Source organism: Hemibagrus wyckioides, linkage group LG24 (genome assembly GCF_019097595.1).
Source record: "Hemibagrus wyckioides isolate EC202008001 linkage group LG24, SWU_Hwy_1.0, whole genome shotgun sequence".
In the NCBI taxonomy this organism is placed as follows: Eukaryota; Metazoa; Chordata; class Actinopteri; order Siluriformes; family Bagridae; genus Hemibagrus; species Hemibagrus wyckioides.
Genome location: NC_080733.1, coordinates 3,537,818 through 3,609,906, shown reverse-complemented (window position 1 = coordinate 3,609,906; position 72,089 = coordinate 3,537,818). Strand labels below are relative to the sequence as shown.

Genomic DNA, 72,089 nt, shown 5'->3' with positions numbered 1-72,089 from the left:
CTTAAGTGCTACTACATGTGAGAAAAGCTTCTTCTGGCTGAAATTGATAAAGAACCAATCTTAGAACAACAATGTCAGTGTGGGTTGAGTCACTCTGATGCCTGGCAGTTTCCAGCCTTCTAGAAGTCAGAGTTTGTGAATGTGCAAAAACACACAAAATCACAAAAACCTTTAGCTGTTATAAACGAACACTTATCTGTGCATATTAACATTTTTTATAGGATAAATGTTAAAGGTTTGTATTGAATTGCCTGTACTACAGTTTTATTAAAGCTGTGTGCATTAATATAATAAGTTCTGTACATTTTATGTTTGTGGTGATCTAAAAAGATACCTGTCCACATACAGTGCATAGACCTTTTTTGATAGCCCTGTAGAGCCTTTCTGAAAGCCCTGTGCAGGGAGCAAATGGAGAGGCTGTCTCATATTTAAGATATGTTGAGATCAGTATAAAAAGAAATGTTTTCAAAAGAACACTTTGAATATGAGCCTGATTTTTTTTTTTTTCTTTTTACTTTGGCCTTAATCATTCTAGATATTTGACTGAACAATGATGCACCACTGATAACTGGCATTAAAGCTTTCGATCCTTTGTATGAATAAATCTTCACCTTGTCTGAGTCCACTGAGTTATGAGTATAAACAGGTGCTCACAATGTTAATGGTGGAGATCAGAAACCCTCTGTTCCTTAGTTCTCTGGTCTCTGGTCTTCACTGAATCTGATATAAACTTCGGTCATATGTCTCTAAGGATGACGGAATCATATACTATAAAATCTGAAATCACAGAAGATGAAGATCACATAAAGGTGAGACCTCTTTTAAACAAAAACGTCTTCTCATCCTTCATTATGACTCTGGGACTCAGAAAACCCTGGATTGTCAAATTTGGAAAATCCTCCTTAGCTTTATCTTAATCTCAATGGATTTGAAACCAAGATTATCCAAAATTGACACTGTAATGATGACAAGCCCGTGTGTTTGTGTGTAGCTGTAGCTACTTGGAATATAATAATATTCCAGAGAAGTCCTAATCTTCAGCAAACCAGAGAAACATGAGACCCTGCATATGGTCACCCAAAATGATCAGGCTTCTGTCCAGTATTTAGGACAAGCTGTATCCAGAGATGGTGTAAAGACTGATCCAAAAGTCTAAGCACTAAAAACTTGGGTAAGACTCCAGCCTTCGTAACCCCTTAGGATTCACCACTGACTATTAGAGATTCATAAGGAACTATTCAAAATCTGTCCAGCTCCTTAAAGTATCCTTAAAGCTGGCTATCCAATAAAGGCTCAAAAGTTCAAACCAAGTAAAGGTAAATACCATAGGACCAGAATCTGGAATCTGTCTTGCAGGAGTGTTTTTCGTGCACTTCTACCAAATCAATGTTTATTCAATAGGCTTTTTACAATATTACTAGGCTTTCTGCCTCCAGATATAACACTACATGTGTGTGGAAAAAACAGTCCGCCTAACAAGGATGCTTTAATTGCTTTCTGAATGGAGTAAATGTCACACTGTGGTAACCTTTGATCATTTTTGGATATGTGCCATAGTGAAATGGACATAAATCTAATAGATTGGGTTTGTAAGTGGTATAAATATCAGCTGTCAAATTATCACTTACAAACTACAAGGATGCAGTGTTTAAATAATAATGGAGATATTATATATTTAGCCAGCTGAACAATTATTTCACCAATTGCAGGACCAAAAAGCAGTCAATCAAGTGAAGAGCAATTAAGGGATCATTTTTTACTTCAGGTGATGGGATGGAAATTGATGTGGATGATGCATATGATTCAAGTTATTACTCGTTTTTTTCCAGTTCACATAACAAAAAAATGTGAAATTTTCACCATGTGAGTATGTCAGAAAAAGCAGGAACATCTAGAAATGGGTTTTCCGTCTATAGAACCAGGTGCTTGGAGCACAAAAGATGTTCTTGAAATAACTGATCACGTTATCAAGTATGCCACGTCAATCCCAACAAAAGACAAAAAAGTGCTGTAACAAGCTGTCTCTACAGAACATTTTACGGTTCATTGTGTGCTTCCTGAGAAACTCCATAGTGATCTGGAACAAAAAGTCAGAACAAGCCCTTAGTGTTCTCTGACATCTTTTACTCTATGGATATGAACAGAAAAACTATTCAGATGGACTGAAATCAATTTCCCTGGCAGAAATTCCTGCGCATTCACCAGAGTACCTTGGAGAGTGTAATACCTTGGTGGTGTAATATCTATGCCGTAATGATTCATTCAACAGGCAGAGAAAGAGGTGCAGATTGTCTGTAACACTGTTCAGAATGAAGGATATTGTTGCAGATTTAATGAGGTGCACACTACACGATTTTAGCCTTTTAGCCCGATTTCCAAGTCGCCTACTAATTAAGCAAATAAAGAGGAATTACATTTATTATATTTATCTCCTCTCTTATCATCCATCTATTTGTGTAGGAGTGTGAGGGCAAAATATAAACACAGTAATAATGCACCTGGAAAATAAATGATTTGGAATTTATTTGGCACAGAAAATAAAATTTGTTTTAGTTTCTTTGAGCTATATGTTAGCAACATCTCTCAACTATTATTTCCTTCACATTTTCTCTTATTTCTTGTGTTTCCTTTTTCCTGTTTTCTTGTTTTTCTGTGTGTGTGTGTGTGTGTGTCTAGAAAGCCCTCAACAGCTGACAGCAGCCAAAATGGAACTTTTACAGCACTGGATCCTGCTACAATTATCTGGAGAAATGTAGCCATGGCATGTCCTGGGTCCAGAAGGTTACATATACAGAGTTTGTACAAGTGGCACGAGATCATAGGTGAGCTCCAGTGATTACTGACATCAACTAGATGCCTGCCTACTACTTGTAGCCATCAAAAAGTGCTTTCAGTAGCCGGTAGAAGCCTGACATTTTGTTTGTGGTCTATACTCACACTAGTGCAAGCTTGAGAACATCAGGAGAGTTTGTCAATCCTTAATATTCCCTACCCTCATTACATGCTGAGATTGAGAGGTATGTTTCATCTTGCTCTGTTTTCGTTCAGCTGAAACCCCTTATCAACTACCCGCAGGTACTCTGTGATGCCTCCCAGTTCCTGGACATCCCTGGCTTCAAATTGTGACGGATTTTTCAGATCCTGATGGAAATACCACAATCCTGGAAGTGATTGCTTCTAAAATATTTCTTCCTTTCTTTGTCAGATCCCAGTCTGACCACAGTTCCTGTAAGAAACCATCTGCATGAAGGCCCACATCCAGAACCCCATATTCAGGTATAAAAACTAAATCAGGACCTTGGCTTGTTTGCACAAAATCATTGCAGGATCTGGCTGGGCAACATGTTTCATCCTTGGGTTGAGTCCACCTAGAACACATTGTTATACACGTCTCAAAAAATCCTAAATTATTCTTTATTTCTTTATCTCTTCTATTCCCTGGAAATCTGCTAGGAGGTAATGAATGGTTAATACAGCAAGAAGACCTATGTCTATTTACCAAAAAGTTATTCTTAATGTTTTATTGAGCCTTTTAAAATGATAAACAACACTCTTGTTCTCTGAAGTTCCAGGACCATTGCAGGACATGTCCCTGGACAGTTCACCATTATATAGGTGATATAAACAAATGCGATCTGAACTGTAAATGGATTATGAGTGTGTTATTTGTTTTGGTGTTCTTTTGTGAAATCTTTTACCTTCATAATAGATGTGTGCATTGGGACCCCACAGAAAAAAACAAAAAAAGTCATGCAAGGTACGAGGTTAACACAGGTTACAGGTGGTGCACATTTCTGATTTGCAGTATCTATCTACAATACGCAGACATTATAGGCATAGAGTGGTAACAAAGATCAACTTCATAAACCTTACACAAACAGAGTTGCACTATTTTTATTTTTTTTTACTATTTATTATTTTGTTTCATTACAGGTTTGCTCCATTAGCCTGCCATAAACACTCTCTTACTGAACTCAACCCATATTTCTGCCGTATTTCTTTACAAATAATAGAGACAGATTTGTTTATTTAGCTGCTGCTTCATGCAGCACATAAAGGTCACACACTGTGCTCAGAGCTGCATGTCTCTGCTGGGGCCTTCAGAAATAATCATTTAACTGCAAAATATTCACTTGTACATTTATTGAGCATGTGTTTTATTGTTCTTAAATTATTATTCTCCATTATTAAACAAACATCTTCCTGGAAAATAGCTTGTCCAGTGAACCTTTATATGTTTCTGGAGTGTAACAAACCAGAAAGATAATGTAAATGTAATGAAAGTATTGTTAGGTGTCCACTGTAAATAACAGTTGCCTGGTTTGGGACATCATTGACTTGACATCATTGATGTAAAGGATAATTAGCTTATTTACAGAGTTGCATTATATTAAAAATAAAACCTTGCCCAAAACAATCACCTCACTTTGCTACCCCTCTTTTTTCTGTCATGATGAGCACTTCCGCGTTGGTATTCCAGATACCACTGACACTCACTCATTGCCAGATGGTTTGCCTTGTGCCCCGTGAGACATAACACCATTTCCTGCTCGAGTATTTTCCCAATTTTGACCTTCACCTGTTCCCTGATGTTTGACACTGCCTGTTGCCGTTTTCCTCTCTACTTGCCCTCTGCTACCGCTGTCTGCCACCCGGATTACCTGGGCTATGTTTTTGGTTTTGCCTCTTGGAGGCAACTCCCTTGGATTATTACCTCCCATTTTGTGGATTACTGTGTGTGAACTCTACTACTGTGACCTCCTGTTTGGTGGATTACTGTTTTGTGACCTCTGCTACCTTGCTACCTTATGGACTGTCTGAACTGTGCTCTGTACGTTGCTTAAGACTGCACGTTCCGCTCATTAAAAGCCTGGCGTCCTGCATTTGGGTTCCATTCTGTTGTCCATGTCATTACAGGGTATCTGGTTAAAGCCGAGGTGTTAAGACTTTTCTGCAGTGTGGATGTAGGTTTTATTCCAATCATGCAGGAGATACATCTGATTCCTCCTGTTTAATCAGTTGATCTTGGCTTTCAACAGACTCAAGTGTGACTTCTGCTTGGCTGGAATGAAAACCTGCAGGTTTCAAATAAGACTGGATACCCATAGATGAAGTGAAGGTATCATATATATATATGAGTGACGGGCCGTGCATGAACCTTCACTGGTGTCCTTTCTGAATTAATCCACCTCTATACCATCATTAAGACGCCACGGTAATAGATACTAATCAATCGTTAAATAGCAAAGTAAAAAAGAAATTAGTCTACAGTATTTCACACCTCACAAGGAACAGTCAATTTTATTATGGTTACTTTTCTCAAAAAAAACATTCTTGATGACATATGCAGCAAACTGCAATCTCCGGAGGACGCAGCATCCAAAATAAGACGCAGCGAATATAGAAACAATGTATATGTGCGGTTCGCTGCCTCTGACTACTCCAATTATCCAATCAAAGGACGGGAAATTGCTGACGTAATCGTATGCCTGCTAGATGGCCCCAGTGACGCCAACTCGAAATCTGATTGGTTAATGTAACAATTTCATTGCCACGTATTTTAAGCTACAGCCGCCTGCACTATTGATTCTGAAGGCCTTAAGGCAGATTTCTTTCACTCTGGCAACACATGATGTCATCCACTGTCTGAAATATGATTGGATAAATACTCTTATCATAAATATACACTACTGGAAGCAGCGCAACCAAGAGAAAAGCTATGAAATGTAGAGAATAGACTATTGGGAATAATTTAATATACATTCATGGAAAAATATATTAAATATATTAAAATGCAAGTCAGTGATATATATATATATATATAATTGTTATAAATTGTGAATAGAAGTGTCTTCTTGTTCCAGCAGCCCAGTGATTTTCACTGTTCTATTTTATATTGTAAGGGTAACATTTATCAGATGAAAGCAAACAAAGAAACATAAAAACACCTCCCGGCATAGTCCACGTCATGTCTGTTTTGAATGTGAATTGTAGATGCTCTATTCACTAAAGAAATATTTAGATTCATTTTTTGTCTCTGTGACCGTGAGTCACCAGATACCCATGAGCAAGACTGTCATAGAATCAGAATATAATCACCAGACACCACGGGGGCCAGATGTCTACTCATCATTGCAGCTGGTCTGCCAAAGTGGGCTAGTCTTCAGTGCTGATGAGAATACAGAACCGTACAGGCCAGTCTTGCAGGCTTATGGTCTAGTTTCGCTAATATGTCTGGTACATTCTGTCACTAAAAAATGTGGGAAGAACTGCCTATTTTGATAGCAAGACATAGTATGAATGACTGGCAGATCACATCTACCTGTGAAAGTAAGAGCAGTTTCTCTGGAGGTTATTAAGATAGCTCTGCTCACATCCAGTCAAGAAAAGTTTATTTATCGCTTGTACAGCTTGCCAGAACATATGAACACTGAAATACTTGTGGTGAGGGTGGAGAAAGCTGCTCATGTAACAGAACATAATACACACACAGGGAACGGAATAGACAAGTATGTACAGTAACAGTTCAATAACAAAGTGTACATGTTAATGTGGGAAGTGAAAAGTGTATCAGGTGACTTGTTGATCTTTGGGATATGTAGCAGTGGTAGCTCAGTGGTTAAAATGTTGGACTACTAATCACAAGTGTGTGTGATCTAATACTAATAAGCTGCCACTTTTGGACCATTGAGCAAGGTCCTTATTCCTAAACTGCCCAGTTTTATAAACATGAGATAAATTTTGGATAGGAGTCTGGAAGATGCTATAAATATCGAAATGTAAATATGACATATCTGCAGGATGTTTAAGAGCCTGATAGTCTGCAAGTAAATATTGCTCTTTAGTTGGCTTTTCCAAGACTACATGCTCTGAAAACATTCGCCAGATGACAATTCTGACAAGCTGTGTGCCGTGTGAGGTATGAGGTGATTGTGTGTGTTTTCCTTAGGGACTGTGACCAGTAGATGACCTGTATGGATGGACGTTTTCTGCTGTGAGTTCTACTGACTATTCACATGAGAGCTTTAAGGTTGTATGCTGAGCAATTGCTATACCTTTATGCTGCCCATGGTACAGTGGTAGAAGCCAGTGATGGTTTTGGGGTTCAATCCAAACATCCCCAGGAAGTAGAGGCTCTATCTGTCAGATCTCTCTCTGTGAGGGACCAGATGAGATCATTGGTGATGTGGAGCAGCTCTGATGTGTAGAGGATCATGGACACCACTCTGGGACGTCCTGTAGTCTGATTTTTTTTTGTCTTTTTTTCATTTTGCTGATCATTATCATGGCACCATTGTGACACATCTCTGATCTCCTCTCTGTAGGCTGTCTCATCTCCATTTGTAACGAGGCTCATAATGGGTGTGTCATCAGAAAACTTGAAAAGGATGCGGGAGCTGTGTTTGATAACTCAGTCATGTGTGAACAGGAAGTACATGAAGGGTGCTGAGTACACATTGCTGTAGGGCACCTGTGTTCAGAGTCAGTGTGAAGAAGATCATGTTCCTGATTTTTGTCATCATTTGTGGTCTGCCTGTCAGGAAGTCCATTAACAAGTTGCGCATGGTGGTGTTGAGACACAGATCTTTGAGATTTATGATGAGCTTGGAACGATGAGAAAGATGGTGTTAAATGGTGAGTTATGATCAATGAGTGTACTCTTTCTCTAGGTATGTGAGAGCAGTGTGCATTGTTAAAGCAATGGCTTTGTCTATAGAACTGTTGAACCAGTAAGCAAACTGGAGAGGGTCCTATTCAGGTAGGAGATCTTGGGTACAGGAAAAATGGTTTATTCTTGTAAATCTGCTGGAAGAGCTTACAGGCTTAGGGACAGATTAAAGTCTCTGCTAACTGGGTGGCATATTCTCTAAGGACACAGCAATGGATGGCATCAGGTCCTGTGGTACATTTTGTCCATAAGAATGTGGCAAAAACTGCCTACTTTGATAGAAACATGGAAGTTAAATAAAATGAATGACACATATCATAAAATCTAGCTGTGAAAGTAAGAGCAGTTTCTCTGGAGGTTATTGGGTGGTGAGTCAAGTCAAGAAAAGCTTATATATTATTTTTACAGAATGCCAAGACATATGAACATTGAAATGCTTTTAGTGAGGATAGAGTAAGCTGCTCATGTAACAGAATATAATACACACAGGGAAGCACATACAGTAACTGCCTTGAAAGCACTGGCCACGTCAGCCCCAGAGAGTCTTACATCTAGGTATTATTCACCTCAAAGAGACTATAGAATGTGTTGAGCTCATTTGCTAGTGAGGCAGGCATGCCTACATCACTGTTTTTCTCCTCTTTGTAGTCTGTTATTGAGTGCTGGCTGCCTCACAAACAATTGAGCATACGCTTGAGCGAGTATAGCAGCAATGGCTGATACTGAGGTAACTGATGCTAGAGTCCATCAGAGGTGCAACCAGCAGTGTTTAATCTTCAGGGTAACTTCCAAGGACCAGACTAGGTTTAATTCCCCAGGGCAATGTTTTAAAATAAATAAACATGGAAATATGTTTATATTAGATACGTGCCATGCGATAATGAAGGTACATTTATTTTGATGAGGTCCCTATGGCTTGTTGCAGATTCCATAACAGAACATGCTAATGATCTTCCCTTTTCAATTAAGATGCACACTTTTCTGAACTCAACTCCATGTTGTGTATCAGAACTAATTAAAAGTACAATATGAAAGTCTGGGAAAGACAATATCCTCCATGTGTGGCAACACCATGAAAAACATGAGTAGATAATTAGTATTTAATATAAAAATGACATGCTGATTCTTAGCTATATTTCTTGTCCAAAATTTGTAGCTAATATGAATATAGATTTCAGTGTCAGGATTTTGTCTTAGTGGTTAGCACTTTTGCCTCACAGTAAGAAGGTCCTGGGTTTGAATCCCGGGTTCGAACAGGCAGGGGCCTTTCTGTGTGGAGTTTGCATGTTCTCCCTGTGCCTGTGGGTTTACTCCGGGTACTCCGGTTTCCTCCCCCAGTCTAAAAACATGTACATTAGGTTGATTGGTAATTCTAAATTGCCCCTGTGTGTGGTTGTCTGTCTATATGTGGCCCTGAGATGGACTGGTGACCTGTCCAGGGTGTATCCCTGCCTTTCGCCCAGTGTGTGCTAGGATAGGCTCCAGCAGACCCCCGTGAAAAGGATTTAGGAATAAAGCAGGTATAGAAAATGGATGGATGGATTTTATCTGCAGCACAGTGTGCTATTATAAATAATTATTTTGAATTTTAACTCAAATTCTGGGGTAATTTTATTTATTTATTTATTTATTTATTTATTTATTTATTTATTTATTTATTTATTTATTCAAAATTTATTATTTCAGATTTCCAGATATAATGGGAATCAAAGAACCTCAAAGAAACTATTTGCTATTTAACTATTTAATGCTCCAAGTTTGCTTTTATGTCCAAACCAAACCAAGTTTTGTTTTTTCTGTTTTTTTAGATAGAAGCTTGTCTATTGTCATGCGTATGAACACTGTGTGCCGAAACTGAATGAAGCCGTTAGTGTCCATGTGTTGAAGGAAAGTGCTAACTACTCTGGGTGAAATTTGTTCCAGATTATAACCATTTCACTACTGCTCCATTTAATAAGCACTGTAAATTATTCAACATCTCATTTTGAAAATGCAGCCTGAAATTCTCACTCAGAAATTCATATTAACTACATTTGGGATTGCTGAAATGCACTTAAATTACTACATTTACAAACCTTAATTTCTCTATACATGAGGTCACAGGTGCCTGTGATTAGCTGGTGTTGATCTGATAGACAGGGAAGAGGAGGTTGCTATTCTTCATCATCCAAAGAGTCCACTCAATTAGGCTGAGAATTCAAACCTGATGAGAGAGTAAACATTTTACCAAACTAAATGAATGTTCCAGTGTTCACCTGCTCAGTAAAACTCACACATTATTCATTGCTTAACAAGAGGCAACCAGTGACATGTTTAACATGGAAAGAACCAAAAAATTCAAACATTAGCGACTTTAAACACAGCTAGTTCACAAGATCAGGAATTAGTGTACCATCCATCCATCCATCCATTTTCTATACCCAATTTATTCCTAATTAGGGTCACAGGGATCTGCTGGAGCCTATCCCAGCACACATTGGGAGAAAGGCAGGGGTACACCCTGGACAGGTCACCAGTCCATCACAGGGCCACATATAGACAGACAACCACACACACTCACACTCTCTCCTTTGGGCAATTTAGAATTACCAATCAACCTAATGTACATGTTTTTGGACTATGGGAGGAAACCGGAGTACCCGGAGTAAACCCACGCAGGAGAACATGCAAACTCCACACAGAAAGGCCCCTTCCTGTTCGAACCCAGGACCTTCTTGGAACAAGAACAAGGATATTTTTCTAAATAAACAACAAAGTTCTAATTTAAGTGTTTAGTGGAGAAGGTTTTTAGTCTCTGTTTAAAGTGTCAGCTGTTCACACAGCAAAGGGAAGTTTGTCTCACAACCTGATTGCCAGGACAGAGAAAAGTCTTGATCTATGTCTTCCTTGTACTTTAATGACCATTGTCCAATCAAGCAAGAGGTGCAAAGTGAAGTATGAAAAATGCTTTAACCATTTATACCAGTACACTGAGACATTTTCAATCAGTATAAACAAATGAATGATTTTCTGGCTGTGAGTCTGATATAAAATGAGTCAGGACTCTGCTGGCTTTCATTGTGAGACGTGTGTTTTTCCTCTGTTGGATAACCTTACACAGAATTTTAGTGGCAGAAGATAACACATTCAAATTTTAGATGATTTTGAACAAGCACTTGGGGTGTCTCAGAGAACAGAAATGGGTTTGATATCAACATTTACTTTGAAGCTAGAAACATTCGTGTGGTAAAAATAACTGTTTCTGTATTTTTTAAACTCTCTATGAATATATTGCCCCCAGTAGGCTAGGCAAAAACAGAACTACGTATTGTATTGTTGAGTGTGACATGACACAGAAATTAAATGCTGAACATCAACACAACAAAACAGGCGCAAATTCCATTTTTTTGTTCTCTTATGAAAAGAGTTAATGTAGGTGTTCACTGCTCTGTTTTTGGCTTTGTAGGAAGGCATCAGTGTTTTATATCTGACTCTGGGGAGCTACTGGAGTGTAGCAATGGAGCGATGTAGGAGAACTTGGTGTGTTTGAGAAGGTTGAAAACATTCCTGTAGCTACATTAGTTACAGAAGTTGGATGATGCACAGGGGAAGACCTGTGAGGAGTAAGTAGTCCACTCCTGAAATTACAAGGGAGTGACCATACACCTGTATAGCTTCCTAATGTTGTAGAGAAGAAACACACTGTATGAAGTGTGTAAGGGTAGTTGGACAAGCCCAAGGTTGAGTGGATTGAGAGATAATTTGATCTAAGAGTTGTCAAGCAAGATTAGAAGATTTTGACATGTGGATGCATCTGAAGGGATTTACACCATCTCAGTTTCATTTCAACTGATGGGCTGCCATATATGACAAGATGTCTGTAAGACATGCTGAGGTTTTTGCACAAACCTCGAAATAAGAGGATGAGTTGAGTATCATCAGCATAGCAGTAGCATAAAAACCCATTGGAGGATATGACCTCAGTGAGAGAGCAGGTATAGAGGGAGAATAGAAGTGGACCCAACATTAAGCCTTGCGGGACACCAGTGAAGTTTGTATGGAGGCAGGTGTAGATCCTGACCATGTCACCTGATATGACTGTCCCTTCGGGTAAGACGCAAACCATTGCACTTCATTTTGAATGTACAGTATGTGGGATGACAGCCAGTGTACATTAGGGTGACATCAAGTCCTGAGATAATAAAACATCTTAATGTGTAACAGATAAGCACAGGAACTACATGAGCTAGTTCTAAGGTACAGAGACCAGGCTTTGACTGAGGACATCACTCACTATGAGATGAAGGACAAATTCGCAGAAGTCTGTTAGAAACCTTTCATTGTTGCCTCTGCCACTAAGCTTTCAGGTTGTCTGCGTTTGTCCCATCCAATGTTTCAGGTTGTCCTTGGAGCTATCTGTGTGATATATCAGGAACAAGTTTGTAGAATTTACATGAAATTATTATTATAACCAGTCGATGAACTCTAGCTTTTGGAATTGACTCAAGAATCAAGGTTAATACAATCATATATTGTATTGAAGTAGATTTTTTTTTTTTTTTGCAATATATTATTTTCTGTTTTTTATACAGAGAAATTAATTCTAAGAATTTATATTCAAGAACTCAAGGTCCAGGAACTCAAGGTTTCTATCTATCTCCAATTTTTGCCATTGGTCAATCCATGTTTCCAGCTGTGCATTTGTCCAAGATTCTCATTAGCATGATATTTCAAGGACAAGTGTTTTGTAGGATTTAGATGAAATTATCATTGTAAATGGGAGATGAACTGATTAGATTTTGGAAGTGATCCAAATTGGGTCAAGAGAGGAAGAAGAACGGATCTGCTCATGAGCCAAACATCATCGCTTAAGGTCATTGAACTTGGGCTTGCATGGCTGCTCCTGGAACAGACTCACTAATCCTTACTGATGATGGAGCTTATGATGGAGGCAGCAGAATGAATTGAGAAGTTTACAGAAACATTCTGTCCGACAATTCATAGAGAAATTCATCCAAGTTCATTGGGAGGAACCATCCAAGTAGCAAGACAACGACTCAAAACACACTGCCAACACAACAAAGGACTTCAATCTCTGGCTTACTCAATCAGCAGACCTTAACACAATTGAGTATCATTTCACCCCCTGAAGAGCAGACTGAAGTGATAAAAAAAGCATACAAACATTTAAAAGAAGCAATGCAATAAGTCCGGAAAAGCATTATAAAAGAAGACAGCAATAAAAAGCTTGATGCAATTATTGCAAGAAAGGGATATGCAACCAAATATTAAGTGTTATTTTCTTTCATTTATCTGTTCCAATATTTTTGTTTATGTATAACTCACCTTTTTTTTTACCATATCTAGGTGTAAATATCAGAAACTGAAAGCTGAATTTCTTATTTATTGTCTTATTTACATCTTTCAATTTAATAGCCCAAATATTTTCAGTTATACAATAATTTATGTATTGACATTCTCTTTCTAGCTTCTCCCTGACTCATTTTTTTACACAATTTTATTTCTGCTCTTATTGCCATATATAAATATCCAGGTTCATTAGTCTAAAAATGAAGGTTCGGTGCCACCAAAACTGCATGTGTTTTATGAAAACAGTCTGTCTGGCTAGATACATATGTACATGTATGTACTGTATATATGTCTATCTATCTATCTATCTATCTATCTATCTATCTATCTATCTATCTATCTATCTATCTATCTATCTATCTATCTATCTATCTATCTATCTATCTATCTGTCTGTCTGTCTGTCTATTGATAATCATAAGCTGCTTAAAAATAGCTTTATGATTTTAAAAAATGCAACTAAATGAAACCAAATGATGATAATTTCATAGCTACAATATGTAATATATTCTATATAATATTGTTTGGGTAGACAGTTAAAAGATTTGACTTCCTATTTGACGAGTCAAAGACAAGTACTTAAGTACTTATCCCTTCTACTGGAGAACCACTTTAATCGAACAGATTCAGCTGATATGAGCTGAGAATTTTAACCAGGCTAGGATAGAAATAAAATGTGCAGGATACATGGCATTTTTAACTTCAAAACAAAGCAAAAAAAAACTGTGAGTTCCAGCTGAGGAGCAACAAGTCCCACGAGAACGACGGCAAAATGATTAATAAAGCTATTAACCAATTAATGAATGTCAGGATGAAGCTGATTGCATACACCTAGGAAAGGGAATCTTCTAGCAGGGTATAATTACATTTTTTCCCCTAGTGACTGAGTTAGAAACCCTTTAGAGCCTTCTTAATTGGAGTTAAGAAACCAGTATTGGAGACCAACAGTGCCATCATCTGTAAAGTATGTGACAGTGAAGAGGCAACTATGATTCAGGACATCAACAGTAAAAAAAAAAAAAAAAACACAAAAACAAGGAGAAAAACTACACAATCTGAACGTGTGTATTGATTTATTGCGCAAATAAACAAAAACTTTATTTTGAAGTTTATTTTTTAACTAAAATTACCAAGTATATAATTATTAAGACAGTTAGGTTTCTGAGCTACTGTGATTCATCCTCACACTCAGACCAGGATGCATCATTTCCCATAGGACCACTGCCCCTTTTAAGTGGTTAATGCTCTAGGTTGTTGAGTGGAAGGTCAGGGTTCAAGCCCAAGTACTGCCAAGCAGCCACTGTTGGGCAGTTGAACATGACCCTTAACCATCTCTGCTCCAGGTGTGCTGTATCATATCAGCCCCTGCCCCTGCACTCTGACTCCTACTTTCTCCACTGCAAAGAAAAGAATTCCACTGTGCTCTAATGGATGTTTGTAATAAAACTTCTTCTTCTTCGTCTTGTAGCCCAAAGAAAAAATGTTAACACAGAACTTATATACACAAAAATGTATATAATGAAAAACAGAAAAATGTATATAATTAATATTAATGTACTGTCACAAGCTGTATACATCAATCAGGCATAACATTATGAGCAGTGAGAGGTGAAGTGAATGACACTGATGATCTCCTCATCATGGCACCTGTTAGTGGGTGGGATATATTAGGCAGCAAGTGAACATTTTGTCCTCAAAGTTGATGTTAGAAGCAGGAAAAATGGACAAGCGTAAGGATTTGAGCGAGTTTGATGAAGGACCAAATTGTGATGGCTAGACCACTGGATCAGAGCATCTCCAAAACTGCAGCTCTTGTGGGGTGTTCCCGGTCTGCAGTGGTCAGTATCTATCAAAAGTGGTCCAAGGAAGGAACAGTGGCTGGCCCGTGTGATCCGGTCCTGACGAGCTACTGTTGTTCAAATTGCTGAAGAAGTTAATGCTGGTTCTGATAGAAAGGGGTCAGAATACACAGTGCAGTGCAGTTTGTTGTGTATGGGGCTGCATAGCTGCAGTCAGGGTGACCATGCTGACCCCTGTGCACCACCCAAAAACACCAACAATGGCCATGTGAGCATCAGAACTGGACCATGGAGCAATGGAAGAAGTTGGCTTGGTCTGAGGAATCACGTTTTCTTTTACATCATGTGGATGGCCGGGTGCATGTGTGTCATGTGTGTCACTTACCTGGGGAACACATGGCACCAGGATGCATTATGGGTAGAAGTCATAGACAGAGGCAGTGTCATGCTTTGGGCAATGTTCTGCTGGGAAACCTTGGTTCCTGCCATCCACCTACCTAAGCATTGTTCTGCATCAACGCTTACTTAGTCTTGAATCCTAATGCTGCTATTTGAATAGAACATAACGTGTAATATTTTGAACATAATAATCACTTCAATGTGCGCTTAACAACATTTCAGAAATGTCCATGCAATAAGCCTAATTTATCATTTTCTAGGCAGTAGTTTAGTTTCTAGGCAAGAGCTTTCTAACCACATGTTAGTTCAAACCAAAGGCTTTATTTTTCTTTACACTGTAGACGCTCATTCATCTGCACTGTTCTGAACAGTTATATAGAGAAAATTCCACAACCCAGAAGGAAATGCAATCTCACCGGTGGAAAAAAAGAAGTGAAATACAATACACACACATTATTGCTTTTCATTACAGACACAGGACCACGCTGAAAAGAATAACCTTCACTGCACTGCTGTGGTATTTGATCTCTCTTTCTCTTTAAGGAAAAACTATCAGCGGGAAATTGCTATATGAGGATTAAATGCTGTATGTTTGTCAGAAGTGAATGTTATCCATTTTTAAAAGCAGTGCAAACTCACTGCGTTGCATAAGACGGATCGGTGAAATAAGTGAAATACAGCATGGATTTATATTAGTGGCAAACAGAAAGGTTTACACTCTAAAGGCAAAACTTTCCCTGCATTGTCTTACATCTCTTCAGTCAAAAACTAAAAATGTCAGCAGGGCATGGCTTGGTTATGAATTAAACTCTGGCTGCATGCCAGTAGTGAATGTAATTACCCGTTGCATTGCAATTCACTTTCATTAGTGCCACTCTGAAACGCAATCACCTTTCCCTCACAGCCCGTAGGCACACTTCAGGACGTGGTCATAATGAGAGAAGGACCTGAAAGCGTCATTTTCCAGAAGAGGTTGCCATCCATATAAAGGAACTTCCTTTATTGCTTGTTATTGGGTTCTTCATTCCTAATTCACTGCTGTTTCATCCTTTAATCATGTTTTTCAGTGTACTCGTAAAGCATGATAAGGTTCCTCGTGGTCCAAATCAGCACTCACCTTCGCGGCTCAGGTTTGATTCCCTGGCAGAGAAGCAACTCAGCAACTGAGGGGTTAACTTTCAGTACCGGTCCCAAGCCTGGATAAAATGAGAGGGTTTCTTCAGGAAGGGCATCTGATCTAAATCCTATGTGGATCTGGTAGGATGATCTGCTGAGGCGACCCAGAACAAGGAGCAGCTGAAGGACAACAGTAACTTGCAAAGCAAAAGTTAACTGGAACTGCTTTACTGTACTGTGTAATCATTCTTAGCATCCTAAACAGAGATACAAACAGCAGGTGAAGTACAGTATTCAGGGTTTTCTTTTTTTCCAGAATATGTGTGTGGCATTGGGGGGAAAAAATGTTGTGTGTGCATGAGGTTTTTACTTTAATGTTGAGATCAGAAAAAGCCTCACAGAAGCTCGTGGGAGGGAAACTCCAACTACGACTCAAAAACTACTTGAAACAAAAATCAAAATGTAAAAGATATTCTTTTTCTGCCTTTTTATTGGAAAAAACAAGTTAACAGTGGTGTGTATTTGTGCTTTGTGGTATATATGCACCTTTGGCTTTATTAGGAACACAGGTGAACCTGCTCATTTGTGCAGTTTTTCAATCAGCCATTCACGTGGCGGTGCAGCACAGTGCATATAATCATGCAGATGCAGGTCAAGAGCTTCAGTTACTGTTCATGTTAAATATCAGAATGGGGGAAAAAGTCTGATCTTTAGTAGACGTTAACAGCGCTATTTCAGAAACTGCTGATTTTCTTGGATTTTCACACTCAAGAGTCTAAACAAGAAAGGATCACATCAGGTTCCACTTCTGTCAATCACGAACATAAATCTGAGGCTTTCATGAGTCCAGACTCCTAGAGACCAGAAAAAAACTCCAGGTGATGTTTTTTCTCCTAATCTGTAATCTCCACCAGGTTTCAGTTAATGTTGTGCCCATGATTGCCTCAGATTCCTGTTCTTGGCTGACAGGAGTAGAAACCAATGTGGTGTTTTGCAGTTGTAACTCATTCTCCTCAGGGCCATCAACCATCCCACAGTTTAAGTCACAGAGATCAGACATGTTCCCCATTCTGATGTTTGATGTGAACAGTAACTGAAGCTCCGAGGTGAATGTGTATGATTTTACATTTTGAGCTGATTGGATGATTGGATAGCTGCATAAGTGACAGGTGTAAATGTGTTTCTATTAAAGTGGACATTACATGAGGTCACACAACAAACATCATGAGCGTTATATGAATGGAATAGCTTTTAACTCGACTTATTGAGCTTCAAAATATAGGCATATTTCTACACTAAAAAGAAATATGCTTTCATTTGTTGAGTCATTTCATAGCTCATGTAGAGCTCTCTCTCTCTCTCTCTTTCATATCTCTGAAGAATTATTGATGACACCATTCAGGCAAAGGAAAGACAGCTCCAGAGAAAGTAAACATATTGTGCTTTACCTCCATCATTATGAGATTTTACTTTTTTGCATAATGGACAAGTTTTTATTTGTTCTCTAATTTGGTGGATATCTAGCAGATGAGAGTGACTGAGGTGTTTGTGTATTAACCCAGTTGGAAGGTTTGTGTACAGAACTCAGTGTTTGTGTTAAACTCGTGCAGTTAATCACCCGGTGAATCTGCTCATCCTCAGTATGCAACATTTCTTTGTGCTTTGTGTTTAACTCAGTGTTTGACATGCAAGAGAACAAAACCTGAACGGAAAATCCCATGTAATAAAAACAATACACATCAGATATGACCACTGTGACCTTTTGTTCTCTACACTCCAGCATACAGCATAGCATTTAGCTCATTTAGGTGGTGTATGAGCCTCGAAGATACATGAAGCCATCTCTGAGCCGCTGTGCAGAGACTACACAGACCTTGCTCTGAGAGATTACACACACGCAAATCAAAGGGTTTGTGTCTCTTTCTGGGAATATTGTGCACAAATGTTTCAGCAGTCACAAATTTTTGGCCGTTTCATACAACACGCTACTGTATTATATACAGGTGTGTTCAAATAAATAGCAGTATGTGAATAAAAGTGCAAATATTAATAGGCAAATATTACATTAATATGTAATAGGTTTCATGTCCATATTTCATATGCAGTGAAAATACACTATACCGCCAAAGGTTTTGGGACACTCCTCCAAATCATTGAATTCAGGTGTTGTTTTTCAGGGTTTGGGCTCGGCCCCTTAGTTCCAGTGAAAGGAACTCTTAATGCTTCCGTATACCAAGATATTTTGGACAATTTCATGCTCCCAACTTTGTGGGAACAGTTTGGGGATGACCCCTTCCTGTTCCAACATGACTGCACACCAGTGACCAAAGCAAGATCCATAAAGACATGGATGAGTGAGTTTGGTGTGGAGGAACTTGACTGGCCTGCACAGAGTCCTGACCTCAACCCCATAGAACACCTTTGGGATGAATTAGAGCGGAGACTGTGAGCCAGACCAAAACTGGTACGTCTGCCTTTATATGCACATGAATGTAATATGGAGTTGTCCCGCCCTTTACAGCTTCATCGACTCTTCTGGAAAGGCTTGCCAAAAGGATTAGGAGTGTTTATGGGAATTTTTGACCATTCCTCTAGAAGCACATTTGCATTTGTCAGGCACTGATGTTGGACGATAAGGTCTGGCTCACAGTCTCCACTCTAATTCATCCCAAAAGTGTTCTATGGGGTTGAGGTCAGGACTCAAGTTCCTCCACACCAAACTCACTCATCCATGTCTTTATGGACCTTGCTTTGTGCACTAGTGTAGTCATGTTGGAACAGGAAGGGGTCATCCCCAAACTGTTCCCACAAAGCTGGGAGCATGAAATTGTCCAAAATGTCTTGGTATGAAGCTGAAGCATTAAGAGTTCACTTTAAATTACTTTAATATTTAGTTGCATAACCATTGTTTTGCATCTGTGTTGCATCAAGTCAACTAACTTCTGGCACTTACAAGTAGGTATTTCAGCCCAGGATGAACAAACTACATTCCACAGTTCCTGTGATTTTTTAAATTTTGCTTCAGAAACATTTTTAATGTCACCCCACAGGTTTTCAATGGTGTTAAGGTCAGGGGATTGAGCTGGCCACTCCATTACCTCAGTCCTTTATGTCTGAAACCAGGAAGTCGCTTGCTGTGTTTGGGGTCGTTATCTTGCTGAAACCCATTTCAGGGACATTTCCTCTTCGGCACAGGGCAACAAAATCTCTTTCTGATGTATTCAAACTGATCCATGATCCATCCTCACACTATGATTTTTGTGCCAGCATACTTCATAATGTGTTCATAGTGCACTGTGGCTTGAATTCAGTACCTGAAGAAACCCTGTCGATGATCACTAGACCCTGAAAAGAACAATTTCTCCTCTCATCAGACCACAGAATGTTACACCATTTCTCTTTGAGCCAGTTGATGTGTTCCTTGGCAAATGTTAACCGATTTTTTCAACAATGGTGCTTTACAGGGGCTTCTTGCTGATAGCTGAGCTTCAATCAAACATCTTCTTACAGTAGCTGTACTTACAGGCAATTTCAGATCATCTCTGATCCATGGAGGTGATGACTGGCCGAATCTTTGCCATTTGGACTATCATTTGATCTGTTTTAACAGCAGTTGCTTATTTGCTTCCAAAGGTTTTGGGTTTTTGTTGCCATTTTAAAGCATTTGAGATCATTTTAGCTGAGCATCCCATAAGCTGCTGCAATTCTTTATACATCTCCAATCAACTTTTTAATCAAATTACGTTGTTTCTCAGAATGATGCTTGGTACAGCCTATTTTACTGAGCGATTCTGAAGGCCATGTATTTTATAACACTGTGTGAAACCTTGCATCCCTTCTTCTATAATAAAGGATAATTAATGACTATTTTAACACAACTGTAGTTTGTCAGAATATCATTGTTATTTCCACTTTTAGATGCAGCCATAAATTAATGTCAAATTAGTCTGTATGTTTTACAAGGTAAAAAAAGACATTATAAGCCATGTTACTAGCAATAACTTGCCACACCCCTGATGAGAGACGAATGAAGAAATTAATATTATGTTTTATTACATGTCTTTATTGTCCAAAGTACCATAAAATGATAACTGTACAACTCAGCACACTTAAGCAGAACCAGGGCACTAAATATCCAAATCAGGTTGCTGGCTGAAAACACAGAAAATGTACATATTTACATATAAAAGGCTTATTCAATGCGTGACAACACTACACATGAAAAACAGGTTCATGTACAGAAGCAGCAAAAAAAAAAAAAAAGAGAGATAATGCTAGAAATAAAAAGCGATGATTCTAGTCGCTGGTATGCATCAGAAAGAGCAGAAGGGATGAGACTGCACTGCAGAGCGTGAGCATGCTCATCAAGGCACTCTGTAATGTACTATATACATAGTTGATCCGTCTTAAGTGAGAGAGACGCTCACTTTCAGGCTTTTCACAGTAATTATGAACCTTTTTACATGCCCACTGAAAAAGCCCAAGCATGATGACAATTACACTGTAATTACAATGAGTCAGATAAAAAAAAAACACTTTAAAAGAAAAAAGGTTCCATAGTAGCGAAGTACCCATTTAGTTCAAGCTAATTAAAGAATAATAGAGTTTTGATGGGAGGGAGGAAGGACAAAAAAAAAAAAAAAAACGACAGACAGGGATCCGAAAACGTTCGACGGAACGTTTAACACAGGAAGACAAGATCCTTGTTATGGGAGACCGGGACATTACTCATACAGACTTACAGCACCATTCAGCGTTTGCCTCTTCCCAGCGACAAACACTAAAAACAAGAGTCATCCCGTGTGTCATCCCAATGAGAATTCCATAATAATAATAATAATAATAATAATAATAATAATAATAATACACAGACTGTGCAAGAGCTCTATCTGGTGATCAGTTTTTTGGGTAAATCAGATCAAGTGGATGGAAATTATTTTAAAAAACAAAAACAAAAAAAATAGAAAACATGGATGGAAATGGACAACACAATGTTGTAATTCCTACAGTATACTGTTCTTTGGTGTAATGTGACCAAGTATAGAATTTTATGCCAATAATAATAATAATAATAATAATAATAATAATAATAATAATAATAATAATAATAATAATAATAATTCCTGACAGGCACCAAATTCAGCCGTGTGAAGCTAAAAGGCTACAAAATCTTTACTCAATTATCCTTTTTGTAATACATTAAGGTAAGTGTAAACATGATCGTTATATAGGCTAGTGGTATGTGGTACACAGCAGCGCTCCACACAGCCACACACATTCACTTACAGATGTCCCTCACCCCCCAGTGATCTGCCGCACTCCCGGTATGAAAAATATGCAAGCGCTTGGACAGCAACTGAGTAAAATCCTCCTGCTCTGATTATGGATATATAGTTCGTATAAAAATAGTTCTTTTACAAATTGCAGATGTGCTATTTTCCATAAGGTTCATTATACTCTGTTAATACATCTAATGCTGACGGGGCCAGTTCACACCACAGAGGATGATGGGAGTGTTTTGGTGCATTTTATATATATATATTTTTTTTTTTTTTTCCTTGTATGGGAAGCAGCTGTAGGTAAAAACCAATGAATTACTCGCATACAAAGCCTGGGTCTGACACTGCGTCCTCCCTGCTGACCCCTCAACGTAAAGGCATGATCATTCAGTGACCGTCCACTCACCTCCACTATCTCAGAGGAAGTGTAGCGCCACTCTGAGTGGAGAACGTTTAAGATCGGGTTTAAAAGATAAAAGCACTTAATAGAGCATGGAGCATGGTTCCTGGTTTTCATCCAGCCGCCTGCGTGAACAGGGCCTCGTGAACTACCATCATCTCAAACTGGATCTGCCAAAACGTTAAGATCATACCAATAGGTTTATTTCTCCTTTTAAATATTTAAATAGTTATAAAACCTTTTTTTTTTCCTTTTTTTGTTGTTTTAAACAGACTGTACACATGGTACCAGTACATATAAAATTACAAGAGATGTTACATTAGAAAGGATACCTTCCTTGAGATATGTCATATCAAAAATATGCAGCTTTAGTAAACATATTTCTTAGCAAGTCGTATTTTTTTTCTAGCCAAACTTTACACTGCTACATTACATTTCAAATACACCAAAATGGTGAGAGTGTGCCGCCTTGTCCGAAAGTCCGAAGGCTGCATACCACGGTGACCAGTAGTACAGGGCACCTGTGGGAAACCAGAGAAGGCTCTAATGCAGAGGTAGAAGCCTTTGAGTCAATAGCATACATCCCACAGTGCTTCCACTCTCCCCTACTCTTTCTGTTTCACTTATCCCTCAACCCTCATCCCTCTCCCACCCCCCACACATACTCGGTACCATCTATCAGCACCTACTCTTAGCTCCTTTCCCTTACTGGCTGCTAAGTAGCTCCACCTAAACGGCTATGCCATCTCTCCGTGCCTCCTTTTCCTCCTCCCTGATCTTCAGTCGATCTTCTCCACTTTGCCGATGATCTTCTCCTCGAAGATGGGCAGAATAGCGTCGTCCTCGCGTATCTCCTCAAACACCACACCGCAGTCAAACTCATCGCTGACTTTCTTGAAATAATATCTGTGAAAAGATGTAAACAGGAGTACATTAATCTGGACTGAGCACCTTTATACTTAGGTTAGCACAATAGACCCTGTTTGTGTGTAGTCTAATTAATTCCACCATCACAATATTTCCTTCATGTTTTAAGCAGCACTCTTTGGCCACAGGTTAGTAAACACCTTTTACCATCATCCTCATATGTGCTTCTTGAACACACCAGATTTATTTCCCCTTTTATAATAACCTTATACACACGCTGACAGTAGTTTCCCCATTAAAATTTGCTTCATTAGTTCATTAATCTCTGTTTTTTAAAAGCCTAAAATCTTGGATGTAACTCTACCTATAACTCCCTTTCTTGGTAAGCAGCTCCTTGAACTGTCCCAGCGTGACGATCCTTCCTTTGACCGAGGTCCTGTAGGGGATTGGCTCGCCACAGAAGTAATACGCCACTGTAATGTTCTCACACTGCTGCTTTTTCATGCCTTTGTGTCTGTAGAACAAAGGGGAAAAAATCAGGAGTGAGTTAAAACAGACTGATTAAAGCATTTAAAAGATCATAAAAGGATGGTATCCACATAGCAGAGCTTTTTGAGGGGGAAAAACAACCATCCAAAAGATCTGCAGCAGTCAGACTCTGATGTCAACATGGTGTCAATGCATTCACATTCAGTGTGATCTCAATCCCAAGTCAGACATCCCTAAAAATAAATAAATACATACTAACTTGATAAAAATAAATAAATAAATAATTACGTAACTAAGCATGACAGAGTGTCGCTTTTGATATTTCCAGCGACAGGTTAGAACACACTACTAAGACTACAGTGGCTACATGCTAACTATACCAAACACAGCTAGAAAACTACATGAGAAGGGAAAGGGTGGGGTCATGAACTTGGACACGCTGGAATGTGTTAATAAGACATATGCAGCTCAGGCATGGAAGACAGTCAATATGCTGGCAGCAGTGGATGCAGGATGATGTACAATCTCACAGAGTCAATGACAGGAGTGATAATGCACTAAGAAGGGCATGATGGGAAACTGGGCCAGAGGGACATACTGGGCCTCGGAGAGCTCCGTGTCGGACACTGCGGGCACCACGTTGAGTGTGGGAAATACAGCGGGCCGGACCACAGTGCGTCCCCTCTGGATCACCTCCATCACATACCTGAGAAACAACTCCTCCATTAGACACACCACCCACATTCAGCCTTGTCTACATGCATGCAGGGACGCGAGGGAATAAGAAAAGGAGACCTAGCCAGTGTGCACAAAGCACTCATGATCCAGAGACATATGAAACTTCTCTTTACTCAAAATAAATTCACAAAATAAAAAGTTTGCAGGCCTGTTGAACAACATACGATTCTATACCCTGAGGAAGAAAAAGAAAAACAACGAATTTGCTTGAAAGGGAAAGTCTGACAGCTTTGAAGAGAATCTAGCTCACCTCTGCTTGGTCTGCAGGGTTCCAGACTTTTTCTTTTCCTCCTCAAGTCGTCTGCGGGCTTCTTCCAGCTGTGTAAGGGGGTTGGGTGCCGGGTTCGGAGGCATGGTGGGATCCTGGATGAAGGGGTGTGAGGGCAGCACATTGTTGCGTAGCTGTGCGCTCACCCACGGGTGCACAGCCCCCGGCCTCTCTACCGAGCTCGGCCTGCCCGACTCGTGACCCTGCGCCTTCTTAGAGCCCGAGAGGCTCCTAAAGAACAGATCAGAGAATCAGAAAAGCTTCTTAATACCAGAAAGCTTTGAAGGTACTCTTTGAAGGTAGCTTTACTGTATCTGCTTCGAGTTTCTATTCTCGTTTTTTTCCAGCTCACATCACCCATTATTGAAGCAAACCAAGTTTTCACATCTATGATCAAGGTTTACTGAGACGTTGTATGCAGGTCTTGTCTTGGATAAGTTACACGTGTAAATCAGGTGTTACTTAAAAAAAAAAAAAACCCTTGTGAGACCCCACCTTAATCTTTGGTTTTACTATAGAAAAGCATGTCCCCTACAAGCTGTAATGATTACAAAGTACAAACCATCAAAATCACTCCTTATTCTCTACTGATGCCAAACACTTTCAAATACTGAACACCTCCAGAATATGCCATGCATTTCAGGACTAGGCAGCCTTAACCACAAATAGCCATAGCGGCTGCAGTTTCCAAATAAGCAGGAGCACCTCCAGTTCTACATGTAGAATAAATCACTGCTTAATTAGCTTCAGGAAAAAGATAAAAATCTTCAAACACACTGGACCATTGTTATTAATGGTCACTGTACTTACTGCGTAAGAATATAAATACTGTTTAAGTCTCATATTATGAAACCCAAAAAGTATGTAAAAACTGACCTACAATCCTTAGCTTAGCCCTAGCATCGTGTAAACCAGCATGACCTACTCACCCATAGGGGCTCTTCTTGTAGCGCCCTGCTTCCTTCTCTCCCTCCATCATCCACTGCAGGATCTTCTGGTTTCTGTCCAGCTCCTCAGGAGCTGTTTCTCTCGTCTCAAAGTTCCGCATGTCCTCACCTTTCTTGTACGGCCGCTTTGACAGCGTGGCACCTTTACTGCTAAAATAAAGATAACCATATAGTTTAGTTTCTACCATGCTAACAATTTCACCATGTATTAGTCTTGTATCAGCTCTTCTATAAAAGGGAGAGGGAGCTTACCTATATCCAGCGGGTTCCATAGCGCTGGTGCCATCTGAGTAATTCCTGGTCTTGGACCCATAATGGTGCTGCTCCATGTTCCACGGCCTCATGCCTTCTCCCTCAGCATGGTGTGTGTGATGTGTGTGTTTGTGGTGGTAAATATGTCCAGGCTCACCCTTGGGTCCCAGCCTTGCTTGGTGTTTTCCTTGGCCACTGGGCTGCGAGGAAATATGCCCAGGCATCTTGGTCGCAGGAAGGCCGTCTGGTGACCGAGATTTGGGTGACTGGCAGCCGGGTGTCTTCATGACACGCTGTACATGCTCATCTAGGATGCTCTCAGGATTCTCCTCATGCGCATCACGCAGCCCCAACCCGCTGTATGCCGTGTCCGAGTAGCGTGCCGTGTAGTGCTGCACATGCACAGCAGGGGGCAGCCTGTGGCTAACCAGAGATGGCGCTGTGGACACATCTGCATCATCTCCTTCTTCCTCCTGCAGGGACAAGGAAGAGACTTTGCTGATGACTTCCAGGTTCATTTTAAAGAAACTCATTAAAGATCGTCATTGATCCTGACATTCAGAGGTAAATGACACCCTGAATGGTCCATAATTATACTGAACCCAACATAACCTCGAAAACAAAATCTAGTAATTCTCATATCATAAGGGCCAACTCGGCCTTATTTTTAATGCATTCCCATCTCTGATCTGCTGAACACAGCCCCTGAGTAAGACCTCATACAGGGTTACGAGAGAGGATATTCATAGCAGTTTGATTTTAATCACATGAATGACTGGTCAGAATGCAAAGCGCAATGCAGAAACCAATAAGTTAGTCATTTAGAAGCACCTAAAGAAACCAAACACAGAATTTTACAGTTAAATTCTGTGCAACGTTTTAATAATGGCTGAAAACACAGATAAACCAAATACACTTGTTGCATTCCCCTGTTGGGAAAAAACCTTGAAATGAGCTCGAGACCCTTCTTTCTTCAAAGTGCAGAACAGTGCTAATCTCAGAGGAAGGTGGCGAGTGGTAAGAATATCAATTAAAAGACAATGAGATTCCTACTTCAAGCTCTTAATAACTGAGAGTTACTGGTCCGTGACAGCCGTGTATCTTACGGGCGGCCAACCTACGCAAATTATCTGTCTTGAGACTTAACACTTGGCTTTGTGTGGGGGGAAAAGATGCCGATTTGTGCAGAGCGTTGGATTTTTTCACGCCACAGCTCACTTCAAACAAAGTCATTACTCAGAGCCAGACTAGCAAACACCTCAGTCAGCACAGGTGTTTCACCTGACACGGAAGACAAAGAGACAACAGAAATGAATAGGAATGTCTGATAAGCCTACGCATGATGCATCCCTGCTGCATGCCAAGTTCCTTGAGTATAGTTTTCAGACAAAGAAAATGGATTTACACATCAAATATTAGGCTCACAGGAGGAAAATTGAGATCCCCCCACCCCCATTTTGCAAGCAGACTTACCAGTCGCACCCTCTTGAGGCGCTCTTCAAGTTTCTCCTCGGCCTCGCGCTCCCTCAGGACTGCCTCCAGCCGGCTAATCAGCTCTGCTGCAAACTTTTCTGGCTCCACGTGGATATCCTTTGGCATCCGGTTTGTGCGCTGCAAAGAAACATGATCAGAGATGAAATTCAGTGTACTAAAAATGCACTTATATTAAAGGAATGTTTCAAAAAGGAAAAAGAACCCACTGCTAGCAGAAAGAGAGATGAACAGAAAAAAAATGATCAGAGAGAAAAACTGCAGATACATGCAAAAAATTGCATGTTAATACAGAGCGACATGGGGAAGTTGCAGGAAATTACAATGCCATACACTGACAATTCTCAATGACCTACACTACATAGCTAAAGGTTTGTTGACACCTAACCATCACACTCAACTGTCCTTATTGAACATCCCATTCCAGATTTATTATCTTTCCTGTTATAATAATCTCCGCTCTTCTCTTCTGTGAAGGTTTTCCACTAGATGTTGGAGCATGTCTGTGGGGATTAGTGATCATTCGGCTACAAGAGCGTTAGTGAGATCAGACACTGATGTTGTAAGAGTGAGGGGGTCTGGGGTTCAGTCTGTGTTCCAGTTCATCCCAAAGGTGTTCAGTGGGGTTGAGTCAGAGTCAGGGATCAGTGCAGGACACTAGTTCTTCCACTCAAACCTTAACACACCATGTCTTTATGGAGCTCTGTGCTTTGTGTACAGGGGCATTGTCATGCTGGAACAGGGTTCGAGTCTCTTAGTTCCAGTGAAATGCTCTAGAACAGGGTTGTCAAAATCTTATCTGCAAAGGCCTGGTGTGAGTGCAGGTTTTCATTCCAAACAAGCAGGAGCCACACCTGATTCCACCTGCTGATTTTGGCTTTCGGTAGACTCGGGCGTGGCTTCTGCTCAGATGGAATGAAAACCTGCAACCACACCGGCCCTTTGCAGATAAGATCAGACACCCCGGCTCCAAAATATACTGTGTGCTTTGTGTCAAGGGTTTGGAGAAGTGAGTGTCTGATGGTCAGCTGACCATACAGTGTGTATGCACGGGCATAATTTCATGTGTGGAAATTAAAAACAGTAAAATGAGCACAATTAATGCAGCTAAATACTGCTCAACCATAATTTCCTGACCTTGATTAAGAATCTCATAGTGACATTAAAATAATACACACCTCTTACTGCACCATGGGCTTAAGAGGGGGAAAAGCAGGTGAGCGGGAAGGAATAAAATTCACTGGTCTCTCCATGCCATACTCATTGGCCCATCACTATCTACACTCCGCACACAAGCCTTGAGATGCCTATCCTTTCCATTTAACACGGGAGTTACCGCAAACAGTCTTGGAAAAACTAAATCAAGTGTGTGTGTTCCAAGAACCAGATAAATCAGTTTGGAATGATCACAATTACTAAATCTGGAATACGTCATCACTAATCTATTGAACATCCTACAAAGAAAGAGTCATTTATCTGTTACGTAGGTGCCTGATTCATGTTATGTCACTTCACATGTGGTGCTGAAGAGAAAAACACTTCATCCAGATGATCACACTAGTTTTAGTTGAAATGTCTCTTGATAAGAGTGATATATGAAGAAAGAGAGAGGTTTAACACAGCACCAGATTCTTTTCGCATGAAGCAGCCTGATTTCTTTCTGCAGAAATCTACACACCACCAGACCAGAAAGTCTATTAATCCATACTAGAAGGAGGAAGACTCAAGAAGTTGCTGGCCAGCATCCAACAATCCCTTACAGGAGCCTTAAAATTTTGATTAGAGGGTCAAATTTGATTTGGACTCTCCATTTTAGCTCTCTTTGTTCCAAGGCTTGACTCACTTTAGATGCGTCAGTCTTGTTCCCGGCCCATATGGCTACATGCCCAGTGAAGCAGCAGTATCTGTCAAGCCTTGACAAGATGTTGTGGCTACTGACTGAGCTTCACTGCTGCAGACCACCCTTCAAGAATAAAAGATTGCACCTTTTTTTTATATCTCTTTCTTCTTTTAGACAAAGCATGCTAAATCTGCTAAAGAACAGAAATTGAGCACTTCAATGAAACGAGCGACAGACATTATGAAACTCTTAATGCCTCGACACAAACCATTCAAGTACTGCAAATAATATCTTGAAAAAGAAAATTAAACATTTAATGTTAAAACTGCAATCGGGGCACGGTTTTCAAAACAAGGTAAGATACATAGCAGCGTACATGCTAAACTATTTAATGTAAACACCTTTGACAAGGGGCATTTACTACTACTGCAAAGTCCATGAGCTGCTTGAGTCAAAGCTCAAAATAAAAAGCATGTTATCGAATAATAATTGCAGACCCACAAGCTACAACTCTTAACCACTAATGTGTCAATCAGGAGGTGCCAAGAAAACACTTTTACCTCACCAAACTCAAGGATGAAGAAATTGCCACAATTTGCTGCAATCCCTACAACACTTACAAACTCAAGTTTCCATCAGTTCTTCATAACCTCAACGAGACAGACATCAACGTTAACACTGCAACGGATTTCCTGCTTACACAATATCACTTTTTGACTATACAGTACACAGTACAAGAAGGGAAATGACTTATAATCACACTCTCTGGTGTCACCCACTGCATGGTTCATTAGGGATCATTTATATTTCGAATTTATGCCTTAAATTTATGTATTTCTCTAAAGCTGCTTTGTGACAATATCCACTGTAAGTGCCGTACAAATAAAATTTAATGGAAATCATTTTTCTTAGCCTCCCCACAAGGCAACTGAAAGCTCTGGTGTGCTGCCCAGTCAGTTTTGTTTACTCAAACTGACAATGGTATCTCACCTGCTATGTCAAATAGCTAGTTAAGCCCATTAATACAGACTCAATGTGTCAACCTCTTCCACCAGCGTTTCTAATGCAAACGTATCCTGTTCAGACACGGGCCAAAGTTTGAGCTTCTCTCTTCACAAACATTATTCGAGTCTAGCAGCTTTATTTTATTAGCATCCCTCTGTATCAGGCGGATTTTGGCCCAGCATGTCAATTCCGTAACTTAACTTATTAAAGGTCTGGATAAGTAACTCAACCTGAGTGAATGTTAATGCTTAACCATGAAGGAAATGTCATTGCCACATTTGACTAGCATCATGGACACGGGGGTCACTGACTTTTTTTTTTTTTTTTTTTAATCCCACCCAAGCCCACTCCCACAGATGTTTTGACCAGTCCTGGATAAAAATGTAAGATGGTGTCAATTTTGTTGCAGTTATTCTGGGAATGTGTGGTTTGCTTAAGAAAAGCACTACCTACAGCAACCAAAACAAAAACATAAAAACAAATGTTTTGATTTAGAGTACGAGCATTTACTCCCGTAAGCTTCAACCTAACAGGACAACATGCGGCACTGGAGCTAATTTTTTTTCCCCCCGAATGCATTCCTACAACATATTTATACAATTGGTTAAAACTTGAGATGTACTGCAAACGTCCTCTTGTTCTTTATAAGGTGGGTGAAAGCTCCTGACAGGAGGAAACGGAGGGGTAGCTCCATCTCAGAGGCTCCAATTAGGGTGCAGTCAGTGCAGTGGGGAAGCCCAGCCTTCAGAGCCCACACTTCATGGGCAAGCACAGCTGAAAGTATGCTTCAGACAGCACTCGCATACACACATTCTCATTCTCTCTCCCTCTCACTCCCTCTCCCATCAGCTATTCACTAGCACATGATCAAAGCCCCCCTAGACACCGTTGTGCATCTTAAGAATGCACATTCATTTCAGGGAAGGCAGGGAGAAACAGAAAAGAGAATGTCAGGAAAAAGAAGGGGGGGAAAAAAATACCACAGATGATAGACAGAAAGGCAATAAAAAAAAAAGAAAGGAAAGAGGTGTTTGCGCATGGGAGAGACAGGGAGGGAGAAGAGAAAAAGGTAAAATGGCTGCAATGTGTGGAGAGTCAACAAGGTCTTGTTTAAAGGGTACTTACAGGAATATGAGGTAGTGGCACTCGCCCATTAGCTTTGGCACTTTCGTGCATCTCACGTCGAGACTGCTTACGGTATCTATAGGGAGGGACTCCATCTCTAATGGGAGACAAATATGGGGTATTGAATTAATATATAAAATATTCATAAGCAACATAGCACTACCTTGATATAGAAATACAATAGATTTAATATAGAATACTTCACCATATCAGCAATTGGTACCTCATAAATAAATAAATAAACATCATATGAAGCAACTTAAAAAAGTACACGTCCATCAAGCTTCAAATACAAAATGTGAAAGCAAAGCAAGTCTTACAAACATTTTATACATATCATACTTGGAACAAATTCAAATTCAGCAGGCGTGCACAAAGCAGAGTCTGAGAATGATTCCTTCCCCCTGTTGTGTTGCAGACGGCGAGCGCACGCCTGTCTGAATCGTGAAAGCGGCAGCCTGCCATTCCTGGAGCTGAGTGGATGTGGGACGCACTGTGCCATGGCCCTGGGGAGGCTTTTATCCCCCTGGGTACACCGTGTCCCGCTGAGCCGCCACACCTCTACAGCCTCTAATCTAAGCCACTTCAGAAACACGTTTCTTCCCTGCTTCACTGCCTTTCATGTTTCTTTTAACATGGCTCCCCGGTGCTATCTCTGAACTTATCACATTCCCCGTGTCTATCCATTTCTCTGGCTGCGTTTCCATGTCCTCGTTCACCTCCCTAAATGGAAACATACTTCCTGCCTAGTGGAAGAAATCAGGAGTGCTAAATGATAGCATATGTTTTGCAATGAGGGCCAATGAATACGAGAGAGAGAACAGTGGGCTACAGAAAACTAGCTGATTGCTTATAGGTTCAAAGAGTGTTTTTTTTTCTTTTTTTTAAGTTATAGCACACCGACGGACTGAATATATTCAACACGCAGGATTTTTTTTCTTCATCAAATTCACTGTCATGCTCCTGCCTCTGAGGCAAATATAATGTGTGTGTGAGAGATCAGGATGACTGTGTAAAAAAAAAAAAAAAAAAAAAGTAAAATCTCTCTTTTCTCTTTAAAGAACAATATTCTGTGCACAAATCTCCATACAATGCAAAATCGGATAGACCCTTTAAGTTCAGGAAAGATAATTTAATGAAAGAAAAGAAAAAGTCAAATTATAGCCTACAGGAGCCCAGTTGCAGCACAACTGCAAAGCTCTGTAATTAGCATAAGGAATGACATTTCGAGGCTTTTGCTAGGGTGGGTAATGAGCAGATGGGGGCCACCTCAGAGGAAGTCTGGTTGATTCCTAGTCCCACAGAAGTGGCAGAGATGTTGCTCTGAGATCGACCGCAGCTTCAAACACCCCAAATAGGAAATTCGCAGTAGTGATGGAGGGGTATTACGATTCTTGTGATACCACTCTGAAACTCAGACGCGCTGACTAAGTGCAATTCGGAGATAACAGCAACGGGCAACACCTACACTCATGAACGGTAAGGATGACACGGTGTGTGTGTGTGTGTGTGTGTGTGTGTGTGTGTACTTACACGCTGCTGTCTGTTAGGGAGAGGGTGTCTGCGTCACTGGACATGCTCTGCTGCTCGCTGTCATTGGCACTGGTGGCGGGTGCCAGCGCGTAGCCGGTGTTGACGTAGTAAGGGTTGAAGGGCTCCTTCCATGACCCATGTCTGCAAGATGAAACAAACAAGAGATTCATTTTTGGAAAAGAGTACAGCTTTATGGTCATGCACACAAAGCAAAGTAGAATATAAAGGTGGAATATATTCAGCTTGAATATTTATGATTAATTCCTCACTTCTGGGAGAAGATTCTTCTACTTCATTCATTCAACCAACAAAAAAAACTGCCTTCAGAGGGAAAGGAATTCAGTAAAATTCTATAAAAAACAATAATACTAGAGGGCGAGAGCATCAACCAGGATGTCTACATCATCAACAAACCTAGTGCTTCCTGTTAGTAATTTGTAAACCTAAAATACCCTAAGAATATACTTCAAACAGGAAGGAAGTTACTGAAGACAAACTGTTTCAGACGTTTGTCCTTGTTATGACCGTGACCCTGTTTGGATCAAATCCAAAAGCTAATCAGTTCAGTGGTACAGTGACAACAGCAGCTACAATCATGATGCCCTATAAAGCCTACAAAAACATTCAACCACTACATTTACTAGGATATTTAGTTCCTTATTCCATCCCAGGGAGTTTTTCCTTGCCACTGTCGCCACAGGTTTGCTCATTAGGGATAAAATAGTTTAATTATTAAATTTAATGATTTACTCTTATTTCTAGTTATTTAGTTATTTTATTTTTATTTATTTTTCCCCTCCTCTTTCTGTTTTTCTTCTTTTGTAAAGCTGCTTTGAGACAATGTTCATTGTAAAAGGCGCTATACAAAATAAATTGAATTGTATTGAATTGAAAAAAAAAATGGATGGATGCAAGGATAACCTAAAACGCACAACAGTTCATTCAAGTCCACGTTATTTGCTGAAACAATTAATGCAATCTTTAATACAGATTAACCAGGGCTTAAAAGACACAGAACAAGCAGCAACAAAAACCTATTGATCTTCCGTTGTATGGTATCTATTACAGCTAATCCTTAAACTAGTTAACTATACAGGAAAAACTAGCAACAATGGATAAAAAAAAAAAAGCTCTGTTAAAACTGCAGGTTTCTGTGATATAAAAATGAAAGCCAGATAAACTGTCAGAACTTTTTCCAGCCTCATTATGGAAACACATAGTAAAAAGCAATATTAGAGCAAATCGGCCAAATTAAAAAAAAAAACTTACAAACATGGACACTGTTTAATAATTGGAGATATAAGATAAAGTTCAAAAGTAATTATACATCAATTATACATCAGACAGACATCGACAGTATATATCGATAATTTATATATATTAGACGTTTTACATTAATCGTACACGCAACAGGAAGACGGTAAGATGCTATACAACACAATCATCACTCACAAAATCCCCTTCTTATAGAATCCAAACGATTTTTAACTTTTGGGCAGTTTACTGTAGTTCACTACATACAAATGCAAACAAAAATCAACAAGATTTCTGCCTACAGGGTCTGAGCACCTTGAGAGATCTTGAGGAAATCAGAAGGTGAACGATCTCGTTAGAAGGTTCAGTTCTCGTTTGTTCCTGTATGTAACAATCACACAAGCGATCGAAGTGGGGGCACAAATATATTTACCTTTCACCAACACATACATGAGCACACACGCCAGCTGTTACTCTCTATCTCCATACGTCCACATCTGGAGGGTTAAAAGTGAGATCCACTAGATGGCACAACGGAGCCAAAACATATCTTTGTCTGTTTTCAAAGTCGAAATAGAAACATTTGTCGCTTTATTGCGAGGCGACGTTACACAAACTGACGAGCTCCGTTTCTCTTTAAACCTTTCTGCTGTCTGCGTGACTGCTGTCATGATCCGCAGCTCAAATCAAAAATCTAGAAAATACAAAAGCCTGGTCATCAGAACAAGGCTTTCTGTAGGTTTTTTAAGATTCTACCTGTAACAAGAACAATCATAGGTGTTAGCACACGTGTGATCCGAGACATCAGGTTAGTTTATTTATTCAGTTGGAGACACGGTGTGACGTTGCGCTATACTGCCTCCTCTGTTCATGTTGGTATTGCAGCATGTGGACATATGGCATTCATTTCTGAGGACATGCATACGAGGTGGCTCAGACCAGCACAGGACAGGTACGGCGGCCATCTTGCTCATGCGTATGTGCAGTGAACAGTAAGTATAGATCAGATTTAGACGTCGGTCCTGAGCAGTATAGCCAGGTCAGCTTCAGCTTTCACTCGGCATGCTGCAAACAATTATACGATGCTTATCGTATAAAATCAGTGTATCTAAATATACTATTCCTGGCTTTGAATTTCCTATATTTCAAACTCCTTATATTTAACCTTGTTTAGTAATTTTCTTCTATAATGCCTAATATTCTGGTACTAATTGACTTACTGGGGTTTTCTTTACACAGAATAGTCTGATATTAAATAAAGTACTGATGAGTATGGCCAAAGTGTAAAGAGTTACTGACACTAGAGCTTACTGCTGTGTCACAAATACACTGATGTCTGCACTTGGTAAATAAACGTTTATCCTGTGCCATATTCACAACACTCACTGTTATCTCCTAGTTATGTGAATTAAGCATGTGTGTGTATAATATTTAATAACAGGTCACATTTATTCATCCAAGCCCTTAATTTCACATTTTAAAATCTTGTCTGTAAAGACAATATAATCAGGCCAGCATGCTAACACACACAAACAGGAATTTCTTTGATCGTGTAGAGCACCAGGAAGTCTTAACTTTATTTGCCAATGCATTAACCACATCAGACAGCAGTGTTTCGACTGTGGTTTAGCTAGAAGTGAGATTTCCGTGTTGGAGGGAGCGTTTTGAATCTCCTGACTTTGTAAGGACTAATAACCACTGTGACGAGCAGATCGATATCTCAACACTCAAACACAAGCCCTTCAGCACAAGGTTAAGTGATTTTTATTTTCCACTGTGCACACTGCTCTGTAATAAAGCAGGAGCCTATGCTTACATTTATCAAACAACTTTAGTGCGTGTATATTATATATTTATATATACACATATATATATATACACATATACACACGTGTGATTATATATATATATAAATATACACACACACACAGCTGTGCTTGAGGCTTATTTTCTACATGTGACCTGTTCAGGATGGATCCCTTTTTATGTACATGAACACACTATATATTTGTTTAAGCAAATCGAACAAACCAACATAAGAGCTCTTACCTGAACGTTTTTAAACCCTGATTCGTTCAATTCTGACCTCTTCAATTCAACATAAACATCAATATCCACTGGCTGTCTGACTAACAGAAATGATTACATGCTGAATATGTCCTGCTTTCCGTGTCTGCAATGAAGAATCGTTATCAAGGTTTAGAACTGCAAAGTTTTAGAACTGAAGCTGACTCTTAAGGACATCGACTTTCATCACCTTGTCTGAGAAGAGAAAGAAGAATGGCAACTAACGAGATTTTTTTAAAGACACTTATACACATTAAGAAAACTTAATGTAACCATCGGTTAAAAAAAATTAACTGATTCAAATAGCAAGCCTTCTGTCCAATTCTACATAATGCTGACTGCTAATACACGCTACTGACACTGGAGACTGATTTAAAATAAAACAAATTGGTCAAAGGCCAGATCTCAACCCCGCTGAAAGAGAGCTGAGCATAAACAAATGCCCTCAAACACCAACGAGTGGGTCACAATATCTCCAAAACGATATGACGAACAGAAACTCCTACAGAAAACATGGATTCTTGTTGCTAAAGGTGGTTTCTAGATGCTACAGAGTTATAGGGTGTACTTATTTTTTCCACCTTGTATCTGAGTGTTGGTTTACGTGGTTAAAATGACAACAAAGTGAAATGCATCATGGTTTTATTGTTAACTGGGATGATTGATGAAAGCATAGACAATGACAACCCTGCTATAAACACACAATCAGGCAGGCTGGAGCCAGGGGTGTGACCTGGGCAGAGTGATCAGAATCTGTTATCTTTGTTCTTTTAATAGGGTTATAATCATTTTTAGATGTCGCCCTCTTTACAACACAACTGCAGCAGTTACCGAATGCGGCTTAGTGTGACTCGGATTATAAAGTTATTCTTGTAAATAATTAACTAATGGACTGATATCAACATTACCGTAATGTCTGCTATAATTTCTGTGATGGTTAATGAAGCGTCTTCTCATGTGAACCGCTGTGGAATGGCCCGTAGTTGTTCGGCCCGCTGTATTTCATTGATCTAGGATATAAAACCTTGTCTTCATTCCAGCACGGTACAAGGGGAATTGCCGCATGGCGTGTGAACCGTAGACATTATATTGAAGGAATTTGTTATGAGCCTAGGACTTGTGAGAGGGAGCGATGAGGAGGGGAGCTGGAGCCGAGTTTACTGCAGCCTCCAGTGATTATTCCCAGCTCTCAGCCTCATCCTCAGCCTTCTAATGATTTGAGCAGCAGGCATGTCAATATTCACAGAGCCTGTGGAGAGATGCTCCCCTGCCTTCAGCAACATCAAGCTGCTTGCCACTCTGTTCGATTCCTCACCAAACAGCAGCTCATAAAATCCACACAAGTGTGTCAGTATCATCACTCTTCTCCACATAAAAATCAATTAGGTTCAACTTTTGGCAATTATTTAAGCGAGGCTCTCTTGGCAGCACATTAAACATATTCAAAGTGTCACCGAACACCAGGAGAAAAGTTTGACTTGCACTTGAGAAATCCAGTTACGCAGATTTCCAACCGATTTTTCGCTCACTCTTGGTCATCCCAATTCTGGAGCTTCCAATGAAAGATTTATCAAAAGACATAAATGTGAAGCACAGGTAGAGGAACGAGACCAACGTTCTCTCAAATTTTAGAATTACTGAACATTCCAGCGGATATCATAAGGCTGCTAAAGAACGACTGTGCACTAGTCAACTGGAACGGACTTTCCATGAGCTCCGAAATAACGGCTAACGCTAACTAACTGCTTTCTGAATGTGCACAACACAAGGAAATGACGAACACACAGGAAGAACAAATCTCAGATGAATCTGACGGTGTTTACAGATGGAATTTAGATGAGTATGTGCCTTCTGAAAAATATTAATATTAGAAATTAACCAAAGCTGAATAAACGTATATTCAGTTAACCGCTAGCAGAAGGAGAGGAAATGTCTGTAGTGTAGAATAATAAACCTTCCTCTAGTCTGTGGCACACGTTTGTTGTACAGACAAACTGACAAATAACGAGCAGAAATATTGAACTCGCAGCAAAAGCTTTTACTTAACGTTACGGGCCCCAGCAGTATGGGCGCTGGCATTGGTTCGTGATTTAGCACAAATTGTGTGCATTTTATTTACTAAATCACATAAAATAAAAATGTGTCACAGGCGGTCATGTCGTGCTTTGTGAGCAGCAGTGTTTGTAGTTTAAGCTCATTCTGCAAAATTTAAGTTGGGACAATTGGGAAAAATTTCAACTATTGTGATTGCTATCAGGTCAGATAATATAAAATGAGCTGTTTTTCATAACAGGCTTCCTTTTCGTCTGTTGAGGCATACTGTCTGAGCTGAGGAACAAACCCTACATCTCTGAGGCATGTTCGCTGGACAGACAGACACATGAACGTCTTCACTCTGGGATTAAATAAAGAAAATAAAACAGGGAGATGATGCATGTAGCTCCACTCCTGTTCACACAGAGCAAATGCACAGAAAGTTGATCTAATTTTACTCTTTAGGTTCATTTACTTCAGTTTTGCTTGACTTGTCTACGATAGTTTAAGGCTTTTGAGGGAGACTTTTAACTTTTAGTTATACTGAATGTTACTGTGAATGCAGTCCTTTCTTTTGTTCAAAAGAGCTGCACATCTGAATGCTTTCCCAATGCAGCATTAAAGTGAAAACCACCCACTCGCAAGACTTCTCCAGCTCCTCAAACTTGCATGCCATGGCAAAAATACGGCCTTCAATTTTACACGGCACAGATCAACTGTGGCTTCACTCTTTGTATTTAAATATACAATATCGATATCTTTAAATATATGAATCCAGATCTTTACATCGGTGTTTAGTCCATGTGAATCAAACTCTGGTGCATCTCCCTCTTTGGTGTGTTTCGTTGTTGTGCAGGTGAGAACATGGCGATCGGACTCGGGTGCGGTGAGGGTTCTCGATACGGTTCCAACTAAACTCTAGCACAGTTCGATGTAACGAAAAAGAGGTTTGATCCTGAATCCAAATGCAGGACATGACCAAAATGACCACTCCAAATGTGATCACATATCGGTTTAGTAGCTCATATCTACAGCAACGTCGTCCACAACCCGACGTTTCCGTAGATATGAGCTACTAAACCAGATATGCGATGATCTGGAGATCTGGAGTGACTGCGGTGGATGTGATACACAAAATGTTTTAAAACAGTAATCTTTATTAAAATTATCTTCTAACGTACTGAGTGTTCTCGGGGCTTGGGTGATTTTTATTACTTGCTCACTTTTTCCTGTTGTCATATTTCTGATAGAAGAGCTTTCATGAGTCTTACCCACTCTATGGGTGGTTTTTTTTTCCTCCACTTTTTGGTGCGATTCATTTTTATCTGCAGTGAGAAAACCAAAGCAAACAGCAAACAAACCAAAAGCATCAATTTCACTCTGACTCCAGACTAAGTGGTGTGAAAGCACCGTTAGATAGGCTTTGTTTTTTTCTTTATCACAGTGAAGGACAATCAGAATGAAACCATCAACAATCCAAAGCTGTGTGATCTGTTCATACACAAGCGCGAGTGATTACACAACCGTGTCTTTGGTGCTGGGATTTAAATATTAAACCACTATTCAGTAGGACTAGCCATTTTCCTTATGTCCAAATTATAGCACTGAAGAAGGAAAACCAAGTCTGGCAATATTAAATGTAGAGATGAGCAAGCAATAATGTTCAGTATCTTCAAGTATCTCAAGTTTGCTGAATTTGACAGCAGTGTTGATGCTACTTGCACATGAAGACACTGTGTGACTTTTCATTGCATATTTTGCCGTTTTTATTCACTTGTTTTGTAACTACAGCATCCAAAAACTCACATGAACAGCAGCTCCTACAAGTACACATTAGGAATTTTCTATGACCCCTTGTCCACCCTAAATAAATCTTACTCTAGATTTATAATTTAGGTACTGCTGCAACATTTAAACACAACTGTATCAGACTAAAGGACGATTCCCAGCATGGACTTCACACAGCAGTCTGGTGGGAAGTGTTGTTATAGGAACATGATGCAGGCGGAGGTGGTGTGATACGACCTGACTCGTGGCTTTACGTGAACATTCAGAAGCAGTGATAATGCAAGTGGCACATAAAACATCTGTCAGGTTTCCAATAAAACTGTAAAATGTTCAGTGATTGCAGAGCGACATTTAACATACAGACAAGATATGTTTCTCTTTAAAAACCTTATGCTGTCCTCGTGATGTTCTTCATGGTTAAAAACAAAAAAAAAAAAACTTGGACCTTACATTCAAAAGTACTTACTAATGAATTTTCTACATAAGACCAGCATGAAAGCCAGACCTTTTGGTAGAATTAAAGGTGAGGTAGGTTAGAAGGTAGTATTCAACATCAGTCTAGAAAACTATACAAGCATGCGATGTGTGACCATGCTAGTTTGTACAGAGGAAGTATAAATAATGGGAAGATTTTAATTGTTTAATGGTTTAACTGAGGGTGTCATGGTAATGAAGAGACAGATATAGCATCAAAACTATTTAAATATGGCTTCTCTGAAACATTAGCACACTAAATCTTGAATATTTTGTAAGATGAATAATTTAAATAAACAAGGAGACGGCATGTTTCTCCTGTGACCATTTGTAAATCCTCGGGTTTTGGGAACCCCTGCACTAGCGCATCTTTACCACGGTTTCTTTAGGCTTATTTATTCATTTATTCAGTGGCTGCATGTAGCTTCTTTCCAAGCACAGAATAGGAGATACATAAATGCTGCAACGTTCAGCTGTATAAGAAAGCCTGATGGGGGAAGCCTAAAAGGCTGTTTAAAAATGAACGCCGCGTCTTTTTATAATTCAAGCCAAACACGTCGGCAAAATAAAATAATCATCTGAAAAACAACTTCAAACACGCTTTACTAGCCAATTAAAAACGTATGATGTCTAGAGGCCATTGAAGACATTTCACAAAGCAGGTTTCTATTGTTTAAGTAGATCAGGGTCACTATAATCAATCTCACATTACAGCATGCTGAACTGGCCAAGGGAAGAAAAAAAAGATATGAAGGAAAAAGGTAAAAGAGAAATGTTTTCTCTTTTAAAAATGAGAGTGTGAGAGAGAGAGAGAATGGAAACTTTTGTTGAAGACCTTGGGGCCTTTCGTCACATACAAAGCTGAAGGCCTTTTGGGCACAACAAGGTTACCACATCCTCTCAATCCATGTCAAGCTTCATTCTCAGATCAGTGAGACACAACTGGGTCACACTTTTAGACAAAGAACATCAAGTTATTAATACAGCACCGTGATGTGCATTACACTGATCAGCCATAACATTAAAACCACTGAATGCTGAAGCACAGGTGAAGAACCTCTTCTTACAATGTTACAATATTGGGCATCAAGTCAGCAGTCAGTTCTCAAAGACGATTTTCTGGAAGCTAGAAAAAGGGGCAAGTATAAGGATCTGAGTGACTTTGAAAAGAGACGAATTAGGAAGGCTAGTCGACTGTGTCAGCATCTCCAGAATTTGTGGGTATGCTGTAGTTAGTACTTAACTAAAAGTGGAAGAAGATGGATGACAGAAACAGAAGAAGGAGGAGGCCTGGTCTGATGAATCATCTGGATGTCCAGGTGCGTGTATGTCGCTTACCTGAGGAGAATGCACCAGGATGCACTATGCGAGCTGCTGGAGGCAGTATGATGCTCTGAGCAATGTTCTGCTTGGAAATTTTGGGTTCATGTGGATATTACTTAGATACGTAGCACCTACCTAAACACTGTTACAGCCGTCATGGCTACGGAATTCCCTAATGTCAATGTCCTCTGTGATTTGAGGAACATGATAAAGAGTTCTATTGGAATCTTTTTCAGAATCTATTGGAGCATCTGTGAGATGAGCTGGATCCATGAGCATATACTAAACACTGCGTGTTTAACCTCACTGGCGAACACCATTTTTTTTAAAGAACAAATATCTAAACTACAAAAGGTTTTATTTGCCTACCCGCTCTGAAAGGATCTACAGTTTGCACTGGGAATCCTTGACACTTCACTTTCCAAGTAATTTACATTAAATCTGCATTTCTGTGATTCGAAGTTGTACTTAGTAGAAGAAGGCGGCAGAAGATTTATTCAAAGATACGAAATTCATTTTCACTTAATTTTCTTAGTTCCTTGAGCATTTTACACGACTGCCTCAGGCTGTACACGTCGTTCCTCCCGCAGGAAATGCAGGTAAATTTTTAAGGAAATCCACAACAAAATCAGATTGCTCAGAAATCAGATATACATATATACACACACACACACACATATATATATATATATATGTTGCATGCTTGATTTGGAGAATAAAGTCAGTAAAAGAGAGTAAAATATTTTTAAAAATGTGAGGAGAGAAAAACATCAGAATACATAAGGACAAAAAACTCTAAATAAAGAAATCTTCTGGGGCATCCACACCAGATTATTGGGTGATTAGCATGAGAACCTTTAAACTGTGAAATTGTCTTTGTTTAGAAAACAGACCAAATCATCTTAGAGAAAACGGTCTCTTTTATTGAAGGTGAACTTGCAGGTGGTCACTTTCAAGGTTGCTGACGGTTACATCTGCAATTCAATACAGCATTCAAGCCCCCGGTGCATTGTGGCAAACGGACTCACCATTACTACATTTTATTTATCAAAATATTACGACTTTATTCTTAAAATATTGCAACTTTTTTTGTTCTGAAATATTAGAACATTATTTTTTAGCACAAACGCACTTCTGTTCCAGATGTAGTGGAGTACTCTTAACATTTCCAACAGATTTGTAACCTGCATCCTTGGGTTCGTCTGCATGTCCATCTCATCTCCAGCAGAAATCTTTTGCTCCGAAACACAAACTAACCCTAAAACCGGACAGTTCAGACAAGTGTCCTGGAGCAGTGAAATGATCAAACTGTAATTGCTTTTATCCCTCCGTCACTTGTGCATGCTTTGTGATTAGAACTGCCAAACTGTACAGTAAACAATTATCCATATATCTCTACATCATCAATTACACCATATTTTCTGAAAACTGGTTACTTCAAGCAACTAAAATATACAAGTCCTTTTAAAATTGCATTAGGATAAGATTCACCGATCTTTTAATCCTGATAGAGTTATGAAGGTGGGCTTGATGTTCGATCTTTCTTTTTTTCCTTAAGCTTACCTCCCATGTCAAGTTCTAAATATATTCCAGGTTATTTGTACAAGTGAATTTCTTTTACACGCTCCTTTTTAAAATCATGAGTAGAAGAGACTTTGTACTCCTCTGCACAGCTCACATACAGAACTTTCTGCTGTAGATCCTATTTCGCTCACACAGAAGGACAAGTCTGTGATGCAAATATTGCATCTTGGCTTAAAATCTGTGTAGCTACGAATAAAATCAAACTTAAAACTTAATTGTCCAGACTCTCAAATGCATTAGAAGACAGTGAGGCATGGACAAACTTGGTTAGTGGAAAATATGCAGACTTTCCACCAACACATGGGTATATAGAGTATATGTAAAAGTCTATTGAAGAATGTTGGGAAGGAGATACACACACACACACACACACACACACACACAAGCATTGCTGTGCTTTAACATGCCTTAACTTCACTCCTTGACACATTTTCTTTTTCTCCTCCAGCGTTAAACCTGGCTTGCGCTGCCAAAAGGGAATACACGTCAAGCTATTCTACAGGAAACCTTTATTCTGGAATAACAGGCTGCCATTCATAAGACACCTGGGCAGAGAGAACACAAAGAAAGCCCATCTGCATCCGCTCACAGCAGGCAGAAGCGCAATCAATGCAACCCAGCCACTGCATGGATGCCCTCTCTCGCAGGTAGTACACTGGAAGACCAATAGTTCTGAGCGTGAAGAGGAATGATCCCAGTGCCATTTCCATTGTTGACAGGTTGACACCGAACGCTTATAAACTGCCACGTGTGATTTCCTCATCCTGGGCAGATGATTGCTCGATGCAAAAGAACCATTCGGGGGTTCTGGTCACACGTTTTGAAAGTTTTGTAATACCTGTATTAGCGAGCATTTTCGGCGAAAAAAATGCACAAGATGATGTCAATCAGTGGACAAAACACTAGCACTTAAACAGACAATTCCAATAAGATATCGAGTGAACACAAACCCTGCACAAACACCACGTACAACAGACGCTACTACTGATCTGTGCACTACCGTTTTTCCCCCTTATCCTAAAAAACACACAGTTTAAATGATGCCACAGAATTTGGCTGTGATATACAGTTGCCGTTACAGTGGATTAAAAAAAAAAGGCTTTCGTTTTCTACCCATCCTGTATTCCTCACATCTCCTCAGGAGGGCTGTACTAAACTCCACCTCTCGTTTCATGTGCTTCCTCGGGCAGTGTTTTCGCTGGGGATAGGGCAGAAGGGGAGAAAGAGAAGGAAGGGTCTCAAAGCAGCGCTTACCTGTGTCGAGTTGTATTAAATCAAGGCAGTATAATTTCTTAAAGCTCTTTGCCACTCGGCCGACGAACCGCGTGGACTCTCGCCGCTGGTTCCAGCGTATATCAAATAACTGATAAAGCTCCTAAGCGGTAGGTCTTTAAGATTACACAAAGCCAGTGCCCTTGACTTTATGATCAAGCTTGTGAATTGCTCTACACTGTACTAAACTCGCAGTGATTGTGGAGGAAATATATTTCACCTCACTGTAAACATGTAGATAAATGAAAAGCCAGCAAAAACGGATTAAAAATGAACTAAAAGCCTTCGGTGCTTACCTGTACTCACGGTTGTCCTGGTATCTCTTGCTGTTAGCTGCCCGCTGCGGCGCCGTCTCCAAGAGAAGCTTCTGGGTGAGCCGCTTGCTGGGAGTCGGGTCGCTCTCGCTGTTTTCCTCGATCTCTTGCTCGCACCTCCACTCTTCGTCCTCATTCAGCGTGGGCAAGTAGCCAGGCAGCACCTTCCCATTCCCCGACACAGAGCTCTGATCACTGTACAGCTTGGGGCTCTCGCCACCTGTCCTGGTGTATTCCAAATAAATGTCAGATTTGAGGAACAAAGGGTATGTGTTCTCCTCCATCACGGCCTGAATCTCCGTCTGGGCCTGGTCGAACATGGCCGGGTCAATGTGCGGCTTCATCACACAGTCCTTGATGAAGCTCTTAGTGGCCGGCTTGATCTGGCGGGACACAATGCCATTGCTGTCCAGGATGTACTTCTTGTAGATGGCCTTCGCCAGCTTCAGCTTCTTCTCCTCGTTCCCCTCGCCGGCGTCCTGCTTGCGGAAGCCACTGCAGGCGAACCAGAAATCCAGCACGTCAGCGCAGTCCTCCTGCTTGAGGAAGGTGCGAAACAAGTGGATTCCATCCTGGTCATCCAGCAGCGAATGCAGTGACTCTGCCCATTTCAGATAGGGCGGCGTGGGTGAGGCGCTGCCCTCAGGTTCGTAGCCCAGGTCCAAGTCGGGCCGTCTCGGCGTGGCTATGGAGGCCTCACACCTGATTCCCTCACTCTTGATGGAGTAGAAGCCCAAGCTGTACGGGCGCACGTCGCCAGACACCAGCTCACCCTCCTCACCCGGGACAGGGGGACGGGGCGCATCCTCAGTGAAGCTGCCCCCAAGGTCCGCCAGGTACGCCTTCTCTTTCACACTCATCCTTACTACGTCCATGCACCCGTTCCCAGCTCAGCCCAGGCTCCGGAACAATCAGATCCAGACTTCCTCTAATGCCACTGTGAAATAATTCCTCCTGAAAAAACACAAACAAAAAACTATGAAAACTGAAGTACAGTATAAAATGAACGATACAGTACATGTAATAGAAACAAGGCTTGAGCAGTCGTTACAGGTAACTGTTTTGGAAAATGTCAAGCACAACACTATTTCGTGTGCGCAACACGGTATCTTAATCAAGCATTCAATGAGCTGTGTGTAATAAACGTTCCGAACGATAAGAGATAAGACCGCACCGGGGAGTCGAAGACAATCATCAGTAAAACTTATATTTAACCAAGCATTTAAACAAAAGCCGGTTAATCAACAGACACTGGCGGTCACACTGAAACACATAAGACTTTCTAACAATTGTGTGCAAGATCAAACATCAGTTCTTATCTGGACATATTCACCTTGAGTTCTGTGTCTCGTCTCCAGTAGCCTGTACACAGGGGTTACCTTCTTTTGCGTAATGTGGCAACATCCAGACCGATCAGAATACAAAAACGCTTAAAGCAGTAGACTAGATTTTCCTTGCAAATGCAATTATTTAATGCACAAGCCTTAAAGCGGTGCTGTTTTTATAAGGAAACTGCGTAACTGCACCTAGGGAAGATTAGATACAGAGAAACCGCAGACTCCTGAAGCGCCTTGACATAAACTACTCTAATTGTGACTGCTCCTTGCTTTGTAAAAATGACTATTTGATGTCTTCAGACACCTCAAGATGGTTATATCCGTATCTGATCTCTGAAAGCACGGGTTCAAAGAGCTCAACTCTATCTGATATTCAACCACTATACTTTCCTTTCAAGCTCTACCTTCAAACTACTACAACCACTACCAGCAAACTGAGAAAAGCTTCCCATAAACCTGATGTCAGCAACAAAAAAAAACAACATTCAGTGTCATAACAAGTCATAGAATAAAACTTCCTGGCACTGGAAGAAAAGAAAAAAACACACATAAAAACAATAAGCTTCAAATAAACTAGCCTTACATTCACAGCACCAAAATCCCCAACAAAGAGCGTGTGATTTGTACTGTACTGTATTTATGTATTCATATAAATTAATTATGACTCGATAAACACCTCTCCTGCTCGAAGTAGGATTATAACTGTTCAAACAATAAATGTTTGAATTCCAGGTGCTAAACTAGCCAGCCTGCTAGCCAAGTTAGCCACAAACAAAACAAGCTAGCTTCATCTCCTCTCCTTTCATCTTCACAGAACATTTCTGTTTGGTCAACGCGAGTTAATTGTAAAAAAAATAAATAAAACAAAACAAAAAAAGAGCCAGTTTGCTCCCTCGTTCTCTCTCTCTCTCTCTCTCTCAAACTAGTAGAACAAGCATTCGAGCTCTTAGCCGAGGTTGCTAATGTGGCTAACCAGCTAACAAGGCTAGCTAGCTTAGCTCGTTAACTTGATACGAGTCTTTTTTGGATTCTGTTTTCGCGTGTAGTAAAAGTGGACGCCGTTGAGCACGCGTTAAGCTAAATGTTACGGAAAATCATAATAATATAAACACTCCGCCGATGACTCCAGATCCAGAGCGAGTGTGATACAGACGGACAGCGCGTCCGGGGGTTTTTTATTATTTTTCTTTCCTTAAAAGACTCCCGATACTTTGTTGCTCTTTTCCCCGACGACATTACAGCACTCCCTGCGCTCCCCTCCCTGCTCCCAGGCGCTTTGAAGTGAGCCCCACATTCACTGCATTCATGTCTTTGGCCTCGGAGTCTCCACAGCACAGTAATTGATGGGGGAGGGGAGGAGGAGAAACAAACTCCACACACACACACACACACACACACACAGTCAGCCAGGCCCTTCCGCAGTCGAGCGACTAGTGTGCAACTTTAAAACACTGATTTCAACACTTAATCCTGTGCGTCTAAAACACACACACACACAGCACGCAGGCTTTCGCGTTCGCGTTTCGCGTTTCCCGACGCGTCGACCAAAAAAAAAAAAAAAAGGTGCGCCTCGATTAAAAACCCTCGACTATAATTCAAGCACAAGCACATTTCATCCCTCGCTAGCGCAAAACCCCGAGCTCCCTGAGCCAGGGAGGGAGGAAAGAGAAGAAGAAGAAAAAAGTGCTCCGTAACTGTACCTGTGCGAAGCCACTTTGCGTTTTGGAGCGCATCGGGAACAGCGCGGCGACGTGCGGCTACATGGGAAGCGTGTCATAGGTGCGAGTCTCGGACTTTAAAAATAACAAAGGAAACAGTCCGTTCTCCACCTTTCCATAGCAGTCTCTCACTCCTGTGCCTCAATCCGTGTGTGTGTGCGCGCGCGCGCGTGTGTGTGTGTGTGTGTGTAAGAGCGAGTGATGTGTAGCGCCGCGCGCGTTCACAAATCACACTGCCGCCTGGAGAAAAAAAGGAATACGAAGGAAAATGTGTGTGTGTGTCTTCAATCCATCCCTTAAACACAATCAAATATTCACAAATAAATTCCTATCCTAATAAATACGATTCAGGTTTATGAGCACCAATACACTAAAAAAACTAAACTTGGACTAACATTAACCTTATGCGCCTTTAATATCTATCTTTTACCAGGAAATGCTGATACAAAAAAAAGACATAATCCGGAAACTAGGTAAAGGTGTATCCAACTTGTGTACACTTAATCTGACACATAATGGTACAGTTCAGTTCCCATACAGTATGAGGTTCTTTCATAAGTTGCCACAAAGTTTAGGGAAGACAATTATCTATAATGTCTTTGTACGTTGTAGCATCACAATTTCCCTTTACTGCAACTCAAACTCTGTTCCAGCATGATAATGCCCCTGTATACATAGCTCAGAGCTCCATGAAGACATTGTGTGTTAAGGTTAGAGTAGAAGAACTGGAGTGTCCTGCACTGAGCCCTGACCTCAACCCCACTGAACACCTTTGGGATGAACTGGAACACCGACTGAACCCCAGACCTCCTCACTCTTACAACATCAGTGTCTGATCTCACTAATGCTCTTGTAGCTGCAATGAACACAAATCCCCACAGCCACGCTCCAACATCTAGTGGAAAGCCTTCACAGAAGAGTGGAGGCTGTTATAGGGCAGCAGTAGCTCAGCGTGTAAGACTTTGGTCTACTTTTTGGAAGATTGTGAGTTTAGATCCCAGCTCTGCCACTGCTGGACCCTTGAGCAAGTCTCTAAACCCTGAACTGCTCAGAGAATGTTTATGAGATAAACAAAAGTCTAAATAAATCTGCTCTAAAAAAAATGCTGTAAACTTAAATTACAGGATACGAGGACCGACTGCACCACAGATCACCGTGCATAACAAGTCAGGTGGAAGGAAACCAGAGAACGTGTAAGAAACCCAATTAAAATAAACATGGGATCAATCTGTGGAGCCTGGAGGTGTGAGAAGGTAGTGATATGACCTACTGTTCCACTCATTATTTTAATCTTTGCACAGAAATGGTTCAAGGTGTAATGTGCAAAGTTCCACCAGTAGTTGAATATCTACAGAGTTAAAACCAGGAGAGCTGTTATTTTAGTTCACACTGTGTATCATAGCCTACGCCTCCTATATATACTTTAACTGGTTTTCTGCACAAACATGTAGAGCATGTAACTTAGCAGAATATTGGTTATTTGTTATTCCCTCACATACGAAGCATAGAAACTCACAGCTCACACCTAAAATAGGTCTTTGCTTATTTTGTACATATTTTCAAGTTAACAGTTTCAGGTCTTCTGTGATGTATGTCAAGGTTCATTGTGAGCCTAAAAGTATTTCAGGTGCTTTGAAACATTTAGTGCTCCTTGAGAATGAGGGCTTCTCTGTGTGCTCTGAACCTGCATAAGTTATTACTCAACACCTGGATATAATCAAGCGAGTGATCTCGTGCCCTTATAGCGGAAAAGATCAAAGACGAAGGGGAATGCAGAATGTCATTCTTTCACTTTACGACTTTAACAGATTAGCTCATCTGAAAATTGCAGTCTGCAACTGGAGCATTTATCAACTATTAGCCCCAGTTTTCCTGGCGTTAAATATCACCCAAGTCCACTACATCAAGCTTCTAGTCATTTTCCCCTGAAACAGCCACATGCAGAAACATACCTAAGAAACTGGTAACTTACTTACCACAAGGAAGCAACGTGTCTGCTAGAATTTCCAACATTTTTCAACATGTCACAAGAATTTCCCCACATGGGATCAATAAAGTCTATCTATCTATCTATCTATCTATCTATCTATCTATCTATCTATCTATCTATCTATCTATCTATCTATCTGTCTGTCTGTCTGTCTACCTGTCTGTCTATCTGTCTCTCTATCTGTATAATAACAGCTTTTATCATATAAACAAAGACACCTAGATTAATCTAGAACAATCTAGATTATTTTAAAATATATAGATTCTTTAATGTTATTATTTATAATATAAGTATATGGATAATATATGTATGTCAAATGTGTTTGAACATTCAGGTCAAGTTCATGATCAAAATATAATTTGTAAAGAAAATACAGCACTATTCTAGAAATACACAAAATATATGCAGTTATGTATAGGGATAAAATAGGGATAAAATAGTAACTTTAAACTTTATATATTTTTTCTTTTCTATGTTTCTATACTTCTGTAAAGCTGCTTTATTTGTTAAAAGCGCTATTCAAATAAATTGAATTGAATTATGCCGATGTAGGATAGATTTAAAAATTAAAAACACTTTAAAATAGTTTTTTAAAAAGCAAATGGCTTCAGTTTAGTCTGCGGTTTAAATGATAAGTTTGGGTAATGCTCTCGAGTGATTTGGGGGTGATTTACAACTTATATTTTTCTCAAAAAAACATTAAATTGACTGAACATATGTGGACACAATTTTCTGTGTAAAGCAGTTAAACCAGATGTTTTTGTCAGAGGAACCTCTTTAACCTAAATCATTTGGCTTAAGTAACCTTTGAGACCTTAACAATGATAAGATAAAGTAAAACCTTTGTAATAAATGGAAAAATAGTGCAGTTAGAGCATGTTTTCAGTTTGTGAAATTTAGTTCAATTTACTTTTCCATCAGTTTTGTGAAGCCCCTGCAATACCACCTTAGTCCTCTAGGGGCACACAAACCACCCTCTGAGAAACCCAGCTTTAAATTCCTGTGCTTTAGCAAACGTATCAAATCTTACTTAGTAAATATGAACATCTCTTACAAGACACTCAAAACATTAAATTCTGATTGATCTGTCACAGCATTCAGAGCTCAGTTATGAATGAATTTATGATTCTTTATAACCGACATTAAAGTTATGCCTCTTGTTACGTCTCATTTAGCTGATCGGGTCATCGTCGCCTCTTTCAAAAAGAGATCCATCCACCTTGTCTTGCTTTGCCATAAATAGAAATGTCAAGTAAACCACTGTAACACTACAGTGGCTACAGCTGCTACATACAAGCTATGAGCAGTGACATTGGTGAGCTAGCTTAGTGTCAACACCTTGTGACATAAAACGTCTACTTTCTCTGGCCTACAGATGAGATGCAACATCAATAGCAACATCTCCAACAACAGCGTCTGCTGTTTTAGGAAAATAGTCCACTACGGGGTGATGTTATGAGGCCGAACACAAAGCAGAGTTATTTTTACCACCTGAAAGTGAATTATTTTTCCTATTATTCGGCACATTCAGAACCAGGGAGTTTTAGATAACCTTCAAAAGTAATAATCTTTTCCACATATATAAAGATTTTTTTCATTGTTTATAGTTATGTTCAAGGTTGTGAAACATACGAGACGAGTTAGTTCCTCGTATCACTTAATGTTAGAGCAGCTATAAGCAATAATTTTCTTACAAGCCTCTTTATTTGACACTCTTGACATTAATGTGACCTAAAAACAGCTTGTTATGTAAAAAGATAAAGATAAAGGAAACCACAAAGCATTCAGTCCTGTAAACTATAGTAAAAGGTACTGACTGTTACAAAGCGCTGATGTCTTTCTTTATAGCCTGTGACTTTAAAACTGATGCAAATCACCGCACAAATTATTGCTAAATAGCTGTACAAATATTGTCAGAGAGAGCAACAACTAAACATGAGGATTATGCCATTGTTTAAAAGTTAGCGTAATCTAGCGATATTTAAAAACAGCAGCTGTAATATTGAATGTGAAATACCTTACCTGGGGGAAGTTGATGCTTCTGTCTCGCATTGGCAGTCTTCCCCCGAATGTCAATTCACTGGCAAAAGACACCATCTCTAGTCCAGTAATGAGATCAAGTGCCAGTAAAAACTGCATTTTCTGCTTTCTCCCAGTTAGAGAGGTGAATATCCACATAGCATTGTGCCATTCCTGCTTGTTTTCTGTATCCATCCGTATCTGAAACAGAGAGATGAAGGTGCTTTGATGGCTAGAGAGTGACAGATCATTTGAAATACATAAAGAACAGTGATTATAATCCTATATACATAATAAAACTCTCTATTCCAAACATAATCTGTGTTCTAATATGCCTACCAGGTTTATATACTGAATATCAACACAGCAAATAGTAGTGGTTAAATAGGACATTTTCTTTTTATAATATTGTGTCAAATATTGATTAAGTACTATTCTTTGCACCCTAAAGCATTCTTGAGTTCCTTCTTATAGGAAAAACGTATAGGTTATCTATATGCAATCTGGAAACAAAGGGTTTTCTTTATTCCAAAAGCTTAATCAGATTTCCATAGAAACGTTTGAAGGGTGTGTAGTGCAAAAAAAAATGTTAATCTATATTAATCTTAGAAATTCTAATACAGAGAAAACTAGTTAGGGTTTTGGCTAGCACTAAGAATAAAGATCACTCATTAAAATGAGAGTATTTTAGCTTAAAATCTGTAGAGTGGAAACTGAAATTTTAGGTTTCTAGAAGCATTGTTTTAGATTTGATTTAGAATAGACTGTATTTGTAATTTGTAGTCAGTAGATCTGTGGACTGCTGTGAACCTGAAGATTTTATTCTGTAAGAAATATCACACAACAGACTATGCAGTTATACGAAAAATAATGCACTTCACTTCAATTCAATTCACTTTAATTCAATTCAGTTCACTTGTGCCACAGCATTTAACCTAAAAGTGGATTATTTCTGTATAACCCCATTAGCGATATACCACCGATTACTGCACCCAATTTAGTTAAGAAATCATGTTGCACATGTTTTAGTTAGATTTCATGCGGAAGAGTCAGTGAGACTTTTCTCTCTTATACTATAGCTGTCATAAACAATCATTCTCTCACCTGCATATCTCTCTCTCTCACTCTCTCTCTCTCTCTCTGTGACAAAAATACAGCATGTCATTTTACAGAGGAACCTGACAGTGTATTCTCCTCTATCCTGAAGACTTTCCAGTGCTAGGGAGCTTTACAAAGAAACACTGTCATAAAGCTCTGACACCTGAGACTCCTTTTTATAAATGTTAAATAAATATCTCATAACAAAAAACCCGCCTCCGCATCAACGATTGAAGCTATTACTTATCAACCAATAGCGTCATTTTATATCTATTTATTATTATTCTCGGATTATGTGGAGCGTCTGCCATACAGGCCCCCCGTGTATGAGCCGTTACTATAGAAACGGTAAGCTATTAGAACAAGCTCATTAATATAAATAGTTCATGTTAAACCTGCTGTTACGCAAAAAAATGATGCCCTTCTTCTGACCAATCAGATTCCAGAATGCAGTAGTGTTAATAAATGATAAATGACATAATAAACGTTAAAAAGCTAGATTCAAAAGCTAATTCTGAGAGTCTTATATGTAAACGCTAAGCCTTTTGGCACTCCAAGAAAGCTCAAGAAGAGATAAATTGAAATGTATAACTGTAATTATTCCTGTGAAGCTGCTTTGTGTCAATGTCCATTGTGAAAAATGGAATTAAATAGAACTGAATTCAGTTAAAGTCCTGTTTGTTTCACTGGGAAGTAGAAGTGTTGAGAAATGAATTAAGATAAGAGCCATACTGTATATCCTAATGATGTTTACTTCCAAACCCAGAGCGTGTCATCAAAGACTCACAAATAATACTCCATAGTTTTCACATATATAGTTAACAATTAATTACATAAGCACTTAGGGGTTTCTGGATACACTCCAGTACAGGTGATTTTACTAGGTATTATTATTTTTTTACAGTTTAAATTTTATCCACATATCATTCATTAACCTGCCTATATTAGTTTTATGACCATATTTCACTCATGTCTACAGTGTAGAGTTTGCCAAATGAAAAGATATGTGATTTTTTTGTACGTCCTGATGTGTGTATCCTATAATTATACTGTCCAGCGTCGAGCTGCATTGCATGCGCCAAGATATAATCTAGCATGTAACATGTAAGAAAGACAAAACCCGGGACTCGGCTTATGATTGTGACAGGTTTTCAAACCCACCACAGAGTAACAGGCCTTCCATATATGGCCCACTGAATAGCATACGGTCCGCTCGGCCAGCATTCAAATCAGATGGCATCAGCAGCTGCAAACTCAACCCTATCCTTGCCCTTCCTGAGGCCTGGCTTTGATCACTGGGCCCCCCACTGCGAGCCAACACATGGCCACGGGTGCATACTAACTCAGGGCAAGGACTCTGACCAACCACTTGGAAACAATCAAGAGGGAAAAGAGAAAATGGAGGCATTTGGAACAAAGTCGGCGGTTTGGCAAGATCGTGCAGATTGGAGAAGTATTTGGTAATTGTTCAAAACCCCAAATTAATCTTTAACACTGGAGCGCTTACAAAGCACTGTTTTTTGGGCAGTAGCTTAGCAAGAATTATGCCCTTTGAAAGTCATTTGGCTTAAGAATATCCAAAAGATGGCTGAATGACTGCATGGCTGCCTTTAACAGGGTTCTTGCTTTGTTCTTTCAATCCACAGTCTCAGAAGAAACTATTTATCATCAGCAGGTTTGACCGAGTGTGTGACAGGCAGCTGGAGCTGCCAATCAGATACCTGTTGAGTGGCCTTGCAACATCTAGACAAATGATGTGACAGGTGCAATTTCAGTATGAGTACCTGGAACTTTATAAAGCAGCCTGTCATCCTGAGAGAGGAATATGTTAGGTAGGTTTAGTAAGCAAATCACAGATTTTCCATTTTTCCGATACTAAATTTCATAACTCGATGTCGATTGAATGAATGGCATAGTGAGTGACACACTGATACGTCGAAAAAATGGGAAAAGGATCAATATCAAGTAAAATAACCAGAATAAAATGCTTCACTCTTTTACACTGCTCAAAAAATAATACATTAAATCTGAAATATTAAAATACACAATCTACAAAAAATGATTAATGACTAAAAAAAAAACGATTTTAAATCCCTTCTTTTTAAACACCTTCAAAAGAGCGGGCGAAAAATATGAAATAAACATTACAACAGGAACACTCTATCAAATTAATTCTTATAACCCTTTTTTAACTACATTATTTTCTCTCAAACCATCATTAACAATCCAGAAAAGTATATAAAAAAAGAATTCCTTGAAAGAACAAATTTAATATAAAAATAGATTAAATATGGATTAATAAATAAATATTAAAAAACAAATATTAAAAAAATACATATTTTATTTATTCTTTAAACCTGAAACTTGTGCATCACCAAACTCCATCAGCAAAGAGCTCTCACCACAAAAGAGAAAGCTGGAAGATGGTAATGAATATAAACACTAGCAGCTAAAAATGCATAATATTTAGGATTTAAGGATTATGTAAGGATTTGTTGTTTGAGTTGTTTTGTTCTGGCTATTTTTCATTATTTCCAACTCTATGAAGGGTGGCAATAATTTTGAAACAGAATTTTGCATAACAATTAAATGAAGAAAAAGAAGAAGAATTGCTTCTTTTGTATAGCACATGGCTGACATCAAAGATTGTTCGTAAAAATACACGGTTTCTTAAAGACAAAAAATCAGTAACCAACAGGAATATGGAGCGAAATTCCCCCAAAAACATGAGAGCCTAATAATACATAAAAAATGAAGCATATGTAGCTTTATTCTCATTTGTTACTGACTTTTCTGACACTCTTAATAACGATTTGTAAAGAAACTGTATTGTCAAGGCTTAACAATAAACACTCCACACGTGTAACTCCTTAAACATAACTCCAAAGGTTTTCGCCGATGAGGCAGCTCTAGCACTTTGGTACGTCTTTATCATTTTCTGTTCTGAAGACACTCCATAAAACAGGAATGGTACGTGACCCAGAGCATGACAGCAGGGCAATAAATACAGTCCCCTATGATGTCATCTGCTTGATTGCAGTGAGATTAAGCTCGTTACAATAACCTTTATTACATTAGCGTGTAATGTATTATGCTTGCACAAGCAGGAATCACAAGTGACAACATTTCTGGTAACAGAGAACCTGACCTTGTACTGGATTTGGCATGATTTCAGAACAAATGTAAATTAGTCATTTCAGGGGTAAACGGTAATCAAGTGAATTAAAGGGAATAATACAAAAATGTAGTGTTTTAAAAGGATACACATTAACTAGGGCTGTTAAAATAAAACTATTCCCATAACTGGGTTAGATGATAACATCAGGACTCATTTCCGTGATTCGGAAACATCCTGCGATCCTCAGATAACGTTTATAAGGTTGCTGATTCACCATAATGAGTCATAAATGAGTCTCATATATCATGATATCAATTACTGCTTGTTGTACACATGCTAACATTGCTTTCCTCAAAACCTGAATGCCGTTTAAACCTAATGATCATGATAGAATTTACAAAACATGTTTTGTAACACTGCCTCACCTGTGTCTGGCTGTAACGTATTGTAGTTACAGTAATAATGACAGTAACGTAAGAACTCTCACTAATGACGCGTCACATGCAAGCATGAGATTAGTTCCTTAACAATCTTTATTATTTCTTTCTTTCTTTGCTGTGCTGCAGTTGAATTACCTGTGAAGAATGATGTGTATTTACCTCAGAACAGTGCACTGTAGAGTCAGAGCTATGGATTTAACAACCGAATTTGTCTGTATGATTTTTGAGCTAAATACTGGATGTACTGTATATACAGCGTAACCCGTGTGATGGTAAGAAGTGCTGGTGGGTTTAGTGTTGATGATGTGAGCAGCCATTTGATTTGATGTCACTTGCTGAACTCGGGGGTTGAGGAGGAAATCCTATATGAAAAAGTCTTTAGTCAAGTGCAGCATTACATGACTTAGCATTATTAATTTTTCCATACGCTCGTGAAGATGTACAATATATAAGATATATTTTTTCCCAGCTTTGCTTTATCTGATTTGGCATTTTATTATTTTGACTGTTAACTACGACGATTTTTCATTCGCTTAAAATGACTTGATTAGTTACTGCAAGTTCATTTGCTCACAACGCCGCTGTCACACGGACGGCTACAAGACTAGATGAAGTTGCGTGAAAGAATGTCAAGTGTAAAGAAAATAAAACAGGAGACAAAGCACATTTCCAGTCTCTCAGCAGCATGTCACTGAAGTAGGTGTGCGTTGGCTTGGTCTAAACCGTTTCAGGAGCTGTGACAGACTAATATGCGGCCCACGTGTTCAATAAAAAGGTGATGACAGCCATGTTGGCTGAATGAGACTCTGAAGAAAAGCACTGGGGTCTGCAGGTGTTCCTTTGGCCTCTGATCACAGTGACTCAGAGACAGCTTGCCGTTTGTTGGGGTGATCCGGTCGCTGAACTGTACACACGGGCGTTTTAAAGAGGTTTTAGCAACAAGTGCTGGAATAATAATAGTAATAATAATAATAATAATAATAATAATAATAATAATAATAATAACAGTATAAATAAATAAATAATTAAACAAAATAAATAAATAAATAATATCCAATGACAACAGTAAAACTAAATAAACGACAAACCCATTAAAAAATTATAAACAATAAAAATATTATATTTATAATATCATATATAATAATAATAATAATAATAATAATAACAGCAGTATAAATAAATAAATAAATGATCAAACAAAATAAATAAATAATATCCAATGACAACAGTAAAACTAAATAAACGACAAACCCATTAAAAAATTATAAACAATAAAAATATTATATTTATAATATCATATATAATAATAATAATAATAACAATAATAATAATATTATCCAACAATATAAATAAAAGGAAATAATTAAATACATAAAAAAAAAAAATTATATCCAACAACAGAAAAACTAAATGAATTAAAATTCATTTAATAATTTAATACTACTACTGCTACTACTACTACTACTACTACTAATAATAATAATAATAATAATAATAATAATAATAATAATAATATTATCCAACAATATAAATAAAAAGGAAATAATTAAATACATAAAAAATAAATAAATTATATCCAACAACAGAAAAACTAAATGAATTAAAATTCATTTAATAATTTAATACTACTACTGCTACTACTACTACTACTACTACTACTACTAATAATAATAATAATAATAATAATAATAATGAAAAACAGTTTATAAACCAACTATGACTAACTGAAACATTTGGAAAACAGAACTGGTTTTTATATTTATAATGACAGTTTCTTTCTTTCATTTCTTCTTTTTTTTTCTTTGTTTTTCTCTTTCTTTCTTTCTTTCTTTCTTTCTTTCTTTCTTTCTTTCTTTCTTTCTTTCTTTCTTTTTCTCTTTCTTTCTTTCTGCTTTTATTTCTTTGTACTTTTATTTCAGGTTTTAAATTAATACAGATGTGACCATTTTTTCATCTTTTTTTCAGTTTTTTTCAGCATAAATAATTAATATCACCAACCTAAAAACTACTCAAGAATTCATTCTGATGTCATGATAAAAGTCCCCTTGACAGGAAAACGCATTCTCTTCCCTCAGAATCCTTCTGTGTTGGTTTTTGTTACAGCTGCCAGTCCAGATTTAGGCCTCCTTGTAGGCTGGGCTTAAAAACGAGCTTATCTTTTGAGGGGCATGATCAGTTGACAAAAGCCCATTTAGATGTTAAAACTGAGTGCAGTTCTTTTGATACGTACAAAAAAAATCATACATCCAAATTGAATTATATTCCCTTAAACAAGTCCAAGTCAGTGAAATGTCCCATTAGGAGTATAATGAAAAAAAAATCCTAATAGTTTTAATCTTAAAGAAAATACAGATTTATGAGGCACAGAAACCAACAGGACGGAGAAGAAGAGGAGACAAAAAATGATGATGATGATGATGATTATGATTTGGGGAGTTCTTTGAAGCTGAGAGAAAAAAGCTCAGTCTGGTGAATAATAGTTGAGCTATTTTCAGTGATTGGGACATCATAAAGAGTCTTTGCTGTCTTTGGTGTATTGATAAGCTGCTCTTTTAAGTGTTTGAGAGTCTTGGGAGAAGAGGTACCGAAAGCCTGTCAAAGTGTATTTTGGAGTCCTGCTGATATCTTTTGTCATTGCTGAATATATCGTGGCTAACAATCCACCAAGTGGATTAGGCACAGAGGATTAAATGATTTGCCGCCTGGAGTTTACTTAATACTGAAACCAGTGATTAATGTTACCATATGCATAAAGAAAAGCAGAAAATAAACGCGTTTTCTCCCCAAGTTTGGAGCTAGCGCTTAAGACACAGACGTGTGTCTAGCAACAGATAAACAGATGAAAGATTTATATTGTGGAAGACTTTGTTAAATTGAACATTCACGCACAGAGAGCTCAGAGGGCACCGAGAGAGACAAAACACAAAAGATTGTCGTTATTTCCAGTTTGAGATGGTATCCTGCTTAAAGCAGTCAAAGCGATTGATGTGCTAGCGTTAGAAGAAAAAGAAAGAAAGAAAAGAGGGTCTGAACGTAAGGTTGATACAAAAATGTAAGCCATAAATAAAAGAGAAAGGTGAAAAAAAAAAGAGAAAAGAGAGGAAGAAAGATATTTCAGAGCGAGAAGTAACAGCAGCTATTACACGTGGTGGTGAAATATTACACAAACGCTGCACCTACCATGTTGGTGTGGGGTCAGCACTGTGTGTGGTACCTACACTGAAGCGAAGACTATTCCAATTGTCTTTCCACAGATTGGGTCCAGTGCTACGCAGTCTGCGGCATGCCCAGCCGCCATCTTTAATATTGGCTGGATTCAGCTGGCGATCCGCCTCTTCCCTCCATCGTCCCTTTCTTTCTTCTGCTTTCAACTCTAGCCCCCTTTTAAGACTGTTATTGAAGGGAGGTCCTCTTTTCTTACTGAAATCATATCACCGTATTGACAGGCTCCTGGGCCGCTCGATAGGAGGGCGGCGTGAACGTGGAGTTCTGGCTGCTTACGCCTCACCATGGCGCTTATTTTCTGAGCATGCTCGATTCCAAACATATCCGGCGAAAAAACAAAAATTCATCCCCGATCTGAGGCCTTTGATCTGATGAAGGCCTGAATTTAAAGCCCCCCCGCCACCCTTCCCGTCCAAAGAGGTGTTTGAAGATGCCATTTTCTTAGATGTTCCATGTAATGAGATTTAGAGTGCTATGATTAATCTAGGCCAATTTTATATACACACAGAGCTCTGCACACAAAAGACGAAGACGTAGATGTACTCTGACTGATCGAATTAAGTTTCGTCAACGGGTCCTCGTTTTCGTAAATTACGAGTGGGGGGAAAAATGTATCAGAACTGAACAAGAGCCCGGCTGGAGCCCTTTGATCGCGGTTTCCGAAAAACAAATTGATCTAAGAAGCCTTTGACCCTAATTTTTTGAAGTACAGCCAAGCTTAATTTTGTTTCGCGTCCATTCTTTCGTGTGGCCACCGTCCGTGCGACCAGAACCGAATTTATCATCCCGTGCCCAGTTATATTGTTTGGCGCTTTAATGCTAATCTTGTTAGCTCAGTCTCAGTCTTGTTTCATGGAGTAGTCTTAGCTAAGTCTCAAAATGGACGATGCTCTCACCTGCCTCTCCTGCTGGGTGCCTCCTCCGCCGTGATTTCCAAGATCCGCCATGACTGGACGCGGTCGCCTGCTCGCCACTCCAGCGTACTTTGTAATACTCATGGATCTGTTTCAGGTCCTTACTACTGTGTTGGTGAAAGATGTGCATCTTTACTTTATGTTGAAGCTTCGGCGCTTGCAGCTGATTGGTGGACGCTGAGGACCAGATGATAGACCTTGAAAACCCTATTGTAACTATGGCAACAGACCCCACAGGCACAAGTGATTTTGCTCCTAATTGCTCAGTAAACATTAGGACGTAGAGCTGGATGTGATCACAGTGTGAGATGGGACTCGGGGTGTGTGTGTGTTGGGGGGGGGGGTGACGGTTAGAAAAATCAAACAAGCTTTGAAAATGAAAGGACAGCTGTGCGATGCCAGTGCAGTCCATCCTGAGCGGGATAACAAAAAAATAATAATAATAATAGAAGCCAATAGAGCAGCAAGCAATCCTTCCTACGACAGTGTTTACAGAACGCCAATTTCTATTTGTTATTTGTCGCTAGGGTGCAGTTCAATTAAAAAGGAAAATAAGTAAGAAAGGCAAAGCGAAACTGAGGAGCGAATACAGAGGAAAAGAGCAGTAAAAAAAAAAAAGATCGGTGGAGACAGATGAGAATGGTGGAAAGAAAAATGTGGAGGGGGGAAGATGATATTGCCTTTGTTGGGTAATGTTATCAGCTGCTTACCTTTCATACAGATTTCACACTTGCTTGTCTTGTAGCAGCCAGGGTCAGAGGCAGCAAACTCTTCCCACAATGCCCGATTTTCCATTCAAAACATCCTTGGTGTTGCCTGCCACTCGCATTTGCGTAGACGCCACCGCACTTTAAGCAAATTCGCCATACACACTTTGTGTTGTTCGCCGGACCACTCGTCCCGCTGCATTTAGGATCGCATTGCCTGGCGGTCGAGGGCTACCAAAGAAGAGGCAGTTAGGATCCCGCACGCTGCGTGTACAAAAACAGAACAGTGACTACTGAAAAAAAGAAGAAGAAGAAGAAGAAGAAAAGGAAAATCATTGGATAAAATAGCAGCTGGCCTTTAGTCTCGGTGGCTCCATACCACACACACTGGAGTTAAGGGCTCATCTGTTAGGATCCTGGGCTTTTGGGGGCTGGAGGGGTCATTCTGTACTAGGGGAAGGAAAAAACCGTACATATTCAAGTACAGCAGCTCGCGTCAATAAAATATTTAAGGAATGTGTACTAGAAACATTTCAGCAGCCAACTAAATTTATTTATTCCATTTATATAAATCTGTCATTTATTACGATATAGACTTATTATTTATTATAAGATATCTAATTGGAAATTAAAAATCTAACAGATTAATTTACAAATGATTTCTCACGGGATTTCCGTTTGCAAACCAGAAAAATGTGCGAATTTTATATTTTCTTAACCTGCTGCAAATTAAAAATCAAGCACAAGGCATGGAAATGTGAGCAAGAAGAAGACTATAAAGATGTACAAGAAAATTGTTGAGGTGAAAGACTCTCAGAGCTTCATGATTTAATCAACGTCAGGTTACAAATGATTAAATCTAAACTAAGACACAAACACCGGTCGACTTAAATGGTATATTATTTTCATCTTGATAACCCTGACCAAGACATTATACAGTCAGGTAAATTCTACTGCTTTCATTGTGATAAAGATCCCAGATCGGACTGATTAAAACTCTGATATTTTTACGTCTCTCACCTATTCTTGCAAAGAGAAATGTGAAACCTGGAATGAAGCGATTCGATCGCATTTTAAATGCGATAGCAAGAGAGATAACATCAAATTCGAGGGCTGTAACGTGACGTGACACCGAAGGTGTTTTAAACTGAGGGGAAAAAGCTTGCTGCATGCTGAGGGAACATGGATGAGTCTGAGAAAGCGTTTGCTTCTCACTTTACTCTCAGAAACACGTCAGAGGATATAATCAGCCACGTTATTTCTCAAAAACCTCAGAGTTCCTGATCATTTTGTTGTCCTGTCACGTCAAAGATCTAATTAATCAGTCTGTGTGGATTCTGCAATTAGGGCCACTGTCTCAAAAAAACCCTAATATTTAATTAACTACTGAAGATTGTGTTTCCCGACTCCCTTTTGTTTAACGTACACATTGTTCCTAGGTAAGTGTGTAGCACGTTTTCTATTCTCCTTTTCAGCTCATTTGAATTTTCACTCAAAGCAGACAACAACAGATATCTGAGATTCGTCTGAATAAAACTGACTCATTAAGGGGTACGCCGAGGCTGGGGAGCGGTTCTAAGGTTATGGTGCAGCATTGATTTGAAATCAAGGAGGGACAAGGATGCTCAGTTCTCCGAATCAATCTTGCATAACATTAAGAATGCAGCAACTTCAGCGTCTGGTCCAACCCCCATGACGGCTGGATAAAGTGGGCGAACGAGGTTTTCTCTACTGACTTTGACAACTGAGAACTAAAACAAATATATTCATGTATTCGTACGATTCTACTCTCGAACGTGATTTTTTTTTTTTTCCTGAAATTTTATGCATTTCTAATGTTCGACACTTCAAAACACATTTCCAGAAGCTCTGTGCGGCTTCGTTAGGAAATGTTCTCACGTGACGCGACGCAATTTTTGGGTTCATTTTCTAAACAGAAATGTAAAACAATGAGTTGAACTCATATACATTTCTTTTCAGAGAAGTCTGGCTATTGCGCATGCTTCAGGATAGAATAGTTGTGACTATATTAAAAGAAACGTGAGTATGACGGTCTGCTTTCTCTCAGAAGTCTAAACTTGTGTGTACATTCCAGCAAAGCAACCAAACGATGATTTTAACTCGTCCCAACAGTTGTTCCTGTCCCTGTCCCCTCAGGATCTGTGTATGTGTATGTACATTTGAGCTTGTCGTCAGGATGGTGTGTCAGGCGTATACCAAAATCCTGACTCTGTAAAACAACAACAACAACAAAAAAAAACACACATCTCACTTCGTCTCCATTTCTGCTATTCAGAGACATCACCAGGCTCAGAGATTAGCACCATGCTCAGGTTTTCCATCCGAAGCTGAGCTCCTCTTGGACTCTTCTCTCCATCTTTATTCTGTTATTCTGCAGCTCCCCCTCCCTCTCCGAGCTGTCTCCCACTCTCCCAGAGGTGCTTGTTTATTCCTCCCTTCAGGCTGTAAGACTGAAGCCTGGGCCTGCCATGAAAGAGAGCGCACACAACAAGGGGAGATTAAAGGACACAGAGATATAAGCAGTGCATCTGACCATACCATCTGTGCAACCTTTTTTTTTTTTTTTTTTTTTGCACTCATATATATGGGAGTTTAAAAAAAACTATAGGCTACAGTGTTCACCACGCAGCATGTAGGATTTAGACACAGAGATATAACAAGTAAGCAAATGTACTGCTGAAGAGAAGAAATTACACACAGGGAAGAGGAGTAGTCATGTTTAATCAGACAGAATATAGCACTTTAACAAAACAAAACACACACATATTACAATACAATATATATATATATAGAGAGAGAGAGAGAGAGAGAGAGAGAGAGAGAGAGAGAGAGAATAACTATACATATAAATAGGAATGACAAAAGAAGTCAGACTGATCAAAACTCTGATATGTGTACATCTTTCTCACCTATTCTTTCAAAGAGAAACGTGAAACCTGGAATAAAGCGATTCGATCACATTTTAAACGAGAGAGATAACATCAAATTCGAGGGCTGTAACGTGACGTGACACCGGAGGTGTTTTAAAATGAGGGGAAAAAGCTTGCTGCATGCTGAGGGAACATGGCTGAGCCTGAGAAAGCGTTTGCTTCTCACTTTACTCTCAGAGACACGTCAGAGGATATAATCAGCCATGTTATTTCTCAAAAACCTCAGAGTTCCTGATCATTTTGATCTCCTGTCACGTCAAAGATCTAATTAATCCGTCTGTGTGGATTCTGTTAGAAGGCCACTGTCTCGAAAAAAACTAATCTTTGGACTACTGAAGATCGCTTGTTTGTTTCCCGACTTCCTTTTGTTTAAGTGGACGTGGTTAATGTGCACTTTGTTTATACATAAGGATGTTTTGGGATTTCCTTTTTAGAACATTTCCTTTTTTTTTCCTCAAAGCAGACAGCAGCAACAGAAAGCTGAGTATCTTGTGAATAAAACAATTTATTAAGGACAGACGGACGGACGGACGGACGGACGGACGGACGGACAGACAGATAGATAGATAGATAGATAGATAGATAGATAGATAGATAGATAGATAGATAGATAGATAGATAATAGATAGATAGATAAGCAGACTGACAGACAAGCAGACAGATAGACAGACAGACAGACAGATAGATAGATAGATAGATAGATAGATAGATAGATAGATAGATAGATAGATAGATAGATAGATAGATAAGCAGACTGACAGACAAGCAGACAGATAGACAGGCAGGCAGACAGACAGATAGACAGACAAACAGATCGCTAGATAGACAGATAGACAGACAGACAGATAGACAGACAGACAGACAGATAGACAGACAGACAGATAAATAGGTAGAAATGTAATTTAAACACTGCACTTGATTGAGTCTTCATTTAAATGAAAGCACAAACACGCACCAGAACAGCTGATGGTTCACACATTTCTGTATTTTATCGTTGCCTTGTTGGAATGTATTTTTTTATAGTAAAAGTATAAAGGGTAATACCTGGGCATGTTATGAGGCCGGTTTTGGCAGGCTGTAAACAAATCCCATGGCCACACGTCTGTTCAGTTTATCGAATGCTTCACAACAAAGAGACAGAAAGCAGAGACACGGATAGACAATTTATTACTGTGAAAGATGACATGCAGCTTTTGTTGATATTGTCCCTATTTTCTTTATGTGGAAGCTATTTTTACACGATTGTCACAAGTGTAGATATCTGCATCTACGTTACTTGGGGGTCTGAGACAGGGTATGGGTTTGTCTTCATATTTAGATAGTGAACAACGATAGTGAGGATTTCAGAACTTTACCTTTTTAATATTATATGACGTGTTTGGATGTTTTTTATTGTGAATGTTTTGTATTTTGTATTGTGGCAAGAAAGCTTAGACAACACTACAAACTTGGCAGTAAACAAATTTTGAATGACGCCTATACTGAAATGCATCAAACTCTAGCAAATGGATATTCATATAAATTATTATGTAGTATTAATAATTGCATAGCATTAACGTATCACTGTGTTATAGCATCTGCACACCAGATCCTGCCCCAAAATTCCTCTCAAAAACCAATCATTGACATGATGTATGTTATCTAACCACCTGGCAGTTCTGCTCCTACATCTTCTCTGTACAATATAATTATAAATGTACATAACTGTTAATTCTTATATTTCTCCTAGTTTATCTATCCAGATATGTATACATGTATATGTGTGTATTTATATTATCTGTATATACACTGTATATTACCTCTGTTACTGTTGTACATACAATCTACATAATGCACACATATTGCATGAATATATAATGATATTTTTCTTACACATTATGTGCTGTAAATACAACTTGCACATACTTTTCTATGCACATACACACTGACACAGCCTTATTTATTGATGAACTTATTGAAATATTTATCTGCACTTGTTTATTTGCACAGTTTCTACCTCTGGTAGCTGCTAAACCACATTTCCTTGCTATGTACCTGTACTTTGCAATGAAAAGTAAGTTGTATCTATCTATCTATCTATCTATCTATCTATCTATCTATCTATCTATCTATCTATCTATCTATCTATCTATCTATCTATCACACATGATCCTATAATTAGTCCTGGTGTATTGCAGTGTTTTCCCTACATTCAAGACTACAGATTCAGCCAATTAACAGGCCTAGGAGTCTGAAAACTACACACTAAATTATGCAGGATGCTCCAGGGTACTCCCGGATCAGTGCTAGGATCCTATGTATTAAATAAGATACAGCGATCTCGGCTGTAATGGCGAAAGAAAGGCGTTTTGACTGGATCAGGGGGGAGTCAGGAGAGAGGAGGCATGAAACAATACCAGGTAATTAAAATTCAAAAAAGATCACAAAGAACTCCCCCAATATATCTGAGCTCACCACACCTCCTGTAATAAATAAATAAATAAATAAATAATAAATAAATAAATAATCCACAAGTTGTCATGTTTATACACTGCAGATGTAAGGAATACTCCTGAAGAAAATTTTTTTTAAATATCCTTATTTAAAAACTCTACAAACATGACAAGTAAACAAACATTAAACCAAGCCAAAGCATTAAATGTATCACACTACAGCGTCTGAGCACTTAAATGATGTGACATCTCTTTGCTGTGGCCACACACCAGTCCCAGGCCCCCCCTCTTGCCCACCCAAGTACAAACTGGAGGTGGGCAGAAGGGAGCTGGAACTGAGACCTTCCCCATGAACAGGAAAACATTAAAATGTGAGACATGGGGCAGCTTTTGGACCAGGTATGGGAACTTGTGATCTACAGTATTATATGAACAATAGTAAAGAATTCAGAAATATTACGACTACACAGCGCCCCCTTGTGGATGTCACGAAAAAATGCAACAAAATGCCTCAAAAAAGAGTTATTGTTGTTTTATTTTCATTTTTTAAATCAGCGGAACCAATGTTAAATATACATAGAAAATTTCAAATGCTATACATTTTGAGGCATTTTTAGCCAGTATTTAATAACAAAGCTAACGTCTTTACCTTAGGTTAATTACTTACATAGCTGTGGTTCAAGTTAGCTAAGTTACCTAACTACACTCTCCTGAGTAAAGACTGGCCGCTTAACTTGAAACAAAACGCTAAACAAGTTTAAAAAAAGAAATAAAAATTTTGTTTACTAGTTAACTATTGCGATGTACTAGCACCCTGGTTAACTAAAACACTCATACCCACCGTCATAATGTTATTCGGTCATTCGGTTTAATTCGACTCCAAGACCACAAGATGGCGCAGGCGCGGTGGCCAAGTGGTAAGGCGTCGGTCTCGTAAACCGAAGATCGCGGGTTCGAACCCCGTCCGTGCCTTTTAACTGCTCCAAGACGGAATAACAAACGCCAAAGCTAAATAAAGAACTCAATTCTGAACGATGCAAATGTTAAACATTAATACTGAGACCTAACCAATGACGGAAAAGCTAATTAACCCTTTCATGCACGATGTCATTTCATGTCAGTTTTGAGGAAGATCTAATAGAAGGTCATCTCCAAAAAACTTAATCATTAACCTTTCTCAGTGCAGAATATTTCTGATAAGTCTTAGTCTACATGTTGTTTTCGTGCACAAGATCCCATATTATATCAATTGAAATTAATTAACAACTTTCATTCCAATGAACAGCTAGTAAGTTTACTTGATATTAATATCATTACCTTATTGAATGAATTTTTTAAATACTAAATCAGCTGCATCATTCGACAGTCCTGAACTATCCCAGAAAATGTCATATAATTTTGGTCTTTAGCATTAAATATATAAGACCCAATATTATAACATTTTATACAGTTCACAGAAGGTTTATATACACGTTGTATGATTTTTTTTTCACCTTCAACGCTGTATTATTTTTTAATCACGGTATTCCTACACATGGATAATATGTTTTTTAATGTAAAGGATATTTATAAAAAGAATCTGGAATTTTATTTAAACATGAAATGGTTAATATTGATGAATTGGTAAGCAATTCTAATGCAACCTAAAATCTACTAAGAATATTTATAGAGTTTTATAGGATCGTATCTTATCATACATAGATCTGGAGCGATTATCCTACACTGAGCTGCAGGGAACCTGGAGTCTATCCCAACTTGAGACGTGGAGCACAAGGCAGGGGAACACCCTGGACAGGGTGCCAACCCATCATAGGGCACCATCTCACACACACACACAAACACACACACACAATACAGACAATTTAGAGATGCCAATCAATCTACAATGCATGCATGTCTTTAGACTGGAGGAGGAAACCGGAGTACCCTGAGAAAACCATCATAGCATGAGGCCAGAGGCATGAATCACACCCCCAAACCCCTGAGAGTTAAACCAAAACTTACTAATCATATAACTATCACTACTACCGATATCATACCATTACACTGCCAAGTGAATTCCTTTCATATCTCTACTAATAAATTTTGATATTTTTGTTGAAATGCATCCACCGATGTGTAATACCGAGCACACACCAACAGGGGGCAGCTCCTATATGTACAGTATTACAAGACTTATTCAGGCACAAGATATAAAGCCTGGTTTATAATGGACTTTTTAATTGAAAATAAGATATATATATATATTTAAAAAAAACGCATAAATGTTAACTGGTGCATTCATATAAAAATCAAATGCTTATATTACACGCCTGGAGAGCTTCTATATTTGGAGATGATTTCTAGGAAAGTATAAATGGTCAGGGCCTCGTTTACTTGTTTTAGATGCGACTCCCCTTTTAAAGCAACAGAGGAGGCGCGAGCGCACGTCCTGCTGATCATCTCGCGGCTTCCTAATAGCAATCATTCGACTCTGGAAAGAAAAAAAAACGTTAGCATACAATTGGTGTGTGTGTGTGTGTGTGTGTGTTTGAAAGTGTATCCCCCTCCTTTTTTTTTCCACGGCCTAATTTTCACCTCGTGGTGCGAGCACGGAGCTGGAGCCGGGGGAGAAGTGAGTCAGCGCGAGCACACAGGGACTCATCTCTCCGTTCCGAGCGCGCGACGGTGCAGCTCACTGGATGAAGAAAGCCACGTCTTGATTAACGCCACTCCACACACACACACACATACACCGCACACACACACGCACTGTACATGCGCACGCGATCCTCTCCTGATCAATACGGTAAGTTCTGGGGAACAGTAATATATTGCTTCATTCCAAAATGTTCAAACGCATGCTGTCAGGGCGTCTTATTGGCCTTACGCAGTTACAATAATGTGGATAGAATGTGCGTCGCTGTAAGAAAATAATTCACACATAAGAAAGATGACTGAATGCATGTCATAGTGAATTGCTTGAATTTTTTTGTGCATGCATTGTCGGGTAAAGTGACATTTTGGGAATGACGCTTTCCCGACTGAGACAGACAGATTGTGTCTGAGAGAGAGAGAGAGAGAGAGAGAGAGAGAGACTCTGACTCCACCTGAAGTCTGTTGCATTTCTCTGTACACACACTCAACATTCAGCTGATCAGATAAGTGTATACCTGAATATGTAACTTGTTATAGCTCTACTTACAGGATTCCCTACAGCCAGTAAAGTGTCTTGTCTTGACAGTATGTTAGGTCTTGAAGGCTGGGTAACGGAGATCTCGTTCTATAAGTCCGGCTGGTTATTAGTAATGAGTGTTTAATATGATGGTGGGTTATTGCAGTAATTCTTTATGTGATGCCAGTGGCGGGGTTTTGGGGGCGAGATGTGTTTCAGTTTTAATCCAACTGGCCCGCAAAGTCCCGCTTCTGGTGCTCACCCATCCACTATACAACCTCGATCTATTATGATGGAACTTTTCTCATATCCATAAACTAGAGATTATGTTGATGGTACATGTGATAAAAATGTGCACAGAACAGGTGTTGCTATTGCTTTAAAAGAGAAATGAACTTGTTCATAATTAGTAATCACATCACCTTCATCATGGAATCCTGGTTTTTGCCTTGTTTCATACTGAATACGTGACTTCTTCAGCGTCTGATACAGAAGGTTGTGACCATTAGGCTTCATTTTGTTGTTGCTTCGATTTTTTTCATTGTTCACACTCGTCATTACACAGGGTGTTTCTAAAGTCTCCATACAGAGGGGAAAAAACACATTTTTAGAACAAAACGTCTTCCAGAAGTGTTCGTACTTATTTATATTATATTCCGAGATCCCCAGATCTGAGCTCACTTGATTTTTCCCCGTGGGGGGTCGTGAAGGCCGTGGTGTACGAGGAAAGCACAGAGATCATTTAACACATTCACAGTGCAGTTACACCAGATGTGTTAACACGAGTAGGGAGAGACCACTCTGTGTGCGTTTACAAATATCATGTAGACATGTAGATATATCTTGTAAATAAAATTTAAAAAATTTGCTTTTAAAAAATGATTTCTCCTATGCATGGAGTCTTTTGGGAAACCATGTATTTAAAATTAATTCAGATATATTGGGACAATTTTTTTCCGAACCTTCTTTCCAAAAAAAAAAAACAAAAAAACGCTGTATTTCTGAAATCCTCGTGATATTGTCTATAAAAGTAAAAAAAAGTGCAATATTCTAAAGAGTATGAATTTGGGACAGGTTTTTTTTTTATCAGTTTTAGGTTCCTCACTTCATTTAGATCTCAATTACATGTTTATGTAAAAACATTATTACTCTATTAACCATATTAAATACAGATACTTATTAAAAATCTTTAAAATTAAAGATTTTTAAAAATTAAAAATTTATAATCAACATATTTTTAATATTCTGTGAACAAGACAAATTATGTTTAATTGTTTACTTGTTAAGATATTGGCCTGTGTAATATTCTGTAATTCATTTCCTAATCCAAGATCAACATTAACAGGTTTTACGAAAAGCTTCACTGTTTTTTTATTATTATTATTATTTCTAAGTTTTCTAAAATTGAATGAACTGAGTAATAATCAAAGTAGGGGGGAAAAAAATCAACAGTTCATCATTTATTTCTTGCTTTAGAAGCTTAACCCATGATTAAAAAATTTAATATCTCAATATCAGTCTATAAAATCTTAATCTATAAAAGTCTAAAATGTTCTGTGTTTCCAAGTCTGCCTTAATCCTCTGTTTCTTAAACCGCTTCATAAAAACACACAGTTTAAAGCATATAAAACCTATTAGTGCATCATCGGATCATATTTTCCGGGTGTCACTACATGCATCATGTATCAGTTACTTCACTTGTTGTATTTTAAGACAGTCCCATTAAAAGTGAATCAGTTTGAAAAACAAATGTAATAAAGTTTTCACCAGACATCATGCACGCTTTATCTTACTGCATGATAAATATGTGGAATCAGTTATTCAAGATCATTTTATTACCTTATTAAATAAACCAGCTAAAGCTTATGTTATTTTAATGTTGGCCACACCTCTTAAATGATGTCACATGAATTAACAAGCGTTATATTTTATCAGGCGTTTCCACTGACAGAAAGTTCTCCAGGCCTGAAAATGAATGCTGCTAAATTTAACTGTCCCAATTTACCTGAAATCATTCTGCAGGTAGATATACAAACATTAAACTTTAACACCAACATTTTTCTTTTGACAAAGCTACATTTTTTTCAGAGAATCGTCCGCTCTCAGGTTCCAAAACTATAAAACATGAGCCAAAGAAACCAAAGAATAATCCAAAGAAGGCCGTGTATAGCTGTAACACATTGTTGTATGAAACGCTTTGGTGTAAATGTAATGCCGCAGGGAGAATGAGGGGCTTTTGGGGGCACTTGTGTTTCAGTTTCACCATCATAATGCCCCTAAAAATCCTTATTGCTCTTGCACTAATCTCCAG

General features: G+C 39.1%; 1 protein-coding gene and 1 non-coding gene across 6 annotated transcripts; one reads left to right on the top strand and one right to left on the bottom strand.

The window, feature by feature from the left end:
- Window positions 1–21,517: 21,517 nt before the first annotated feature.
- On the bottom strand, window positions 21,518–60,658 carry axin1 (axin 1). Of its 5 annotated transcripts, XM_058378017.1 has the most exons (12): window positions 60,517–60,658; window positions 51,743–51,940; window positions 44,658–45,629; window positions 32,566–32,706; window positions 31,033–31,129; window positions 27,045–27,182; window positions 25,572–26,044; window positions 25,302–25,469; window positions 24,355–24,603; window positions 23,965–24,072; window positions 23,242–23,391; window positions 21,518–22,916 (listed from the first exon to the last, which is right to left on the bottom strand). In XM_058378017.1, the coding sequence occupies exons 3-12, from the start codon at window positions 45,548–45,550 to the stop codon at window positions 22,790–22,792; spliced, it is 2,544 nt and encodes an 847-aa protein (XP_058234000.1). In that variant the 5' UTR covers window positions 45,551–45,629; window positions 51,743–51,940; window positions 60,517–60,658; the 3' UTR covers window positions 21,518–22,789. The 5 variants fall into 5 exon arrangements, with proteins under 5 accessions (XP_058234000.1, XP_058234001.1, XP_058233998.1 ...); XM_058378018.1 differs by lacking the exons at window positions 51,743–51,940; window positions 60,517–60,658 and adding an exon at window positions 47,713–47,898 and having other exon boundaries at window positions 25,302–25,466; XM_058378015.1 differs by lacking the exons at window positions 51,743–51,940; window positions 60,517–60,658 and adding an exon at window positions 47,713–47,896.
- A 6,866-nt stretch (window positions 60,659–67,524) lies between these two features.
- Window positions 67,525–67,596, top strand: trnat-cgu (transfer RNA threonine (anticodon CGU)). The gene has a single exon. It is a non-coding gene; the product is annotated as a tRNA-Thr (tRNA).
- The last annotated feature ends 4,493 nt before the right edge of the window (window positions 67,597–72,089 follow it).

Coding starts and splice junctions, on each gene's coding strand:
- axin1 (XM_058378017.1), bottom strand. CDS start 45,550: ATGGACGTAGTAAGGATGAGTGTGAAAGAGAAGGCGTACCTGGCGGAC. Junction 25,470..25,571: donor ATGGAACCCGCTGGATATAG/GTAAGCTCCCTC, acceptor TCTTTATTTTAG/CAGTAAAGGTGCCACGCTGT. Junction 24,073..24,354: donor ACCCTGCAGACCAAGCAGAG/GTGAGCTAGATT, acceptor GTTGTTTCTCAG/GTATGTGATGGAGGTGATCC.